The sequence below is a fragment of the Ochlerotatus camptorhynchus genome, unplaced genomic scaffold (genome assembly GCF_037179485.1).
Source record: "Ochlerotatus camptorhynchus isolate MF236.1 unplaced genomic scaffold, CSIRO-AGI_Acam_v1.1 ptg000002l, whole genome shotgun sequence".
In the NCBI taxonomy this organism is placed as follows: domain Eukaryota; kingdom Metazoa; phylum Arthropoda; class Insecta; order Diptera; family Culicidae; genus Ochlerotatus; species Ochlerotatus camptorhynchus.
Genome location: NW_027040494.1, coordinates 2,477,417 through 2,549,505, shown reverse-complemented (window position 1 = coordinate 2,549,505; position 72,089 = coordinate 2,477,417). Strand labels below are relative to the sequence as shown.

General features: G+C 39.9%; 1 protein-coding gene across 1 annotated transcript; it reads right to left on the bottom strand.

The window, feature by feature from the left end:
* Nucleotides 1-39,915: 39,915 nt before the first annotated feature.
* Nucleotides 39,916-66,986, bottom strand: LOC135702052 (polycomb group protein Psc-like). Its single transcript, XM_065223062.1, has 5 exons — nucleotides 65,880-66,986; nucleotides 65,057-65,147; nucleotides 56,256-56,456; nucleotides 44,438-44,651; nucleotides 39,916-44,317 (listed from the first exon to the last, which is right to left on the bottom strand). Exons 1-5 carry the CDS (start codon nucleotides 66,094-66,096, stop codon nucleotides 41,051-41,053), a joined length of 3,990 nt encoding a protein of 1,329 aa, XP_065079134.1. The 5' UTR covers nucleotides 66,097-66,986; the 3' UTR covers nucleotides 39,916-41,050.
* Nucleotides 66,987-72,089: the final 5,103 nt, after the last annotated feature.

Genomic DNA, 72,089 nt, shown 5'->3' with positions numbered 1-72,089 from the left:
TACTTTTTTATTGAGTATAGCCATTTGGAACCAAGGGGTAATCAACTCTGCACACTGTGCCGAATCACAGCATGGCACACTGTTCGGCACGTAGGGTATACCTTGACAAGTATGACACAAACAATATAATATAAAACGGCAGCACTGTTCAGTTTTGTCAATCGTACTCATTATTATGTTTACTGTTTCCTTTACTTCATAGAGAAACTAGTGACAGAAATGAAAAAAAAATAAAGATCGAATGGTTTTGGCGTCTTCTGCAGGGCGCTGCCGGTTCTGTTGCAGGGAAAATACAGCATAATATATGTTATATTCCTATATTTTATTAATGTTGGTTTATAAACAGGCAAGTGATAAACCACAACATTCAAACCAACGAAAAGGATACCCGCAAGTGGTGTCACGGTCAGCATCACAAATGCTTTGAAATAGGACGCAGTATGCAGAAAGAGATAGCAAAACCCATCGCGTTTCCCTTTGTTTCTCCATATTGTGCGAGATAATCGGGGATTGGAGGCTTAGGGGCGATTCAAATATAACATACCCCCCCCCCATGCTTTGCATGCACAGTTGTACACACCAATTGCTCATTTGTTAATAACTTTTCACTCAGTTGTTGAAATTTATTTTTCTTTAAATAATTGATAGATTAGGCTCATAGTTTAGTATAGATATGCGAAGATTAGGTAAAGCTTAACATTTGAATCAACACTAATCAATTTAACACTTAAATTCCGAGATGTGTAGTGAGCATTTCTCACCTCATTTTTACAACGCAAAAACAAATACATCATTAAAATCTATTTTTTTTACATATCTATAACAAGCTCACACTCTAGTCTATCTACTGCTTCAAAAAGAACTATGTTCCGTCAACTGTGTGCAAAGTTATTAGCAAATGTGCAGTTCGCGACCAAAACTGTGTATGCCAAGCATGTCCCCCCCCCCCCCTTCCAACCACCGAAGTCACGCTTTTTTGCGTACCTAATATTACACATACTGTCACAAACTCTTAAGGTGGCTTGAGAATACAGGAGTTGCTCAGCGAGGCATCGAAGTTGTCCCTGCCATCATCAAATTTGTGGAAGGAGTAAAACGAGACAAAATGACTCCCACATGCAAATCTTTCTAGGACGTAACAAAAAGCCTCGCTGATCCACTACTGCTACCAAAACTGGCATTCTTTAGGTCAGTAGCTGGTGAAATTGAACCGTTTCTGCGAGACTATCAATGCGGTGAACCCGTGGTTCAATTTCTTTACGTAGATATGTATCGCACTTTATTGAACCTGGCAGAAAGATTCATGAAGCCAGAAATTCTCCAAAAGCTTTCAGCTTTGACAGCAGAAGCAGTTAACGATAGCAAAAATCATCTGCTAGCGAAAAAAATCGCCGTCCCCTTGCAGCATTATTTGAATTAAGGATACTAATGGGGTCTGATTAACTGTCTCTTTCTCTTGAGCCAACTCTAGACCTTTCATTACTTTTTTATATTTATTAGTGAACTGCATGTTTCCGTTAGTTCCTCTTTTATATTCAACTAGAGGATGTTATAAAATATACAGTCAACCAACACGTAATGTTGTGAACAACTTCAATGACAGTTGTCCAGCAGTGCTCCCATTTTATTTACAACAATCAACAATACCTACGAGCAGGCATGGAAAATCATTTGCATTCATTTCGTGCATTCATTTACATTCATTTGCCTCTAACTTTTTTCTTCAACAGCAATCCGCAAAATGATGTATGGAGTTTTTATAGGTTTTGTTATTAGCTACAACTTTTGTTAACAAGTCAAATCCGTATATCTTATGCATGACGAACCAGAGCGAACAGAAGCCACTACTGTTTTTCAGTGAATGTATTTTACATTCACTGAAAAACAGTAAAAAGTTCTGCCCGCTTTAGTTCGTGATGCATAAAAGATACAGATTTAAGTTATGACCAAAAGTTTTAGCTAATAACAACACCTACAAAAGCTCAATACATCATTTTGCGGAATGCTGTTGAAAAAAAAGTTAGAGGCAAATGAATGTAAATGAATGTATGAAATGAATGCAAATGATTTTTCATGTCTGCCTAGGAGATTGTGCCGAATGTGTGCCGAAGGTATGCTGAAAGTGTGCCGATGGATGTGTCCAAGCTGTGCCGAATCTAATTTCGGCACAAGGTGCTGAGTGACTTACCCCCTGGATAAACCGACAGTTTCGTACAGTCATCTATCAAAGTAGTATCTTTAAAAACTAAAACAGAAAACTAACTCGAGTGGATGTATTTTGGCGTGATTTGCTGAAAGATGACAATATGGAGCTGCTCAGGATTGTTCAAATTGTTTGCTGCTTATCACACGGAAATTCCAATTTTTTTTTTTGCTTTATTATAGAGACTAAATAAATAATAATTCTAATGTTGAACGAGGATTTTCCATCAATTCAGAATGCCTTTTCGAGAATATGAAGGAAGAGTCTGTTGTCGTACGCAGACAGGTGTACGATGCGGTTTGTGAGAAAGGAGGCATTGAGAAAGTGGAGATATCAAATTCTCTGATTTTAAGAGCAAGAAATGCACATTCGTTGTTTGTGGAGGATAAGGAGCGTTGAAAGAAGGAGGCATTGGCTGGACAACAAGCATCTATGCAGAAGAGGAAGCGGGAAGCCGAAGCCAAGGCACTACAAGCTAAACGTGCAAAGATCTTGGAAGACGCTCAGCGAGAAGCACAAAAACTCGAAGAAGAAATTCATCTACTGAAGAAATAATGAATGTAATGTGGTTGTCGTGTAATTAAATTGGTTTGTTACTGACGTTCCTCAATTATTTGCATTATTATGGAACATTTGCATTATTATGGATTTGGCGAGAAATTTGGGGGAATCTTGGGTCTATTTTTCACCATAAACATCTCAAATTGTCTACCATATTTAAATGTGTCTTCAAAAAATCTCGTTAATAAAAATTGAAAAAGTCTTCTATATGGCTTAATCATTCTTGCAGGAACTGTTATTAATTAATTGCGATATAATGGAGATGAAAGTCTTAAGCGTATGTTTGTAACCTGGAATTTGTTATACAAAACCTGGAAAATACCTGAAAAAATCAGGGAATTTCAAAATTGTGAATGAGTCGATACCCTGTAAATGAACCCTCTGTATTGTAGAAGACAACGTATACTATAAATGGATGAAAACTCCACTGTTTTTGCGAACCTTACAAACGATTAGAATAAAGCTCTTTGAAATTCAAACCTATTGTCGTAGTTGTCGCTGAAAGTAGATCTCGATGAAGTGAAACTGTCTTAATAGGTATTCATGTTGCTGGGTTTTCGTTAGCTGATATTTTACTTGCTAATTTATTCACAGGGGTGGTTGGCTCCGAATCTAATCGAGCAACTCTCTAATTTCATACGCTTTGGTCCGAGGGAAAACGAGACAGTTTACCTGGGATGAAAATCACCGTGCTAGTCAAACTTGTTACTGGCCGACAGTTGATCACACGCTCCTAGTAGTTACATTTTGGGGGTTCGTTGCATGTTCTTGCACTCGAACCATTTCAGTCAGCCAACTTTCTTCCTGCCAAAAATTTGGGAAAATCAGAGCCTTCCTCTGAAAGGTCTCATACGGTAGGGCAACCCTATCCCTGGTAGGTGGTCTCCTTCGGGAGTGACGCTTAAATCACCTTTACTTAATAAAAAAAAGCGGGATGCATGACCCGTTACAACCTACACATAATTCCACCAATCCCTTGTATTTGTATTATGAATAGCAACGCTACTAAGAGTGACATCGAAACAACTTGCATGTTCAACCGAAAAGAAAAACAAAAATCAACGATTTCGGTTAGCTCACTTGCACCGATTCCAACTTCCAACCAAACACATTCCGTTTCAATTAGTGCCCAATACTGAAATTAATTAATTTAATTAGAGATAGCCATGTCGGTCGTCTGTCACGACTGGAGAGCTCCAAGCAATCGGCATCGTCTCGCATCGCCACTTTCAACTCGCTCCGGCACGCGGCTCATGCATTTATAAACTCTCATAGCATATGTATATGCTCACCACTGAAGCCATCCATCTCTACACATATAAGTATGGACCTGTTAGGGATCCAACACGGCACCAAGTAGTGAACAAGCAAAAAGGCCCCATATTTGGGCGAGTCAACATCACACCACTACCACGCTTCTTTCTCTCCCTCGGTGGTTGACTGACTTGAGTGGAACTACTGCTGCTGCTGAGGCTGCCAGTGCAACCGCCACCACCCAGCCGCTGTCTACGCTGTTGGTGGTGCTAGCTGCCAGAGAGTGTGTTTATTTCATTAAACTTCATCATTTATTAATTTATCATCCCATTCAATTCGGTGAGTCGTCAGTTTGTTTTTACTTCTACGTTTTTGACTGTGTGTTGTTCCTTCGGTGCCTTGGCCGGGGTGCGATGCGCATGTTTCGTGATGTTTGTTTTTCTCCGGAGTCGGTCCGATGTGGTGGGTGTTCGACGGGTTTAAAAGGTATACATTTTTTTTTGGGAATGTGAGTTTTGTTCTTTGAACCTTATCGTTTCACTTTGGACTTTGGCACTTATGTGGTAATTGGAATGCGATTTCATGAAAAAAGAATCGAACATGTTTGTAACATGATTTCACTACTAACAGTTCCAGGTGAAATAATGTAAAATGTATGCATCGTGCAAGTTGAGGTTGTATGTATCCGCTACATCAAACCATCGTGAGCAACCATTTGGTTGCCATCGTTGTCGGTAGCCGAAACTGTCCCAATCCAATGTCTGGAGCAACAGAAATCGACCTTTGGATCAGAATGGTAGTAGATCCATCTACTGAAAATAAAAGGTATGTGGCTATGCAAACGAGCTCATGGTGAAAATCACCAACCTCAAAAAATCATCAGCACCAAATATTCATGAAGGGAGAAGTGGCACCTGTTTAATATGTTTGAATCTATAGTGTAAAGACATCGACCCATATTTCTATGCGATTAAAGCTCGAGTCTTAAAACTACGAATGTCAAATCTACTACCTTCGATGCTATCAGGAATTTAGCAATGTTCAAACGGCGAAAATCAAGAATCACGGACAATTTCAGAAACAGAGATGAAGATCTTTACATTCTGGTGTCGTTTAATATTGATCATGCGCTTTATCGATTAGAGCACTCCTTTCTATCAAAAACTATGACAAGAACAGGAAGCTGAAATTGAATTGCATTGCTTTGATAACAAGGAGCCTCAGATAGCCTAGTCAGTTAAGGTGCGGTATTACCAAGTCGGAGGTGGCGGGTTCGATTCCTGGTCCAGTCGAGGAAATCTTGTATATTGTGATTGTAGCACAATATATAAAGTCATGCATTGCAATGGTTGGTAATACCAACTTGGTATAGAAAACTCTTAGTTAATAATTGTGGAAATGCCTTAAAGAATACTAAGTTGACAGTAGGTGTAAGGTGTAGGGTAGCGTCAAATCCAGGAAAATTAAAGAAAGCTTTGGTAACTAATATCTAGAGCAATAGCTCCTCGAAAGAATTGAATTTAAATTCATGCTGATTAGCGGTAGAGAGGTCATCGAAGAACGGTAGACATAAAATGTTTACCAACTCCCAAAAATCGAATAGGTTTTCTAATAACGGCATTCCACGCGGACAAACATAAAGAAAAATAAGTCATCGTTAGTTTATGGGATAAAGACATGACATTTTCAAGTGCGGTTGGTCCTCTGAGAAATCAGATTTGTTCACCCAAGGTAATAATTCCAAAAACGAAGTTACCTTGTGATGGAATTCAACGCGCCTTGTTCGGCTTGACACATTTCTGTATGTAACAACTTTAATTTTAGGTGAGAGTAATTAATAATCCTTCAATTTCCATTTTAGATGCATCTGTGTTTTTACGAAACTGTGAAAAGTTCAATAAAATTTTAAAATTTTAAACGAATAACGAGATAAAATTACATGAATGTGTAAATTTCAGTTTTAATTCATTGAATTACTAATCTTTGAACGTGTAATTTTATACTCAAAAACCTGCTCCTAATTGGTGGTTGAAAATTACAAAATGGTTTAATCTGTGTACGATAATTGTCCTCCGAGGTAGGATAACCTTAGGATTAGGAATTAAACTTACTATCCCTCCCAGCCTGTTACCGGCCCTAGCACGTGAACGGTACGTTGGATCATCAAACTGCTTGAACTAGGGTTGCTCAGGATGATGAGTACACGTCGTTGTACACATAAAAAGTAGGGACCCAGTGGCAAATCCACGTCAACTGACGATTCGATCAAACTGTACCCTCTGCAAATTCCATAACAGGTTTTGAAAAATTTTCGCTGCTACACAGCAAAACATAAATTTTAATATTAAATACATCCAAGAGGAAGCACTTCAATCATGTCGAAAATCTCATGTAATTTTTATGACCACATAAATAAACAAATGCAGTAAAAACAACGTATAACTTCATGCACTGTATTAATGATAATTTTGTCCTTTTTGGCAAGTAATATTACACAACATTTTCGACAAAATCCACTTTCATTTGTGACTATGGCATGACCAGACACTCCCGGGTAACTAGCTCAGTAGCATGAGACCCCTGAACTGTGTCGCAGGGCCGGCATGTTACTGGGTATTCGGAGGGGCTACGCGGACAAAGTATGAAACACAGGAATATTCACATTTTCTAAAACATTTATTTGCCCTTTTCTGTGGCGTGTGAGTGTGGGTTTTCACATAAATGTGGCGTGTATGCGAGAGTTTATGAACGGTACGGTACTCACTGTTGCAGCAGATTCTCCTTCGGCGTCGCGACGCTGGCGTTGGCCCACACGGCTGCTCCTGCACTACCGTGTGGCCGGAAACTTGCGGCGCGGGCTGCAGACAGTGTAGTTGCCGCTTTGGGAGAATGGCGGATCTGGTGGCGTTCATCAGCCACATACGGCTCAGCAGGCGTTGCTGGCTCGTTTGGCTGGCAGGCGTCTTCCGTCGTTGACAAAATCGGCTGACCGTGGCATGGCCACCTTGGTCGAACCGAGACGGGACCCTCCTTGGCAATTAAGGCCACCGGCCTGAGGGAATCGTCCCTGACGGACAATCGAGGATCATTTGCTATTAGGCTCGGAAGCCATCTTGACTTCCGAGCCGAGCCGTGTAAAACCGTTTTGCTTACGGTACGAGGTGTTGTACAAAAGCACAAGAGCACAAGAGCACAAGAGCACAAGAGGTCCTGAGAATTATCAAATTCAGTCAGGGAAATTTCCGTCAGGATAATAAAAATCAATTACCTGAACGGAGGTAGGCTTTCCAGCCCAAACCCCACAAGGGGGGGGGGGGGGGGTTTATTGTATATGCACTACACTTAACACTCAACTGGTCTACACGGACGCCTGGTTACTTCTCCAATTAGAAGGTTTTTTCTTTTACAACATGGCCACTCGCATGCCTTTTGCCGATCATTCTCCATTTTTAGCTTAATTGTCCTCCCTTTAGTATCGTTCGAGTATTTTTGCAGCGGTACTAAGGGTACCCAAGGGTAACCAACTCGCTGCTGTGTGTTGCCTTCTGTCTTTTAAATTAAAATACGTGAATTTTCCAAACAACAACAACTCATACAAACGAAAATCCACAGATTGTAACCAACTGGTTACACATTTGATATTACAATAATTTTTTTTGCTGTGTACGTACGAGCATGAAAAAATAGTGCATTATACATCAACGAATACGCGTTTGTTGATATTCACCTGTTCTTGATTATCCACCGAAAATTGTCAAAATCAGAATCGATCCTCAATAGCAAAATATTCAAATTCATTTTGGGCAGTATGATTATTTCGAATATTATCGATCTCCCGAGCCTAAAACCTCGATATTATCATCAATTCAGCATGAGGCAATACTTTTCCATCGATTTGTGTGAAAAAACCAACACGACACGTTCTTCAGTGCTATATCTGTGTAAAATAAAAATAATCATTTTGTATTTGATCCTCAAAATCATCCCACCAAGATTAAGACGAATATTAGTATTGACAAGAACAGGGGCGATATCTAGGGGCAAGACGGCTGTACTAAGGGTTAATATTTTCACAGTGATCAAAGTAGTCTCACATTCGTCAAGAAATTAAAAATTAAATCAGTATAAACATACATTATCTGTCAGAGTGTCAGGGTAATTCTATCCGTATTTTATTTTTGTATTCTTGCATCATATACTCATTAATCCGTGTGTACTTCTTTTCAGTATGAATTACTCTTATATGCGTGGTCTCTACTATCGTGGGCAATAAAGTTGACAAATCAGGAAAAGATATTTCCGATATGATCCGGAGAAACGAATCCATTATTTGGCGTGCTTTATTACGGGTTGCAAGGGGTGTGTTCTTTTCGAGGGGTTCGACACATCTAAATCTCAATTCTAGATGCTCAACAAATCTCACACTAGCGAATCAATCTTCGAAAAATCTTGTTTCATTTCTCGCATCTACTTGGATCTTGCATTATCTTTTTGCAAGAAATCTTCAGTATTGTCATCAATCCTCTTTCTATCTACTCAGCGTACGCGCAGCTAACCATAGCAAAACACATTTTTTCTGCATCGTAGATAGAGTCGCCCCCTCGATTCTTTTGATGGTTAATTTAGCATTTTATTAGCAGTTTTGGCATTGGCTCTTATAATGATCATACATACATTGGAAAAGTGCTGATTAGACCTATTACTAGTTTTAAACCTGTTCAATATTTGACCAATCAAGCAAAATCGATAAAGATTAAGAGTTTAAACCCTTTCAAATGTATGATTTAATTTCAGCATCTTATCTAAATAAGTGAACATGAGTTGCGAATTCTAGTTTGAATTGTTCTGATAGAGCAATAAATTTTTATCTGTGACTAGACAATGATCTTTCCATTAATCTCGGTTTAAACTTTGTGAAAACTGTAAAGGCCCACGCACATTAGATCCGGATCGGACGCGTTGCGGCAAAGTGACAGCTAAATCTATTGTCTAATTGTCAAATTTACGTGAACGCAACGCAAACGGATCTAATGTGGGTGGCCCTTAACTCCTCAATGATTATTTTTTTTTCAAATTCGCAAGTGAAACGCGATGCAAAGGAAGAGAAAAACGACCATCAAAACTTCAGTTTTAATTCGTGAGCACAGTCAAGTGAAACTTGTAAGGGGCACTGACACATTTTGCATCTTGTTGGTGGGTATGCAATCTGCCAAAATGTGCATCATCCCCGAGCAAAGTCCAGCATCAAAATGACAGCAAATTGAAATCAAGTTTTGATATCAACATCAAACTGAAATCATAATTTGATTTCAGTTTACGCATTGACGAATTTGATACTAAATTTTGTTTTCATTTTGCTGTACATTTTCTCTTCAAAAATACTTTGTTACGGGTTTGTTTTCATTGCCTTAGCATAACATCAAATTGAATACTTGTTTTGATATCAACTGGAAAAATGGATATCAATTTGAGTTTTCAGTTTGATCTCACTGATAGCAGAAATAGTTTTCAATGCGATGTCACAGGAAGATTGTTTTGCTCTCAATTTTGATATTTTAACCGTTAAAACGACCAAAACAACAGCAACCTGTGTAATCATTATCAGCGAAATCACAACATCAAATTTAGATTTCAATTTGATCTCAGACTTTGCTAGAGTCAATACATTATCAATAAATTATGTCAACGGCGCCGGTGGTGTAGTGGTAAGCGTGATTACCTCTCACCTCAGCAGGCCTGGGTTCAATCCCAGTCGGTGCCGCCGGGATGTTCTGAGGCATAACATCTTTGATCACGCCTTCCTTCGGATGGGAAGTAAAGCCGTTGGTCCCCGGCTCATGAGTTGATGGGTCGATAGGTAGGGTCCAGGTGTGGGAGCTGCCTTCCTGGCACGTCGGTAGCATTGGTGCTCAGCACGGAAAACAAGATCGACGGAAAAAAACAAACCAAAGGAAAAAAAAAAATAAATAAATTATGTCAACTCCATATTCACTTGAAAATCCCATTATTATCATCGTAAACCAATGATGAGCATACACAGATTTTGCAGGCTGCGACACGGTTTTTGTGGATGGCAATCCGGTATGTAATGTTGTTAAATGATGAACGTAGATTTTCCTCGTCAAACGTCTTTGCTTGACAATCGTGGAATGCAGTCAAATCTAACAGGTTGCTATGTCACCGTGCATTGAATATTGAGCAACTCGAGTTACTCAGAGTTACTCAAAATTTACTCCAATATTACTCATTATCAAAAGCTGCCTCACCCCTAGGGCGATAATGAACATCCAGCCACAAATCAGTGCCAACATTTCAAAGGGGCGTAATTGCTTTTGTAAACAATGACTTTAGCCATCAATTTCTCGCGAATGCAATCTTACCTCTTCAAAATAACAATGCTAGCTGGTAGAGGAAACATTCCTTTACCTACTGGTGTCAACATTTTTCATGAGTGAGATTTTATTCGCGAGAAATCGATGGCTAAAGCCATTGTTTACAAATGCAATTACGCCCCTTTGAAATGTTGGCACTGAAATGAAGAAAATCAAATGTTGACTTCGAAACTCAGAGGTTGCCTTGATCAAGAGAATGTTGTTATGTCAAAAGTCAAATTCATGCAGGTACCCGAGCAAAGTCTGAGATCAAATTGAAATCTAAATTTGATGTTATGATTTCGCTGATAATGATTACTCAGGTTGCTGTCGTTTTGGTCGTTTTAACGGTTAAAATATCAAAACTGAGAGCAAACAAATCTTCCTGTGACATCACATTGAAAACTAATTCAGCTATCAGTGAGAGCAAACTGAAAACTCAATTTGATATCAATTTATCTTGTTGATAACAAAACAAGTATTCAATTTGATGTCATGTTAAAGCAATGAAAACAAACCCGCAACAACATATTTTTAGTAGCAAATGTACAGCAAAATGAAAAAAAAAATTGGTATCAAATTTGTCCATTGCGTAAACTGAAATCAAATTATGATTTCAGTTTGATGTTGATATCAAAACTTGATTTCAATTTGCTGTTATTTTGATGTTGGACTTTGCTCGGGTAACTATAGTTACCAATATAGATCACAGATTACCAATATAGTTATAGCAAAGTCTATCTGCTAAGGTTGTCTTCATTTTCAGCTAAGTTGAGTGTAGAAGAAATGATTTTTATCAGCACTGCCAGGGGCAATAAGCCAAGTTTGTGCTGGAATTCTGCCATTCTAATGTTGAAAACTGGCAAATTCATTTTTTTAAATCTTATTAACACTCCTAACACGATGCCTCCGGTAAAATGTGTAATGGCAAAATGTTTGAAAAATCATAGCTTTGTCATTTATTGACAAATTTCAAATTTATTGAAACCATTTGAAATTCCATATTTTTAAAATTCATTCGATATAATTCGATTTAAAATATATTTATTTATAAATTTCAGTGCAATGGGTTTTCAAACATTGCCAATTTTCCGTAACACATTTTACCAGAGGCATCGTGTTCGGAGTGTTAAAGAGACTTCTTGTCGTCTCAGAGAGAAAACAGTAGGGTGGTGTTGCGTACTGTACCATCATCAGCATTGTTGAAAGCCCAAGTAACAATTTAGCAGCCTTTTGGCTTTCACACTGATTTATTGTTGTTTTATAATGACAATAACCAATCCTTTTAGCTTAAATACAGCATTTAAAAGTGCAACACATTCTTGGTCAGTAGTTCAGCGTTTTGCTGTTTTAAAAACCTTTTAAATTCTGGTGATAAACTCTATCCCTGTATAAAACTGTTCAGTTAGTCAATCATAAACCTGCTCCAAAACTCCATAAAGGTGTTTTATCATTATAAAAGCAATTATAAAACCGTTTGGTTTCAAACGGGAAAAATAAGCATATATTGCTGCTTTTTGGTGTCAATAAAGTGTTTCACAAAACTCCCTACTGTTTACAAATTAAACTAAAATTATGGATTCGCCTAGAGACAGAGAAAAAAAAATCGTTTGGAGCTTTAAACGAAGAATCACAAGGAAATGCCAAAAGATAGTCGAATAATAGAACTAGCGATAGTAGGAGGAATAATTGTAGCGATGTTGCCGACGGAAAGGAAAAGGACTCCAATTCCTGAACTTCCTGGGAGGCCCAGCAGCTCCGACTGAACCGATCAACAATGACAGAACAGCCGACTGAGAAGAAAGAGTAAGTGAATGTGGTTCACGAAGCACAGGATTGACGGCTCATTAGACGCTTTAAATTGATGGGAATACCCATAATATTTTCAATGGCGTTTGCGTCACGATCTGAATAAACACAGATCAACCTTTGTAACCGTTCGCGAAGAATGCTCGAGATTCAAATGAAACTCGGTGGCTTAAGCGCCACTCCCTTTACGAGAGACCACCGGTCGTGTTTTCTTTGCCCGACTTAGAGACTGATCCACAGAGGACCACCCGAACGGTATGAATAAAAACCCTTCCTCAATGAAATTTAAAACTTTAACGGAAAAATAATCTTTATCGAAAATACACCTTTGTCCGATCCATTTAACATCAGGGAAACCCGCAATCTCAAAGAAGTCCACAAAATATAGTTCCAATTTTCATTAGACCTAACGAACCAAGCTAAACCGAATGTGTCTGATGCGAATCCAAGACGAGCCCAAGAACTCAATGGCGAGCGAGTCAGCTAAAAAACCGTGACAGAAAAATAAGTAACTCAACGAAAAAGCTTCAAATTTCAATCTATATTCACATTCATTCAGGTTGGACTAAACTCGGTTGAAAAAGCAAACTATTCATGGCCATGAAACGAAAGTACGGACATACCTGTGCAGGTTTTTTCGATGCGATGCGATGATAGCGACGGATGAATCGGTAATGGCGACGGATGGAGCGGTAATGGCGACCGGTGACCTTACCAAGGTCCTGGCGATGGCGACTGTCGACCTTCCGGCGACCTGTGATGATGGCGGTGGTCTAGGAATGGCGCCGATCAAGCTGCGGAAATGGCGTGCAGCGACGAAAAGTGACCCGTGTGCGGTATGGCCGAAATTGGTGCGGAGGTAGTGGCGGCTGGACGGAAGGCTTCCGATTTCCTTTCTAGAGAGCTGAGCATCGACGGAGTCGAGCATTTCCCGGGAGATTCGCTCCGCGGAAGAGAGAGACCAAAGTACCGTCGCACGGCTTCGCGTACTATGTTTCCGCTATGACCGCCCGAGATGAAATGTAATCTTCTCCTCTTTGGTTAAAATCCGAACCGAGGTACGCAATTGGCTTGGCGACCCTTTGGGGAACATTTTGCTTAGCAAAACTAGCGACTTCACGACACTCCGTTTATCTACCTGCAAGAGACTTGCCTTTGCAATGCACCCGAGTCTTGTCCGAATCTAACGGACGGAAATGGCAGCCAAGTTGACGCCACGACAAACCAGATGGTCCGGCGACGATGGAAGCCGAACACGCCGAAAATTCTAGCCCGAACAAAAAAGCCCGTTGAACGAACTTTTTGTATTTAGACACACTATCTACACAGCGGTTTGAAACGCGAACTACTTGCTACAGGCAAGAGAAATCTTTATCTTTTTGATCGAATTTTACTGAGTTCACACTTGACTGACGAACTTGAAAACCGCGTCAATCACCACTGCTTTCCAGCCGATTCGTTAGCGAAATGCCAGAGACTAGAAATTCTTTTCCCCAAGAAACCACGGAATTTCTTAAAGATAAAAGGATCGGATATGGCACGAAAAATCAATGTTCGGCTTAGCCATTTTACTCAGGTGTTCATTTGAATCCTATCTCTTTCACGTATTTCCCAATCTATAAACAAAAGCTACATCTGCATTGGAAACGAATCACTCCTTATTTATTGCATTGAAATTCTTAATTAATTACAAGATTCAAATACTAACCATAGTTATTCTAAACTAAACTAAAAATTGAATCGAAATAAACGCACGACGTTACACCTTCTCCAGAAATCGTGTTTCGATGATGATTCGAATAACATGCATCAGTGCCAAACTGGGACTGCGGAAAACTGCTGACAGGTAACTTCAGAAGCCGTCAGTCAGCTGGAAACTGACTGCCTTCCGAACCATAGCAGCGGTTTCATTCGGCAAAAGGGTCAACTGTTCCAAAAAATCCAAGCAAGCGCACATTAACTTCCTCGCATCATCCGGGAGAAGGAAAACTTTTTGGGAACGATTGAGCTTCCACCTGCTACAGGTTATGCAGATACACTTCCTGGTTAATTGCTTCCAATGGATGATAATCGCCCTTATCGAGGATGCCACGCAACTTGTTGATCCAACGCAGGAGTAGATCAACGGTGCAATGATCGCGCAACAAAACTATGGAAATATAAACAAATTTTGACGTTTAACTTTTTCCAGGCATCATTAATGCCGTCATAAAACTAAATGGAATAGAATAAGGTAAATTGCTTCAGATATATACAATTCAGTCTGTAAATTATCTTCATTAAAGCCAAATTAAAACGTTTTGTATTTGTTAGGGATTTTATGAAAGCAAAATAGCTTTTTCACAATTTTTATGCCACCGCCATATTGCTACTATAGCATTTGTTTTTTTACTTTCTTCGTTTTTCAAGATGTTTTTCCATGAAAATAACTTAAATCTCATCAATTTATTAATGAGAAGTTATAGAGATTACGATAATGATCACATAATCTCGGCTGGACGCAATGATTAATATAAAAATAAAACTATACATTGTTTCTTAAATTAAAATTAATAAGTAAAATCAATGATTTCCGAAGGCGGACTTATTTTTTCGATCTACCGAAGAACATTTAACGTAAGATTTAATCTGTCACCTAAAAATAGACCACAAAATGAGAACTGTTTTGATAATTTTGATAACTCTTTCACTTTAATGATGTGGAAATTTATGAGGATTTTTGACAAATTCATTTTTGAACAATGAATTGGGCAAGGTCGGATGATATTTATGTATCCCTTTTCATCTTGACTGATGGATTATTTTTAGTGCGCTTAGTAAGCGTCAAAGGCATATGGCAGAAGTGTTGATGCCAAATGGCTTTTATTGTAGTTTTAATAAGGATTTCAACCTGCAAATCAATCTTGAAGTGCCTCGAAAATATGCCCTTCAAAACCTTCTTCGGAGTGGGTCAACTAGACAGATTCTAGTCTTAATGAGGTTTTGGTGGAAGTAATAAAGGCAAAGCTGTCTTGACCAGGGTTTATGAATATTGTTTTACAGTAGCCTTGTAGTATTTCATAAAACGTAAAATGTTACTTGGGCTACGATCTTCTGGCCGGACCTAGCTTCGTGCCACTATACCCCCCCCCCCTCCCCAACGCATCGGAACTAAGGCCCATCGAAAATACTGGGCTATTATGAAGTGGGCACTACAAAAGCATCCCAGGAGGTCAAATCTGAGGAAGACATGAAGAAAAAGTGGGTTCCCGTACAGAATAAGCTGCAACCAGATGTTTTACAGAACCTGATGAGTGGAGTTAAGCATAAGGTGCGTGCGTACGGTTATGGTATTGAAGTTGAATGAAATTAATATGCCAAAAGCTTACTAATGGGTTATATTTTATTATCTGAAAGTGTGAAAAGGATTGGTCAACTACGTAATCTTCTACAGCGTTTTTTCCGTGATGCAATTTGATGTGGTACACCCCTTAAATCCACTGCGACCTGTTATTTGATCTATGGTGGTATACCCCGTGTCCTTAGTGTAGAGCATGTCGTATTACTTCATCACTATTGAGAAATTGTGAAATATTCGGTTTTGATAAAGTTGCCATTCTTGCCTTTATCGCAAGAATCCGACTCTAATTGTAAGTTCCCGCTCTTTACACCCTTCGGAGTGTTGGAACACCCTTCAAAGGTGCACCCTTCAAAGGTGCACCCTTTTGTCATTCAAAAACGGATTCCTTCGCAACAAAATCAAGCAATAACACCGATAATGACCATTAGACTGATGTAAAATTTGAAATTTTCGCTCCACAGTGCTCAAACGATTTCAAATCAGGTCCTGATTAGCCTCCCAAAATTTAAACTCATTTGGTAAGAAACTGACTTGGCACAAGCTATTCGAAGCTTATATGGAAATTACTATGGGAAAACCAAACTTTTTGTTCATTGTCTTCTATCCATTTTCTATATTGCTTTTTCGAAAATTTCTATAACTATTCTTACGGGAATGCTACAACTTCACGGTATATCATTTTTCAGCCAAATTTTGAATTAAATAGTTATTAATTGTTTAAGAGATTAATAATCTTATGGCATGATCAAGCAGCTGTACAATAACTACGCCGGTGGTGTAGTGGTAAGCGTGATTACCTCTCACCCCAGAAGGCCTGGGTTCAATCCCAGTCGGCGCCGCCGGGATGTTCTGAGGCATAAAATCTCTGATCACGCCTTCCTTCGGTTGGGAAGTAAAGCCGTTGGTCCCCGGTTCATGATTTGATGGGTCGATAGGTAGGGTCCAGGTGTGGGAGCTGCCTTCCTGGTACGTCGGTAGCATTGGTGCTCAGCACGGAAAACAAGATCGACGGAAAAAAAAACAAACCAAAGGAAAAAAAAAAGCAGCTGTACTGTGGGGGCAACACTGTATTCTGCAGTGTGACATAGTAGCCATAATATTTGTGCTCTATTCTCCGCACCAGAAACACCACCCGGAAAAAAATAACCATACAATAACCATAAAATAATATAAAATCACAACACAATCTATTGCCAACAATCGATCCTATTGTATGTATATCATACAAGTCAATTTAAAATATTGTTATTACAATAGATCTACAATACGTTTCATAGAGCATGAATTTTCAACAATAGAAAAACAATAAAATTAATGGTAAATGACTCAAGTTTATTCGGGAAAAAGTGATTTTCTGTACGGTTAAGATACATAACAACCCCCTTGTTCTATTGTAGATATCCACATTTACCATAAATTTTATTGTGGAAACTATAAATTCTATGGTTTCTTTATCGTTACTGACAATACAATGTATTTTAAGTACAATAAATTCTATTGTATGGTTACAATACATTTCATTGTACCTGTATCGTTCTTTTTTTTTACGGGCAATGTTGCCTGCTGAACAGTTGAATGAGCATAATCATAAGACTTCAGTGACTTGAATCATTAATAACTTTTGTTCCTTACATTTGATTGAAAAGTAGTTTTCAACAATGTTGTAGCTGGGAAAAATTTATACAATCCCTGCTATCGTTTTTTAAAACATAGTGATGTGGTGAATTGTTAGATACATATGAACAAAAACATAAGTTTTCCCATAGTAATTCCCATATAAACTTGAAATGGTTTGTGCCAAGTCAGTTTCTTGCTAAAGTAGTTCAAATTTTGGGAGGCTAAGCAGGACCCAATTTGGAAACGTGGAGCGAAAATTTCAAATGTTGCATCAGTCTAATGACCATGCATTAGAATCCTAGTCTTAGCCATTTTAAACTAGGCCTGAACTACGCCTCGGTGGTAGATCTTAATGCCAGTAACGCACCTCGCAAAGGTAATCTACCAGACGCTACTGGGCTTGTATCCACACACTGCTCGTCCCTCTGATAAGTTCTACGACTCACAAGACTCAGAGACGTTCTGAGAACTTAAAAAAAGTTCTAAGAACATAAAAAAAAATTGAAGAATTTCATCGAAGTTCAACGAAATCAATCAAAAACCAAATGGACAGGGATATGAATTTGAATGTATTTAACTTCTATAAGCTGTCTCATCGGGTCGTTGGTGGAACAACTCCCACTTCATGTCTCAGAAAACAGGTATGATAGAGAGAATTTGTTGCGATATCTCTTTCTCTTTTACACTTCCTTTATGAAATCTGATCAACGGCATGAGCAGGGTGGCAGCAGGGGCGGGATGTGCTGTCAAATCGGCCTACTGAAAGTCCATCAAAGAGATGTAAGTATGGTAAAAAATCTCTCACGAAGAGTTACTCAGCTTTAAGAAAGATCTTAATCCGAGTGTTAATAAGGTCAGTATGTACATAACTTTACACTATATTTTTGTTATGTTACATTCGTCAAACTATCCAGCCCTGTCTCAAATCAGCTATGACGAAAGAAAACGCGGCCAATAATGATCTCAAAATAGCGCTTCAAATTCTGTGGCTGCTGCAAATGCGACTCATCATGCGCAATTTGGATTCGTTGGTCGCCATTGTAGGTGCTTGATAAACGTGTAGTTTTGGAAGGATGCAATTTTGATCATCAGCTAATGGTTTTGGATAATATGGATGCTCTGATGAGATATTGTTTTGGTGATGAACTCATGGCTGAGTGCATAGGTCTTTTTTGTGAAATTTGGTCTACCGAAACCTTCCGGTAGCCCCAAAATTCAATATTGTAAAATATCACATTATAGATTTTTGCAAGAGTACCGGAAAAGTCTTAGCCTGGTTTACGGAAAAAAACAAACGAAGCTGTTCATAATGATTTTTCCCAAACATGGAGTATCTATAAAGCAGTGGAAAATAATTTCAGATACGACAAAAACTTGATGAAAGCGGTGGTATCGTATAGTAGTGCTCATTTGAAGTAATCTCCTTATCTTGGCAGCTCCAAGTTTTTTTTTATCATTCTCTTTAGATATTTATGTAAGCATTGATAAGAACGGATGAAACAGAAGGAATTGATAATTATAGTGAATTTAGTTTATTCTCTCCATTGTAAATTATTTTATCATTTTAAACACGGTACCGAAGAGGAAATCTTACTGTACCATTGAAACGAAGTATTTTGACTACCTTAATCTCCAACAATCATATTCAGTTATATTTGTTTCGATCCGTAACAGTTTTGTATCGTCAATGGTCCATATACGCCTTCATAAACGACTAAGTATACTTCAAAATACTTTTTCTCAAAAAACCCAAGGTGAAATATTTTAAAACCATCACTGATTTGATTGTTAAGATCCATTCTAACTTCCTGTGATGAAAAAACTGAGGTACATGAATGTTGCAAAAAAAAGTGCCTTCAGACAGAGCGTGAGGCTCTTGTACGACCGTATTTTGACGAAACACAAGGGTTGCACTTTAATACGTCAAACTCGATTTTAAGCAGCTTCCCAGTCAAAAGTTTTACATCGCGACTGGACGTGGGGATGTGTCGGGAAGATTCAAGTTCGTGTTTGCCGACAAGTTCGCGAAGAAGGCCATGATTTGGCAATCGATTTTCAGTTATGGCCTGAAAACAGAGCCATTCGTCACATCCTCAACGATGACGCCCCAAGTTTACATCGAAGAATGCCTGAAAAAGCGTGTATTGCCGTTCATCCGCAAGCAGAGGGGCAAAGTCGATTTGGCCCGATTTGGCCAGCTGCCACTACTCCAAGGTGGTTTTGGAGTGGTATGCTGCCAACAAGATCGATTTTGTCCCCAAGCTAATGAATCCTCCGAATTGTTGTAACCGTTTGTTACAAAACATGTTAGATTTTTAATTTGTGCATAGTTGTTAAATGTACCGTCACGTCTCTTAAAGTTATTTTGTGTTGGATTAGTAGGGTTAGTAGTCGTTGTAAAAAAATGTTAATTTGTTAGTAGGATTAATTGTTTTTAAATTTGAAAATTATATAAAACCGTACAACAGTACAGTGGGTATGAGTATTCTACCAGTGGGTACAACAACATTCGGGCGAAACTATGAATTCAAAATGGGTGGAAAATAACGTCTCACGAGAAGAGCAATGGGATGGGAAAAGCGCGAAGGAAAACCGCCATTCTTCAATCAGTATCTGGCGTTCGTGTGCTTCGGACCGTTAAAACCAAGTGTCCTCAAAGTAATAAAAGTGAGTGGTGAATCGCGGGAATACCTATCTGTTCAATCAGGACCTTTTTGTGGTACCATTCGGTACAGCGCCATTTTGTGAACCAACCGACTAAGTCGGTCAGGAAGCACATGAGTCGGATTATTGGTCCTTAGTGGCTATTATCCTAACAGTAAAGGACATCATTTCGATTTGGCATTGCAAGGTCAAAATCGCCGCATTCCTCGGGCCAAGGCGGCTCTAAACGCAAAAGAGGACCCCTCTCAGCAGAGTCACTCCGGCCTTGCCTGGACTCTGGTGATTCTCGTCAACGAGGGTAGACGCCAGGAGACCGCAGATCGCCATCGAGTTAAGTCGATCTGTTGTTCCAACATCACCCCCCTGTCAGGCTTGATTCGCCCGACTTCAAGCTCGTCGTACGTAGGATCATCGGCGAGCGCTCGCACATCGGCAGAGTAGTCTTCGGCAGAGCAGAATCAACGGCAGCAGTTCAGTACCGGTACGTCAAACCCCCAAAAACCCACTGTACATCCATAAAATTCAATAGAACTATTAGAAATCCAATCCACACCTGCTATAGTTTTTATTAATAAATAATAGTATACACCCTTTGATTACTGTGTCATTTAAACTTTCCATAACTTTTAGTCAAGTGACAGTACTGCACGTTAAGATCGCGAAGCCCCTCCAGATTACCCAGTAGTAAGCCGACCTTGAGACACAGCTCGAGAGGTTTCTTGCTACTGAGCTTTTTTTACCGGGATACAGACAGTAGAGTTACATTGTTCGTAATTTTAACCAATCGAAAAATACTGGGCAATTTCAAAGCAGCGACTTCGACGAAGCGGCGGGGCAGTCAAGGACATCCAGCTTATGCGGGAAAAATGGAAGAAATGCGCTTATCCCGTGTGTGTTTCCACTGTGTGGCCTCTGATAAACTCCATGAAGAGGAAGGTTCGAGATTTCGTTCGAACTGGAGAGATGTAACCATCTAATGCTGTAACTTTGAATTTTTAATAAAATTATTGTAAAGCAACCATTAATGGACCTTTTAAACTTATTGAGTCACGAATTACATGCTTTTAATGCGTACCAATTTACTTTTAGTCAGCCTTTATGCCCAAGGTAGTCGAGAAATTTTACAACCCAAAAAATTCCTAGACTGGACCGGAAATCGAACCCTAAATTTTCAATCCAACAACTAAATTTTCAATCCATCTTTTTTTTTCCGTGTTGGGTATATTCGTCACTGCGACCATTACTTTGATCTATTGTGATATTCCCCGTTTTTTATATTGCTTTATCAGTTATGTCGTAGCACTATTTTGTGAAGCGACTGACATAGACTGACCAAAAGCATTTTCCCAGCCAGGTATTACATTTCGAATTAAATGTACTACTTGACTAAGACCTACATTCCAAATATCAAAGGGTTCTGCCAGCCCCTTATCCAGAAAAATACGCCTTTTATTGAAGATTGCTGTACAAGAGCATAGCAGGTGTTCAGAGTCTTCCTTTTCTATGCCACAGAATCGACACATACCCTCTTGAAGTTTTCCTATTAACTTCAAATGTTATTTACAAGGACAATATCCTGTTATCATACCCGTATAGACACTGAGATCTTTCTTTGATAATTCAAGAATTTTGCTAGTCATTGAAATGTTCGGAATTATGAACCATTTCGACTGCCTAGCAGTGAAAGTGTTGCTCCAATTGGTATCCACTTTAATTTTTTTCCATTTCTTGATCTCCATTTTAAGAGAACAAGCAGAAACTCCAAAGAATGGTTCTGGTCCTATGAATTACTGAGATGATCCTTGCCTGGCTAACGTGTCGGCTTTTTCATTCCCTTCAATTCCACAGTGGCCAGGAATCCAATATGGGTTTGCTTGGTTTTGACAGGCCAATTTCTGAAGTGACATTGAATATTCCCATACGAGTTTTGAATTGCATGTTGCTGATTTTAAACCATTTAATGCTACTTGACATAATGCAGATATTCGAATGTTTATAGTTTCTGCGCTAGCAAATTATAGAGCATTCAAGAATTGCTTGAATTTCTGCTTGGAACAAGGTTGGCCAGTACCCCATAGATATTGAGATATCTATCCCTGGACCAGTTACCCCTGCTTCCACACGATTGTTCAATCTTGAACCTGGACTGATGTTTGGTCCCCCACTTTCCCAAACATTACGATCAAATTCTGCTGCATTGTATAAACGATCGAAATTATATTTTTTCTCCATTCAGTCTTCATTTTTTAATACAAGAGAAACAATATCAAAAAAAAATTTAAATACTAAGGTGTCCTGTAAGATCACCTTCAAGGAAGTACTTTGTTCGTTGAATCATTAAAGCGCTCCTTTCAGCTTCTAATTGGATAAATTGATGCAACCAGGGCTGGTAGTGGGTATGTGATGTAATAGTAGTGACTTTAGTGACTAAAATTACAAAAATAGTGACCAAATAGTGACTTTTAAACAAAAATAAAGTGACCAATAGTGACATTTATTGAGCGGAAGATATGGTTCCAATCATCCGTTATTCCAGTATTTTTTTTAAAATAAAACAAATGATTTAAGGATCACATAAATTTGTTATCGAAACATAAGTCTGAATTGAATAAGCAAGAGCACGTTCCAATTCTAACCTCCATTTCCTCACTCTGCTGATCACGAATTTATTATTAGATCGCGAAATAGAGACACAGAGAAAAATGTTCAAAGTACCGATTTTAGACAGCAATTTTTGAAGATATAGGATATATATGAAGCAATGCATTGAAGAACTGCAGTCTAGAATTAAATGCACTTAGATCTAAGTTAGCAATGATTATATTAATAAAAGATCCTTCTCTTCTTTGTAGTCGCTATAACGAACTGGTCGTCTTTTCACTTTGCTCCATTCCTCCCAAGAATATAATCCTCAAACATAGAAAAGAATCATAACTCTGCGACAGCTTTTCTAGATCGCAGTTTAAGAAAAAATCTCATTATTATGGCATGAGAAAAATTTTCCCAGATGGAATGATCACGGGCATAAAACACAATTGAACGCGTCTAGGACTTAAAATATCGATCGCTAAATATTAGAGATTTAGGAATACATTTTAGAGTTTAAAAAAATTCTAAGACCTGGACTTGGAATTTTTAGTTTTGTATTACCGGAACATTAGTATGGAAAAAAATACAATACAATTTAATGGACTTAAAAGGGAACTCAAAGATCTGTGACATGATTTTTTTCTCGAAGTTTGGACGGATACTAAAGCTACCGAGGGTCAAAGATTATTCAAATTTCTGGCCTTTGAACAAATGTTGCGAGCTTGAAAATTTTCCTAAAATTTTGAAAAATTTTTGACATTATACATGGAACCAACGAGAAAGGTAATTTTTACCTGAAAATTCAGGTAACCTCTTCAAAAATAGGACTTCAATGGCATGGCAATGAATTCCAATGGATTCACTGGTCCAGTCCACATGTCATGCTGGTGAAGGTTAAGTGAAATTCACTTAAGTTTTTCGTGATTTCATGCTATGAAAAATTTCTCGTCGTATTCATATTTAAAAAATGGCGATGGAAGAAAGTGCGCATTCCTCGTTGTTGGACGAGTTGGAATTCCCAGGCTTCTTCATGTTTTGTTTTTATAAATTAACACTCAATTATAAATTAAAAATAAAATTGCAGAATATGAGTAAATTTCAATTTTTCTAGAATGCAATTATTTAATAACTCAAATAAATCGAAATATATATCTATAGTCTATCACCATATTCACTTTATCATTACTACAAAATCCAGTAACATCTACTTGCTAATTCCCGTAACTTTTAAGTGATGCCAATTTGAACCACTCAGATGTAATCTCTCCCCCAAAACACGAAATATTGATGAAGTATGGTGGAAAATATGTACGTTCCTATTTAGGTGAATTTTACGTAACTTTTTGTTGCAGTGTAGGCTTGGATAACTTTCAAGATCTCAATGTAAAACAACCAGAATATTGGGTCTGAAGCTTTTTTTTTTTAATCTCTGAAAATTTATGATAGGTCTGTGACAATTTCAAGTTAAAAATAAATAAAATATTAGATTTCGTGAACATTAAACGTTTCCATATGTTCGCAACTCTTCTTGTCAGACTTTACTCTGAGTTTTAAAATCAAATTATTTAAAGGGCGAACACGAAATTATTGCGACACATTCAACAGGGCATAACTTTTTTACCATTGGGTAAAAATCAACCAAATTTTGCACACTTTCTCATTGATGTGTATTGTGTACATGCTGTCAAACTCGAAGTCGTGTTTTTCGATTCAACGAAAATGGAGGTGAACCAACGCGAGTTGAGAGAACAAATTCTTTCCAAACACCTGGAATTTCCTGACCTGTCGCACCGGCAGTTGGGAAAATGTTGAACATTCACCATTCAACCGTCTCCAGAGTGTTGAAGCGGTTCCAGGAGCGGTTGACGTTGGACCACGGGAAAGGAGCTGGAAGAAAACCCGGACCGGAGAACAAAAAGACGGAGGGAAAGGTGAAGCGGATGATTAAAGCAAATCCCAACGTCTCAAGCCGTGGTTTGGCTAAAAAGATCGGCATGTCGCAGAGCTACGTCCAGAATGCAAAGAAGAGAGCTGGACTACATACATACAAGGTACAGAACTTCCCAAACCGCGATGAGCGGCAACAATCGACGGCTAAAACTCGGGCACGGAAGCTCTACGAGAAGATGCTGACAAAATATGGCTGCTGTGTGATGGACGACGAAACGTATATAAAAGCCGATTTTAAGCAAATTCCGGGGTTGGAGTTTTTCACCGACAAGAGCAAGTTCGATGTGGACGACAAATTTAAGAAGAAGAAAATGTCAAAGTTTGCCTCCAAATATCTCATTTGGCAGGCCATCTGCTCTTGCGGACTGAGGAGTGAGCCTTTCGTGACAAAGGGCACAGTAAATGGCGAGATCTACAAATCTGAGTGCCTCGAGAAGCGCCTTTTGCCGTTCTTGCAGCAGCACGACGAAGCTCCGCTATTTTGGCCAGATTTGGCATCATGCCACTATTCTAAAAGTGTCCTGGAGTGGTATGAGGCCAATTCTGTCCATTTTGTTCCAAAAGACATGAATCCGCCAAACTGTCCGGAGCTGCGCCCGGTGGAGCAGTACTGGGCAATAATGAAGCGGGAACTTCGGAAGAGCAAGAAGACAGTCGAAGACGAGAAGGACATGTTAAGAAAATGGAAAAAAAAAACTGAGAAACTGGTACCGGATGACACTGTAAAGACTTTGATGTAGGGCATCAAGCGAAAATGCGTTCAATTTTACACTCAAGGCTCCATCGATTAACTTTTCTTTTGATTTTTGAAGTAAATATATGTATAAAACTACCCTAAAATTTTGGTTTGATTCTAAACATTATAAGAAAATTGGCATGACATTTTCGGTGTCGCAATAATTTCGTGTTCGCCCTTTACTCTCAACATTGGTCGTAAAAAAGTGACTTTAGTGACTAAATTTTAAGGAATAGTGACTTTAGTGACTTTTTGATGAAAAAGAGACTTTTTAGTGACCGACATGAAAATAGTGACCAAGTCACTAAAAAGTGACCTTCTACCAGCCCTGGATGCAACGGAAGCAGAAAAAGTAGAGCTTCTAGTGACATACTCGGTGTGCTGCTCAGTGCACCAGTTATTGAGAGAGTAGCAAGTCTTTGCAGTCTCCCCAGCTTCTTCTGAGCCGATTTTTCATTAGTTTTCGGCCACCAAACCAATGATGCGTAGGGGTCTTACAATCGTCAAATAAATCCAGTGGATCATTTTTGGTTTTAGGCCCCATTTCCTACCAAAAGTTTTCTTACTTATCCAAACAGCATTTATCGAGGCATTTATTGCCATATTAACAATCTGCTCTATATGTGAATTCCAGTTATGTTTACTGTCAAGAATGACTCCCAGATACTTGACTGTTCGTGAAAGTTCTAAAGAAGTTAAACCCATCTTTAGTCCTATCACCAACTGTTGCTTGCATGTTTTTGATCATCAAATGAAGCAAAGAAACACCTACATGATCAGTAAATATCCGGGGGTTAAAGTAGCACCTTGAGCCAATTCCTTCATATCTTCCACAAAAATAGCGTTTCATCATTAACGTAGCGTATGAATCTATTGATAGGCTTCCCAATAGCAACTCCATTATCTAGACTACTGTAACGCAGCCAGGGTGCTATTTTTGCCATGGTAGATTCATGATAGATTAAATTTCTTACACATGAACCCAACACCTCCCGGCATGATTTAGCGTTGTACCTCGCCTTCATTTGCTACGCTTAACATGACCCCTTTTTTCGAAAACGCATAATCCTGTTAATTGCTCATGTGCTAGCACTTCCACCTCACCGATCATCTCATAAATGCCAAAACAGTAACTCTATACGAGTTGCCTTCAAAATCGTTTTCGGTTGGCGAATAAAATCCGAAACCTTCGCATAACTATAACCATTTGTTAAACAAAAATATCCGTACCGCTTGGAAGAATTTAAATTTCAAAAGATTATACCCTCTTCTCTTCCCCTTCCGACCGCCGTCGTTCCGTTGTTCCCACTTCATGCCAACAAACATCCCTCACTCGGCTCGGCTCGGCTCTGTTTCAACATTTCAATTCTGCTCAGTCGCTTTGCATTCAATCTCCCAACGTAGGTATAGCTACAGAGATACCCATTGCTCGGCTTTGTCGGGAAATGTCCTGAACTTCCCATACCAAGCCGTCATCGTCATCGTCGTCATCACGTTGATGCTCTCTGCTTCTCATCCTTCCGATTCATAACAGAGCAGAGCACCGACGGCAAGAGCATCGCTATGCTTTCGGTTTATGCTCCTTCATTGTCATTCCAATCAAGCAATGGGCGTGCAAGGGACTTTGGAAGGGAGGTGCAATTGGCGGTGATTAAGGAGGTGCGGAATAAGGATGTTTCCTTGCTTTCTTAGTATCTTTGTATGATAGTATTATTTTGCTTTCGCGATTTTCAATTCTACTCACTACTCACTACATTACTGCACACCTCCCATCTCTGGCTCTTCCTCCTCTGACACACCCGGTGAGGTCGTTTTTATTTTTACAGATTTTTTTATTATGCTGCTTTTCTACTTGTTTTCGCACGGACTCTCGATGCGCTCTCTCTTTTTCTCTCATTCGCTCACTTGATGATATCTTTTATTTTTCACTTTGCCGCGAGTTTTATATCCATGCTTCATGCCCACCACCTCTGTCTGGGCCTCTAGGTTGGCACAAACCGGTTGAATATGCAAATTGAGCCCGCGAGAGTGTCGGCCAAATCCAGCGCGGGTACCTCTATATAGGAGTAAGTATGGTAAAAATAAGGCAAAATCGACGACGACGACGACGAGCAGTGATGAGAAGCATTAAAACTGTAGTCATTCGTTTTGTCGTGACGTGTGCGGTGATTTCTGTCAGCTTTCAAAGAGTGACGGTTCGTGATTGTAATCCGATGAACATTTTCGTTTGAAGCTAATTTAGCGGAAGGAGTTTACGAGCTGGAATGCGAACTGGCTGTTCGAAATGGGATCGTTGTCTATTTGACGCCAATCGACAAATGAGTTGCAATATTTGCTTTGCGGATTGTTTTTTTTTGTGATTATTAATGTGTTACTACAGCTATACCTCGATTTTATGCACAGGACAATTTACACATCCATCTTCCATCGTTGATCACGCAAACGTTAAACAATGTCCTCTGGCCGTTGGCGTTTTTGGTATGCGTGCTTCCATGTATGATTTGTCACTTGCGAGAATACTACAATGACAGTTTAAGTAGCCGAGTGCGTAAAAACGAGCTATATCTGTACTTTTTTATGTTTCACAAAACTTTTAAGATGCTCTTGTAATCTTTTAATTAAGTCCTTGTTGAAAGGATTTGAGCGTATTCTTCAAAATCTGGATCAGCTTGTCCAACCGCAGGACTACAAGGATTTGCTGCTAATGAACATTCTTGGTTCTCGACTAGATCCTGTTAAGCGGCAAGGATGGGAAGAATATTCAGACTCCAAGGATCAAGATTCCATTAAGGATGTAACGGGATTTCTCCAAAAACGGATTCGAGTTTTGAGTTCGCTTCCATCCAAATCTGTTGAACTCAAGGGAGATTCAGCAACATTTTTCAAGAAGCAGCTCTCCGTTCCACGAACAAGTCATAACGTAGTGCAAGCATCAGGTGTTCGATGCGTGGCTTGTTCAGAAGTTCATCTCTTATACCGATGTCCGTCTTTTCAACGTTTCACGGTGTCCGCTCGATATAAGCTGCTTCGATATCACTCGCTTTGTCGCAATTGCTTCGGACGTGGACATCAGGCTTCCGAATGTTCATCTCGCTTTGTTTGCCGAAGTTGTAAGGCGAAGCATTATACAATGGTATGTTTCCGACCAGATGGGACAAAGAGGAATGCAGCGCAGAAACCTAGTCAAGCATAGAACAGCAATTCAGGTACGGCGGAACATCCAATATGGCACACCGTCATTCTTTGTCAGTACTGCTTGCTACAGCTGTCGTCTTGGGATCAGTTTTCCTGCGCGGGCCTTGTTGGACTCAGGGTCGGAGTGTAATTTCATGACCGAAGGATTGTGCCAGCGTTTAAATATCCAACGAAGGCGTTCGGATATATCAGTCCTGAGGATAGGACAATCCAATACGAGGGTAAAACACAAGGTCACGGCGAAGGTTAAGTCACGAGTTTCCGGATTCTCTCGTGATATGGAATTTTTCATCCAACCGCAGGTAACAGCAAATCTCCCAACAACATACAGTCAGGAATCCTTATTGCCGGGGTAACGGGGGCGTGAATAAGGAACCGCGAATAAGGATACCCACAGCTTATGGGATTTTCACTAATGGGGCTGTAGTGGATTATCTCATTTGTTTCAATACATAAAGCTATACTGTCTTCGACAAAGTTGCTGTACTGGGTTAGACCAACAAGCCTGGATTCGGGTTAAATTGAGAACTACGCCGCTAGAGGCGCTTCACTTTTATGTTACTTATGACGGGCGCTATAATATAAAGATCATATTTCCAACATAGAATATTTCGTGATCCTGACCATATAGAAAGTTACTGTCTTCAGCAAAGTTGTTCAGGTGATCAAGTCCTTTTGGATGGTGGCCATATTAGTTCAGAACTCTCTCGCTACGCAGCGCTAGTGTGCAAGTGAATTTCCTGTATAAGCTGTATCTCGAGAACCTGGCCATATAGAAAGTTGCTGTTGTTGCAGGGTGCGTGACGAATTTTTGCAGTAAATGGCATATTTGAGAAAAAATACACCAGTTAGTTATTCTAGCAATGAATTTTGTGCGATTTATTTTCTTTCGCAACATATGGAAGTGGTAAGTAAATTTATTAAAAAAAAAATGCCTTCCCTTTCGACGACTGTAGTTAGACGCTTCCGGAAACTGCAGTATGCACGTTTTAAAATGTTTCGATCCATAGATGTCATCACTGCCTTGATTTTAGCTTTTAGCGACTTAAGTGTGGTGTGAGGGGTTCTATTGGTATCCCGTTGGACGACGCCCTATACAAAATAATCCAACGGATTGATATCGGGACTGCTTGGGGGCCAAATTTACGAAATATTTTCCGTAAGCCATTTCTGTGCTTTATTAGCAGTATGAGCAGGTGCTCCGTCTTATCACTTTCCCAAGCCTTTTTTAATATTATACACTGTTCTTTCAGACACATTTACCGACCGAATTATTTCTTTCATGCATACTCCGGCGCGCAACAAAGCGACAACGGCTGACAGATTGCTCTCTTGTTTCGACATCTTTACGTTTACTCAACATTGTTTGTTTAAATCTTACACCTAACAGTATAAGCTATCCAGTGCTGCCAAATATATCTAAATCATGATGCACAAGCATGAGAAATTACTATTTGAAATTTACTGCAAAAATTCGTCACGCACCCTGTAGAAGGTTACTGTCTTGAGAAAAGTTGTTCAGGTCACTAAGTCCTTTCGGATGATGGTCATATTATTTCAGAACCCTCACACTACGCGGCGCTAGTGTGCACATGAACTTTCTTAATATGTTATGACTCCAAAGCCTGTCCATATAAGATGTTGCTGTGCAATGTTAGAACAGGAACCGGAAAAAGGATGACGTGTAGAGGCCGGAAATCGATGTCAGATGCCATTTTGGAATCCAAGATGGCGGCCATCGGTTTAAGAAAAACTGTCAAATACCGTACAATATGGATATTTTTGGAAAGGGGATGACGTGTAGAGGCCGGAAACCGATGCCAGACACCATTTTAAAAACCAAGATGGCGACCATCGGTTTTAAGAAAAACTGTCAAATATCCTACAATGTAAGAATTTCCGAAAAGGGACGACGTTTAAAGGTCAAAATTCAAAATTCCTCAAAACAATAAAATGCTTTGATTTGTTTTGTTTTTTTTTTTCTATCGTAAGCTACAGATTTATTCCACATTTTATTTTCTCTTTCGATAACAAAGAACCAACCAGCGCTGTCATGTTTTATGCATTCTAGTCACTCTCGTTCTTCCAACCGTGAGATGGGTTTCGAATTCCCTTAGCAAATCTTGCATTTTTGCACTCCGTTCAACATTGCTGTCCAATGTGCAGAAACTTTCGACCTCGGAGAGTTGATTTAGTTTTAACTCGATTTCTGCCGCACCAGGTGGTGGATGAAAATATCAACCATATTCACTGTAGAGGGGTCCAGGAATAAATCTGTAGTTTACGATAGAAAAAAACAAAACATTTAAAAGCGTTTTATTGTTTTGAGGAATTTTCCACGTTATGTTGCGATCTTGCGATCGAAATTATACGCAATATTCTTGGTAAGCCTTATATATGGAAAATATGTTTTTTTTTAACTAGTTAGTTTTGGAAGGCTCAATCACATTAGCTCTACGGAGTCGATAGTTCATTGTTCTTTTTTTGTAACAACATTCACTTAATTCTATGTCTAGTAGGAGTTGGGCCGAATACTCGCGGCTTACTCGAGGTAAGAGAGGTACATTGTCGAAGGATAGGATCAGGGGAGGAGCTTGGGGGTAAGGTTTCGTTGTCTTATCAGAGCGTTGTCACCAGTATGAACGGTAGTGCGGTTCTAGTTTCGTCTGCCCAACTAACAATTTTCGCAATGTAAACGCTTTACTCATTTCATTTATACAGCCTCAAGCTGTATTCAAATGTTAAACAATATGAGGAAACTTTTACTCAACCTCTATACAAGCAAATCTGGCGAACTTAGTCAGCTACTTATGGCTGTTGGAACGGTCGGGAGAAGCTCTTATTGCATATCCATTAACGCTTCTATACAGCTGTTATCCTGCTGTTTAGTTGTATGTGAACTTGAAAGGCGCTTATTCAACCTTTTCCCGGTTATCCAATAATCACTACACAGCTTTCTCTTGAAGCCGGGTTAAATACTGTTTACGCTTCTTTATATGAAGGAATTTATTGAGTTTATTTTGCTGTGAATCAAATTAATCGAAATTAGTTACAAATCATCACCAAATTATTTACCCTGCACCGGAACCTGGAATTGAACTCGAGACGACCTCATTGGCAAACCTTGACACTACCAACTGTGCAACGCCAACACTTTGAACTTATGTAAACAAATCAACATTCGCTTCTACAACAAAATCGCTGAGTAGAGGCTTCATAATAGTACACATGAATCACTTTTCTCGACTAGTTATAAAAGAGCAGAGTAAAAGCTGTAAAACTGCACACATCTAAAAATAAACCTAGTTGACTGTGAAAATGCTTCCGAAGTTGCTCTTACACAGTTTATTAGCTGAGTACAGGTTGTTTAGTTGTTGAAAAAGCACTTTTGATGTTTATGTTATTCAACAAGAGTGGTTGGTTGTGTAGAAGCCATCAAATGAGTAATATATTCACATTGTTAGCTTCGTTTTGCAGCTACAAGTTGAAAGTTGATTAGTGTGTGTATAGAAGTGACATTAGCGTTTATTGGCTGATGTTATTCAGTGCGACTGACAAATTGAATAATGGTTGTGAGAAAGTTGAGTAAACGCTCTCGAAAAATATTTTGCTAGCTTTTGCTTGTAGCTGTATCTGCAGCTTCTTTTCAGCTACTTTACAGCACAACGCTGGAAAAGTTGGCTTACAAAGCTGAAAATGTTAGTTGGGTGGTGTTCGATCGGCTATGGTGACCATGGAAAACATGTTGCCGCCATATTGGATTCCAAAATAGCGTCTGGAATCTATATCTGGCCTCTACACGTCGTCCATTTTCGGAAATTCCCACATTGTAGTGTATTTGACAGTTTTTCTTAAACTGATGGCCGCCATCTTGGATTCCAAAATGGCATCTTGCATCGATTTCCAGCCTCTACACGTCGTTTCCTTTCCGGAAATACTCATATTGTAGAGTATTCGACAGTTTTTCTTGACCCGATGGCCACCATCTTGGATCCCAAAATGTCGTCTGGCATCTATTTCCGGCCTCTACACGTCGTCTCCTTCCAAAAATATCCATATTGTAGGGTATTTGACAGTTTTTCTTGAACCGATGGCCGCCATCTTGGATTCCAAAATGGCATCTGACATCGATTTCCGGTCTCTACACGTCATCTCCTATCCGAAAATACCCATGTTGTAGGGTATTTGACAGTTTTTCTTGAAACGATGGTAACCATCTTGGATTCCAAAATGGCGTCTGACATCGATTTTCGGTCTCTACACGTCGTTCCTTATCCGGAAATACCCATATGGTGGGGAATTTGACAGTTTTTCTTGACCCGATGGCCGCCACCTTGGATTCCAAAATGGCATCTGACATCGATTTCCAGCCTCTACACGTCATCCCTTTTCACATTGCACAGCAACATCTTATATGGACAAGCTTTGGAGACATAACATATTAAGGGTTCATGTGTACACTAGCGCCGCGTAGTGTGAGAGTTCTGAAATAATATGACGATCATCCGAAAGGACTTAGTCATCTGAACAACTTTGCTGAAGACAGTAACCTTCTATATGGCCAGGTTCTCGAGATACAGCTTATACAGGAAATTTACTTGCTCACTAGCGCCGCGTAGTGAGCGTGTTTTGAACTAATATGACCATCATCCAAAAGGATTTGATCACCTGCACAACTTTGCTGAAGACAGTAACCTTCTATATGGCCAGGTTCTTGAGATACAGCTTATACAGGAAATTCACTTGCACACTAGCGCCGCGTAGTGAGCGTGTTCTGAACTAATATGAACATCATCCGAAAGGACTTGCTCATCTGCACAACTTTGCTGAAAACAGCAACTTTCTATATGGCCAGGCTCTCGAGATACAGTTTATATAAGAATTGCACATGCATACTAGCGCTGCGTAGTGAGAGAGTTCTGAACTAATATGGCCACCATCCAAAAGGACTTGATCACCTGCACAACTTTGCTGAAAACAGCAACTTTCTATATGGCCAGGCTCTCGAGATACAGTTTATATAGGAATTGCACATGCACACTAGCGCTGCGTAGTGAGAGAGTTCTGAACTAATATGGCCATCATCCGAAAGGACTTGGTCACCTGAACAACTTTGCCCAAGACAGTAACTTTCTATATGGTCAGGATCACGAAATATTCTATGTTGGAAATATGATCCATATATTATAGCGCCCGTCATAAGTAACATAAAAGTGAAGCGCCTCTAGCGGCGTAGTTCCCAATTTAACCTGAATCCAATGGCACAGGCTTGTTGGTCTAACCCAGTACAGCAACTTTGTCCAAGACTGTATAGCTTTATGTATTGAAACAAATGAGATAATCCACTACAGCCCCCATTAGTGAAAAACCCATTAGCTGTGGGTATTCTTATTCGCGGATAGCCCGGCAATAAGGATCCGGCAATAAGAGATACCGGCAAAAAGGAATCCGGCAATAAGGATTCCTGACTGTATGTTCAAACGACAAGCTAGGAATTTCCTGAAGGTGTAAAATTAGCAGATCCAGCATTGTTCAACTCCAAGGCAGTGGTATTTCTTTGCCTTCTTCAATACAGGCAACGAAATCGAGTGGTGTTCGATGCGTCTTGTAAGACCACTACAGGAGTTTCGCTCAACGATGCGCTGTTGGCAGGGCTAGTAATCCATGATGACCTACGTGCTATGATTTTGCGATCTCGGATCAAGCAAATTCTGATGGTAGCTGATGCGGAAAAGATGTTCCGTCAAATTTGGATATACTGGTTGGATGTGGTACTTCAATGCATACTTTGGCGCAAGAATTTCAATGGCAGAGCCGAAACCTACGAGCTCTATACGGTTACTTACGGTACGAGGCCAGCACCGTATTTAGCAACGCGAACCCTTAAACAGCTGGCGATGGATGAAAAAATGCGCTTTCCCATGGCAGCAAGGACAGCCATGCAGGACGTGTACATTAGACTGATGCAAAATTTGAAATTTCCGCTCCACAGTGCTCAAACGGTTCCATATTGGGCCCTGATTAGTCTCCCAAAATTTGAACTAATTTAGTGAGAAACTGACTTGGCACAAACCATTTGAAGTTTATATGGGAATTACTATGGAGAAACCATTATTTCGGTTCTTATCGATCTTAAAATTCAATGATAGCTTAGCTTGTTCAAAATTTTCTCAGCTACAACTTTGTTGAATACCACTTTTCGATCAAATGTAAGTAACAAAAAATATTAATGATTCAAGTCACTGATGTCTTATGATTATGCTCAACCTTGTTCAGCAGGCAACATTGGTGTTTATGGCGCGTAGAATAGAGGACAAACATCATGGCTACTATGTCACACTGCAGAATACAGCGTTGCCCACAATACAGTTGCTTAATCTTGCCATAAGATTATCAATCTCTTAAACAATTAATCACTATTTAATTCGACGTTTGCCTGAAAAACAATTTTCTGCAAAGTTGTAGGTGATAAAAATTCCCATAAGGATAGTAATAGAATTTGTTAATAATACAATATATAAAAAGGCTAGAAGACAATGATCAAAAAGTGTTGTTTTCCCATAGTAATTCCCATATTAACTTCAAATGGTTTGTGCCAAGTCAGTTTCTAATCAAATGAGTTTAAACTTTAGGAGGCTAATCAGAACCCGATTTGAAACCGTTTGAACACTGTTTTCAAAGTTTTGCATCAGTCTAGTGTACATGGATAGCGTTTTGACGGGTGGGAATGATGAAGAAACCGCAAGGCAACTTCGAATTCAACTCGATCAGATGATGGAGAGCGGAGGATTCCGTTTGACGAAATGGGCCTCTATTTCAGCTGTTGTACTGGAAGGCATACCGGAAGACAATTTAGCGCTATCGAAAGAGAGAATTTTGGAACTCTTGTGGCTGCCAACAAGCGACGTCTTCAAATTCCAGTTCAAAACTCTAAAGATCAGCGATTCAGCAGTTGTCAAAACGGAAATTATTATCCATGATCGCAACTCTCTTCGATCCTCTTGGATTGATAGGTGCAGTTATAGTAACGGCGAAAATATTCATGCAGCGTCTATGGTGCTTGATGGATGAAGAAGGAAGGAAGCTAGAATGGGATCAACATCTAGCGCCCAAGGAATGTGAAGAATGGCTGAAGTTTCACAGACAAATCCCGCTATTGAACGAAATACCGATCGAGCGTTGTGTCGTACTACCGAAGGCAACATCAGGTGCACTTCTTCTCCGATGCTTCCAAGTTGGCATACGGAGCGTGTGAATACGTTAAAAGCACTGACGTTTCAGGGAATTGCTGCGTTGCGTTACTTACATCAAAATCCAAGGTCGCCCGACTACAATCACAACCCATTCCAAGGTTGGAGCCATGTGGAGCCCTATTAGCGGCACAGTTGAAGGAGAAGGTTCTGATTGCATTGAAAATCGAAGTTGAAGCGTTCTTCTGGGTGGATTCTACCTGTGTTATACAGTGGCTGAAGGCAATTCCTTCAACATGGACTTTCGTGGCCAATCGTGTGGCTAAAATTCAAAACGCAACGGAAAACTACATGTGGAATCATGTTCAAGGAGTGGATGAATGAAGTATGGTGGGAAGAACCTTCATGGCTTAAGGAAGAGCAATGTAATTGGCCAAATCAATCTGTGGAAACGATCACAGAGGAAACTGAGGAAGAGATTCGCAGATCCTCAGCACACTGCGCTCAACCAAAGCCTGAAGAATTTGGAAAATCATTCGTCAGGAAGTTTTCGAGCTTCACCAAGCTAGTTAAGCATACGGCTTATTTGTTAAGATTTATTGAAATTGTGCAAAAATCAAATGGAAACGTAGTGTTTGAAATATTTCTAACAACGGAAGAGATTAGCAAAGCGGAGCATGCTGTCATACGCACCGTATAACGCGAGGAGTTTGAGCAAGAATGGATGGCATTAACCAAGAACGAACCGGTAGCAAGAAGTTCACCAAGGGACAACTTGATCCGAGTAGGTGAACGGCTTGGACATTCCGTAGAAGCTGAAGACACCAAACACCCTGTTGTACTTCCAGCAAGGCATCCGTTGACCAGATTACTTTTCCATCATTACCATCATAAACTTCTACACGCAGGACCACAGCTTCTCTTAGCAACCGTTCGGCAATGCTACTGGCCATTGGGAGGTCGCAACGTAGCACGTGAAGTAGTACATGATTGCTTACGGTGCTTCAGAACCAAGCCCCAAAACGGTTGATCAGGTCATGGGATTACTACCAGCATCCCGTGTCACTGTAGCTCAACCATTTTCCAAGACAGGAATCGATTACTTTGGACCCGTCTACTTTCGACCTGGTCCTCGTATGATAGCAGTGAAGGCGTACGTTGCACTGTTCGTCTGCATATGTACAAAATCAGTTCATCTCTAACTTGTAACTGACCCTTCGACGGATCGATTTCTGCAGGCATTTCGAAGGTTCATTGCCAGAAGAGGACGTTCTACTGACGTCTATTCCGATAAAGGGACCAACTTCGTAGGAGCCCGTAACCAACTTCAACATTTGTTCGAACTTCTCAAGAGCACGGATCATAGGGACGAAATAGTGAAGGAATGTAACTTGGAAGGGATAACCTGGCATTTCAATCCACCTAGTGCGCCACATTTCGGTGGCCTCTGGGATCTGCAAAGATTCATTTGCTGAAGGTTTTCGGCGAAACCGTTGCGTCATTCGAGGATCTTAGCACGTTACTAGTGCAGGTCGAATCATGCCCTAACTCGAGACCTCTAACACCCATGTCAGATGATCCGAATGATTTAGAACCCTTGACTCCCGGACATTTCCTTACCAGTGCACCGTTGCAACAATCTGGACTTCTCCGATACTCCCATGAACAGGTTACTTTACTGGCAGCTAATTTTACAGAAACTGCAAATGTTTTGGAAACGTTGGAGAATGGAGTATTTAGCTCAATTTCAAGGCCGTTGAAAACCTCCTGTACCGATATCCATAGGAAAACTGGTGATCATCAAAGAGGAAAATACGCCACCACTATGTTGGAAAATGGCCCGTATTCATGATATCCATCCAGGAACAGACGGCGTAGTACGAGTCGTAACGTTGAAGACCACCACTGGATTCCTGAAGAGGCCTGTTGAAAAGATTTGCCCTTTGCCAGCATCGCGTCAGCTAGCTGAAACTGGCATACAGAGTTGATCATCACGCCATCATGTGTTCCGAATGCTGCATGGGACTGTGGAACGTGTTGTACTGTCACCGTCTGGAGGATTGAAGTGTTAACACGATTCCACCACTACAACAGACCAAGAGAAGATTATGTTAAATTAATTGCATATGCACATTTGTGATAGGTCAAGAACCGAGAAGGCATAGATTTAGGTTTCATTTTTGATTATTAGAAAAGACCAGCTCGATGAGCAGACGGTCACCAGACCAGTTTTTAATTTTGTAATAGATGTAGTTAGTTGTAATAAATGTCCGATGTTTAGTGTAGTGATTTTAAATAAAGTGTGCTGAATTGGTTCCCAATACTCACCGCGTTGGAAGAAACCCAAAGAAATAGGTAGGAAATTATCACACCAGTTCGGATTCTGTCGTGAAGCTGTTTCTTTGATCAATTCGTATTTAAGTGCTCGCACTCAAGTGGTGGATATTGAAGGTAATCTTTCGGCTCCCATTAATATATTATCAGGTGTACCCCAAGGGTCAGTATTGGGTCCTCTTTTATTTTCATTATTCATCAATGACCTTCCGTCAGTATTGCAAGTCTGTTTGATCCACATGTTTGCGGATGATGTTCAATTATACCTCTGTTCAATTGATGCATCTGTAGAAGAAATGGCTCGTCTAATCAATAATGATTTGAAGTGTGTATCGCTATGGTCTTCAAGAAATCTGCTACCGATAAATTCATCTAAAACAAAAGCGATGTTTGGATTGTCACCACTACTGTTTGACTCAGTAACGTAGGTTACTCATGAGCAGGCTTCTCACTTACTATGAAAAAATGATTTTTGGAATTTTGAAATCATTAGATGTTATAATGATATTGTGCACATGTTAGATCCATGAAGAGGTTGAAAGACAAGTGTTTGACACATAAAACCTGTCAAATTCGCTTGCAGATCCCGGTCGTACAACTTCCGGTACTACGGCTGGCACTGTATTTTTTGGCTACATCCTGATCCGAAAGCCCTGGGATTCTCTTGATCGACCTCAACACCTTCCAGATCAGCTGCCAATCCAAAGTTCCAGCACGACGTTTGAATTTGAACATTCCGGACCACACGATGACGGAACCGCTTGAGAACATCTGCCACGGTAGAAACGGTACATTTTAACGCAATATTTCGAATTGACCACGTCGGGTTTTCGACGTGGGTGTGCAGGATCAATTTGATTTTCTCGTCTTCCATATAGTACAAGTTTTGACGTAGAACTAATTCTTTGTGGACTATACTGGCGCGCAATATAAAAAAAAAATGTGTAACGAAATAATGTTAGGTTTTGAACGCTTGTAATTTCGTCATTTATAGATAAAATTTAAATTTAAACACGCCAATCGATAGGAATAACTCTACAAAGTAAATACTTATCTAATTAAAAATCTAATTATGTGCCGTGAAAAGTAGTTCGGTATTGTTCAAGTAAGTTTTGTTTGGAAGATTACCAATTGACCGAATTCTCCCGGAGTTCCAACTCGATGGCAAAACCGTACGTCTTAGCTTGGATCCTTCTTCTTGGCATAATCCATTCCGACGTCGAAACCCTCCGAGAGCTTTCTACCCGAATCATCTCCTTCAGCAGTTCCTCTTCCAGATTGAGCAGAAAGGTGTAGTGCTTCTGAATCGTTTCCGTCAGATTGACCAGCAACTTGTAACTCACACCCAGAGCACAGATCATCGATCCGAAGTGCAGATAGTTCTTGTCGCTGAACGCAATGAACTTCAAGCTGTAATTGCCACCCGATTGGATAATCCCCGGGTAGCACAAATTCGCTATCGTTAACTTTTTGATTGACGGTGCTCACCACTGCAAATGGACATAGGACCTATTCAAACATTAATCAAGATATTATGTAATTCTATTTCATATTACTATCAGTACACAAAATCGGAAAATAGTATACATTTCGAAGTAGTTAAATAAAGTACACATATAACAAATACGCGGATCAATATGTATGCACTAGAGCATTCGTTTTCCTGTAAATCGATTGCCCATTGCTCATGCAATAAGTTCAAAATTGAAACAAACCGCCAATTCCGTCGAACTAGGACCACCACCAGTATACAAACGCTGCATCGTGAACAAACCCATCGTTGTGGATGTGTACTGCCAACAGCCGGGAGGAAGAAGGTACAAAGCAGAGCATTCGTTAAATAACATAGAACGAAGCAAACAAAAAATACACACATTCGCAAATTGGTGATAGAGAGCACTATCCGGCAGCGGTCCATACTTACGTGTTTCGTTTACAGCAATAATGTAAAGAGCATGATAAACCTTGCTGGCAGATAAGAGTGGCATTCGATTTTCGAACGTATGAATTTCGGATCTTTTCCAGTAACGAGAGGAACTTCAGTTTTTGTTTAATGATTTGTATTATTTCTGGATTAAGATTTAATATATACATAACTTATTGCCTACTAGGAATTTTACACGAATGACTTCTATATACACATAGATAAGTTACATTGTCGGAACTGACCTAGGATTTCTATTTTCATTTGTCGTTTGAAATTAGATAGTAACAAAATAAAAACAAAAATAAATACAACATAATGCCAGCGTTAACAGACTTCAATGATCTATTTACAGTTTCCTTCATATGGCTGATACATTGCTATAGTTACAACAGATTTCCTTGAAAACCAGCGGAGAAAAGCAGCTTTGCTTTAGCGTTTCCGTTACATAAAGGTTTTATTTTTTGCTCTCTTTAGTCACTACTATTTTTTTTTTTTCTCATTTTTCATAGAACAGCTCCCAGCAGCAGCGAATGCTGGCTGTGGTGTGGTTTCGCTTCTCGCGGAGGCCTCAATGCCAAACAACAACAATTCACTCAAAGAAAACGTGAGCAAGAAGAAAGCACAGCTCTGCCGTGCTCAAGCCCAAACCTGACTGGCTCCTAGCGACGGACTTTGACGTTTCGTAAACAAAGATAAAAAAAAAGACCTACCAACGTAACATCGTCGTCTTCGTCACCGTCGTTGTCGTTTGACATGTGAATGGATGTGTCGAGATGAAGAAACGAGAAATTGTGAGAATTAACTCGACATTAGCGTTTCGCTCTCTCGCGTGGACAATTTTCCCTCGTAAAAACAGCCTTAAACGAACTCACATGTTTTCCGTTTGCTTTACAATCTAGATGCAGCCAGAGGCTTTTAGCCCGGTTCGATTGAAGCGGTTTCTCGTTTCACACAAACAGCTGTATCCTATTCTGACTATGAGTTGAGCTTACACACAAATACATATCTACACGATAACGAAAAATTAAACATTCAATGCTGTGGTATTTACAGGGGAAAACGTTCCTCGTTAAATCGTATACATGATGTGTGTTTGTGTCTTTTCGGTGTGTTTGTTTTTGGCTTTTGCTCTCTTCCGAACGGCGTGAGATTTCAATTTGAGCACAACACGTCCCGTCTTAATAATCCAATAAATAATCGGCTGAAGATTGACTGCCACTGTCCCATTAACGACGCGCTGTTCAACCGCTTTTTCGCGGCTAGGGAATGTCTATCACAATCGCTTCCCGAGTCGTTGGTGGGAGTAAGTTTCATTTCTCCAGACTGTCTGTTTTGGCTTGAGTCATTCGGTTCCACTGCTGCAAGTAGAAGGACGCAGCCATCATTTGGTTGAGGATAGGATTGCCACCCATTGGCGGTACCATCATGCCGTTGAGGTAGTTGGCCATTTGGTACTTTTGCGCGTTGCTAATGTTGTTGTTCATCATGAGCATGTTCATGGTCTCTTTGGTTTTGTCAACCATCGGGGCAGGGGTGGCCGTGAGATCCAGAGCGCTGGATTTGGGCGATTTCTGCGAGGATTTCTTCGGCCTTGGCTCAGATTTTTTCGGATGATGAAAGCCGGATCCTTCCGGCTTCATTTGGAGACCGAACATGGGACCCATGGAAGCGAGGGTTGCATGCGATGGGGACGACGAGGATACGATTGGAGGAGTTTTGGACTTGGGTTGCATTGGTGAGATGGAAGGTTTTGGGACCGGGGGTGACATGCTCTTGCGATGGGCTGGAGAAGGCACTGGCGGTGTTCCGGTTGGCGGGAAGAATGTGCCAGTTGGTTTCGGAGCAATCGGAATATGTTTGGAGGTGGTTGTTTTGGGTGGAGAAGGCAACGGCCGAGGACTTTGGCTGGCACTGTTCTTGTTGATGAGATCCAATTCGGGGTAGGAGTTGAGCTTCACAATACCATTGCTGAGAACGGTTGCATTCGGCAGTTTGAATGCGTTGTTGTTCGGCACGGGAGTCGGTGGGGTGAACACCGGAGCGGGTTGCTTCTCTGGCTTGTTGCCAGATTTGTTGGGTCGCTGTTTTTCCACTTTCCCTTTAATCGATTGAATGAATGAATCCTGGAATGAGGATTTATCGAGCTCGCTGGCCTTTTGCGCTAACAGTGAGTCTGATTTGGATGGACTCGGACATTTGGCGGATTTCTTTTGAGCGGTTTCCTGCGCTTTCGGTGGCGTGGTCCGGTCGGCTTCCGTTATTGAAATTTCCGGTAGCTTTAGGATTTCGATGTAGTTTTTGTCCTCTTCGGGAAGACTCTTTCGTGCCTTTTCTCGGGCCGCTTCGTCTTCCTCCGTAGCCAAGGTGATGGACAGCGAGGAGGGGATATTGATTTGATTCAGCAGTGACTGAACTTTCGGCTGTTTTTCCGGTGGTTCTTGCTTGATTTCCGGACTAGGGCAAGGCCGCTTCCTCTCGTTCGATTGCTCAGGTTTCTTTTCCGGCACAGACGGAGGGGAGACATTGCTACTCTTGCGATCGTTGAGCATATTTTGAACGAAATTAGCATATGCAAGTGGGTTTGTATATTTATACTGCTTGGTGGAGATGTTGAAGTTGGGATTGTACTGGGGCGAGTCTGGCGAGTAGCTGGGTGAGCTGGAGTATGACGGGATTGGGGTTCGAGAACCGGCCGGAGCCTTGTTTGTGTTGTGTAGGGCATAGTTTAGGAAGTTTACCGGTCGATTCTTGTTTGTTTTCGTCTTGGACAGGGATGGAACTGCGGCAGGAACGGCAAAGTTGTCATTGTCCGAGGGTGGACCGTACACTTTGATGTTTTTCTTAGCGTCTTCTGGCTTGATTTGGCTAATCTCCGTGTCCTTGTTGGGGGATATGTTCAAATTTACGGCGGATGACTGCTGAGGGCGTTTCATTTCCATCAGCTTCTGTTTGTTGTTCTTTATGTAGTCGGGATCTTTCGGTAGAAGTGGAGGTAGCTTCTTCATTGGCTGTATGGGTTTTGGGAACGAAGGCACTGAGGGTCGTTTTGGAGCTTCTGCCACAGGTTTCGGGGCAATCATCACAGGCTGAGTAGGTTTGGGTGCGGGAATATTATTGGCAGATACCACCGGAGGAGGAAGTACTGATGGAGCCTTAAAGCCGGTTGTTTTCGATTTTTGTTCAGATTTTGGAACCTCCTTGGCTGAAGTTTCGCTTTTTACAGGCAGTGGTTGCGAGGGAACTGAAACCGGAACTGCTACAGGCGGATTTTCCAAATGTTTCTTAGCTGTCTTTGCCGGAGTAGTTAAAGATGCCATGTGCTCAGAAGTGAACTTGGTCTGTTGAACTGTCCTCTCCACAAGTGCCTTCATTTCGTCGTCGGAGAGCTTCGGCTTCTTAAGAACACTTCGTCCAGCAGGAGCATCCTTATTCTTGCGCTTTCCCAGTTTCATATCCCCACTCGAAGAACTCGGTGGTGAAGACGAATTCGATTCCGGAGAACTCATAGGTGATCCGGACTTATTGTGAATAGATTTGATCGGAGTTAGTTCAAAAGAGTTCAAAAACTGGGACTTTTCATCTTCCAAGGTAGCTTCCGCTTTGTGCTTCGGCGAAGACGACGCCAGAGGGTGCGATACCATCTTCAACGTGGAAGTCGACAGTTCCGGACTCTTCTGGTCGATCTTCAACACAATCGACGGTTGCACTTTTTCCAAATCCAGGTTGCGTTTGGGTGATTTCATTTTTTTCGCACATTTGTCCAACATTTTCGCCTCTTTCTTTGCTTTTTTACTTTCGTACTCATTATCGGCACTTTTATGATTATTGTTCTTCACATCACTGAGTCCACTGAGTTCCACCTTGTACGGTGCCTTCTTGCTGCTTTTGCCGTCCTTCTTCACACTGACTAGTCCATCTTTCACTTTTTCTATCTTAATCTTGAGATCACTGGACGATTTAATCTTATTGACACTTTTGTCCTTGTCCTCTGATTTCTTCTTCTTCACCTTTTCCCCTTTGTCCGATTTGTGATGCTTGCTGCCAGCATCCGGCTGAGGGCTTTGCAGGATACTGACATAAGTATTTTTGTTCATTTCTATTTTCAGCTTTATCGATTCATTCTTCTTCACTTTGGGCTGTTCGACACTTTCCACTTGCTGCTGTTGATGTCGTCCACCAAGCGCTGAAACATTGGACTTCACATCCAACGTTGGCTCACTCACACCAGAGCGAGCATTGGAGGCAGAAGTTGTCACCATTGCCACCGTCGTCGTCGAAGGCGACGTCGTTTTGTTTGGCACCGATGGAGCAGTCGCAACAGTTGTGGTTGGGGTTGTGGAATCACTATTCACTTTGTTATCACATTCCACCACGCTTGGTTCTTCCCGTTTAATGTCACTCGGTTTTATGAGGTCCGAATTTTCCTTGCTGTCGGGTTCCTCCTCTTTGATGGTCGTCAGCGATGTGCTGGTGCGGCCGGTCGAGATGCTCGGCGAACGCCGCAGAGGGACCTCCGGCAGCTCCACCGATTTCATCTCGTGCGTTCTGATGCGGTAGAAGAACCTCATGTGGGCATCCTGTTACCAGGGGGAGAAATGGGAAGGAAGAAAAGAATGCAAGTTTTAAACGGAATGAACTTATTAAATTCCCGGGAAATTGATTCAGGGGGGAAAAGGAACCGAAAAGCTGACACTCACCTTCTTCCACGTGTAGATGTAGGCCACGTCCATCAGGGTGTAGTGGTCCGGCAGGGTGATTGTTTGCACTTTGTACATGATTTCCACGTAGAAGAGATGCGTCGGAATGTTGTACTTGTAGATGATGAATTTCTTCAGGTAGGCGATCGTGAAGACGGCCGGACATTTGAGAACCTTCGGCTTGAGGAGCTCTTCGTTTTCGTCGGCCAGTTCCCTGGAAGGAGAGGAGGAAAAGTGGAGAAGGAAACGGAAATGGTTAGCGATTTGGAACGAGGTGAGCGTATTGATTTGGTTGGCAAAGTGAAACGGAGAGTAAGTTGATGAACATTTTTGCTACTCATATCCCAATTTTAGTGGAGTCAAATCTCGGAACATTGGTCTGTGATTACATCATGAAGTAATTCTTGTTGGTTTTCGAAGGTAACTGCAAATTATCCATACACTCAGAGTCGGGCTCAATTCCGCTAACAGGTGAGCTTTTATTCGCGAGAAATCGAGGGCTGAAGCCATTACCAAGTATCCAACAAGGGCCCTTTGTACAATTTAAAGCTGATATACGGTCGATATAAAATATGGAAGCCCTGTATTAAACTTATCATGCAAAAAGGGCCCTTATCGGACTGTTATCGGTCTTCGTGATTACTTGGGTTTTTAGAAGTGGGAAATTGGAGTGATCCAAGAGCTTCGCCAGGTTTCAAAATAAGGCGGGACTCAACAAATTATGAAGGCCAGATCTGATTAGGCCGAAGCGGTCAACAGATGAAATGAATAAATTAACCTGCCTAATTCCATAAGTTTTTACCCAGAAGTCTGGGAATATTCCCGGTTGCGCGATGAATATTAAGCATACCACCAAAAGCAATTAAGTCGCAAGAATCGCTAAGGTAAATTAGCCATTATGATGACAGCTAAATTTTTCTATATTATAACAACCTTGAAAATTCGCACAGAATTTATGATTTAAACGAAAATGTTTGCCATCTTAGACCACGTCTGTAATTTCTATATGGGACTACACTTTGTGAAAACTGAAAATGGAATATGTAACAAAATTATGTCCCTGGATCAATTTCAATAATTTTATCACCAATCGATCAGAAATATTCCTACGCACCTGTTAAGACTTTCACCTCAATTCCCGTTTTCGTGCGAATCGTTCGTTCGTTCGAACGACTCGATTCGAACGAGTTCGAAAACGGCATTCTGGTTTTCGTACGAACCCGTTCGAACGCAAGCTTTTTCGAAAATAAACAGTGTTAGTGGTACCAGATGCACTTTGACATTTCTTAACAATTCGAAGCATAGACCGCGCACGAATTTGACATTTTTCGGTCAAGTGGACTATCAAACGATGTCAACAAAACAATAACATTGTTAAAATTTTGTTTTGTGATCAGTTTGTTTTCAATTCTACAAACGACCAATTCCTTACGAATTCGCAAATCGGTTTATTTTTGTATATTTGATTTGGCTGAAAATTTGCAGAAACGTTTCTTATGACCGACTATGCCATTTTGCATCTTCATATTGAGTCCAGCCTTATTTTTGAAAAGGGCATATAGAAAAATATCAACAATATCTTCAGAAAATTTTTACTCGATCGGTTTAGTGTCTTGGGCAATATTGCTAATGAAGAATAATGGATGAGACTATTTGCAAAAAATATGCACTCTAAAAAATTCACAAATATTTTTTTCAAATTTAAAAAAAAAATTAAAAACAATTTTTCTCAAAAAATTATTTTCATTTTGTTTTTTGTTTTTTTTTATATGTTTAAGGGGACAAAAAATGCCATCTATTGCACTATAGTTCAAGAAGGAAAAATGATGGACAAAACATTTATGATCTAAAAAAAACGCAAGTTTTTGGAAAAATATCAAAAACTTGGTCCAATTACTGTTTCGACTTTATATAATGAAAGTACACCAAATATATAATAAAAAAGCAATCAAGTAAATTTTTTCTCAGGTTGTAACAGCCCTGTGACTACTTGAAAGTTCCCAAAATATTCCTGAATTTAATTAAACTGCCATGAAGTTCTTTTGTAGTTTGAAAAACTAACCTAATGCTCGCAATACTTCTCATCATTTTTTTTAACATCTCTAAAGTTTTTCTTGATATCATATCGATGATTTCATATCTTTTCTTAAGTGTTAACAATTCATAATTTCTCGAAACTTTTTAAAAATGTATGTTATTTTCCTGCTCTGGAATATCTCTGCTCTGAGGATATCCGTTCTTTCTTGAAGTTTTTTTTATTAGCGAGATCAATATTTATTTATTTATTTATTTATTTATTATAATCTTAATTCATCTGACTTTTGGTTGTCTTAATGAATAATCTAAGTTTAAAAGGATGCTTAGTCAATCTATACATTCAGGACATTCTTCTGATAAAAACAGTTAACGGTACATTAAAATCGAAGCAAGCATAAGCATCATTAAACGCATTAGCCACGGCGCGGATAGGCTCATTCATCCCATACTGTCGGTTACGAGTCGCAAGATGAACGAAGTTACGTTGTCTCATTACTCTCTCAGGTGCGTAGAAGTAGAGCTGCCGAAGTAGTTGTGGGGAGTCAATTTCACCGATAATAATCTTAGCGGCAAAGACAGCTTGAGCATTACGTCGTCTTGTTTCCAGGGTATTAGATGCATCACGCCAGGGTAGATGACGTAGCGCGTAACGAACAAACTTCCTTTGTACACTCTCAAACCTTGCAATCCAGCAGGCCTGATAAGGGCACCAAACGACAGCACTGAACTCCAAAATAGAGCGGACCAATGAACAATACAATGCCCGCAGGCACAGCGGGTCACGAAAGTCTTCGGAGATTTTGAATATAAAACCAAGCTGTCTGTTGGCTTTGTTCAGGACGTCATTGTAATGGGGCTTGAACGTCAATGCACAGTCAAGAGTAACTCCTAAGTCTCTGACTTGACTAACTCTCTCCAAAATCTGGCCGGAGATGGAATAATCAAATCTGATCGGTTTCTTCTTACGGTAGAAGGATATCACATTGCACTTATCTCGAAACTTCTCTAAAGTGTTTGCAGTTCTCATGAAGCTTGTTGTACTACCACGAATTTAATTGAACTGTTCTAAAAATCATTGCGTGAACTTTTGGACTTACATATGTGAAAACCTCAATACATTTCTTAACATCTCTTAAGTTCTATGAAAATCTGGGAACTTTTTGAAATTTCCCGCTTATTTAGTGAGACTGATTGAACTGAACTCCCCTGAAATTCCCTTTGTTTTTGGAGCGTTACTTAACTTATTTGAGATGCTCCCGAAATGTCCATAAAAGTTCCTGGAGTTCTCGGATCTTCCCTTTTATGATTAGACTTTTATGAAGTTCTCGAAATGTTACTGAAAATCTCTGTACTTCTGTGAAATTTTCGAAGTTATTCTGAAATTTCAGGAACTTCTTTAGGCTTTCGCTCCGCAGCGAAATAATTAATATAGCAGCAAAAAAGGGGTTATCTTCCATTTAATTCCACTTAATTAATTTTGGTATCCATGACACAAACGTATTTCGACTACAATGTGCAGTCTTCATCAGTGTCATTCCCACTAAAGAACTTATCAAAATCTAACCCCCTTAAGGGGAATGACACTGATGAAGACTGCACATTGTAGTCGAAATACGTATCTGTCATGGATACCAAAATTAATTAAGTGGAATTAACCCCTTTTTTTGCTGTTTTATTTAAGCATTCCGCTAACAACCCAATTTCATTACTTCATAATTAATATAGTTCTATGATTTTCACTGAAGTGCTCAAGATTTGTCTGAAGTTTAAATAATCGAAACTAATTTATAACTTCTTCAATAGTCTAGAGTTTCCTGATGTTTTAAAACTGCCCAACATATTTCTCAAATTCCTTAAATTCTCTAGACTGCCCTGCCTTAGTATTTTTTTTTAAGAACCCACATTCTACATTTTTTTTCAATGAAGTTTATAAACGCTCACGGAACTATACCTTAAAATCACTGATTTTCCCTGCAAGAAGTTTTAAAAGTCTTGATTTCTCTAAATTGATCAAATGTCCGGTAAATTTTCTGATATATATTTATAACTCTCTGAAGCTTTTCGGATCAATCATAGAATTCTCGAAAGATCCCATAATTCCAAGGAACTCCTGGTAAGTCGCTGCAAATTTCCTTAAGTTAATGGGATTTTTCTGATGTTATCTAATCGTCCTCGAGGTACTCGGAACTTCACTCCCTAGCGGCGCACTTGTCACTGAACAATGGTGGTTACTTATGTGCAACGTATTTCAGTGACAATCAAGTTGCAGCAACTTTTTTTTTTAATCAATGGTAGTTAGTTGATGTTGTCTAATCAACTTAGCTAAATTTTCGAGTTTTCTATAGTTCTTGAAATTTCCATGATATAACACCTTTGAAATACTCTCACAGTTTCCGGATGTTCATATAATTTTTATAGCGTTCCAGAAATTTTCTCTGAGCAAACCGAAGTTTCCGGAAATTCCGGTTTCTTCAATATCCTTAAAAAATTTTGAACTGCCCTTTAATTCTCTGATCTGTCTTCATGTTCTCGGAACTTCCCTAAAACTTTCAACTCTAATGAAGATCTCAGTTCTGCTTTTAAAATAAATGGAATTCTGGTTAACACCTTTAAACCTGGAATTCTCTGGATTTCTGTGAAGTTCCTGAAATATTTCTGATGTTTTCATCAATTTTCTGAAGTTTTCATCAATTTTCTGAAGGTCTATATACTGAATCTCTCGGAACATCTTAAGGGTTCTCGATTGTATTTCAGCACCTCATGGAACTGAATTTGTCTAAACTCACGCTTATAGATTTTTAAACCAATTCAATCGTCTGGGGGTAAAGTTTCGGGGACTTCCCCTTAAAATCTCTGGAATTCCCCAAAGATCTATAGATCTAGCTTTTCTGAGATTAATAGAACTTCATTAAAGTTTCCACATTTTTGATTTTGATAGTACGAAACGTCAAGACATTAAAAATGTTGTGATCTTAGACTTACTCAAATGAAGTAAGTGTTAAACTTCAACATTTAATGGATTTGAGCTGAAGCTGTTTCTTTAAAACTGATTGTCAAGTCTTAGAAACGTTTGCGTTAAAAACATATTTTAACGCATTTCATAAATAGCATTCTTAACCTGGAAATTATCCGCCAAAGTTATGGAAAAACCTGGAATTCTCAGGTTACTTTATTTAGCCAAATGAGTGGACACCCTGTAGATAGAGATGAACGATTAAACGTTAAAAAAATCTCTATACCAGAAAACAAAATATAGACCTATCCAGAAAAAATTACCAAACTTGAAATAAATTCACGTTTGAAATAGTGACTTATTACAAGAAGAAGTGACTTTAGTGACTTGGCCTTAAAAAAGAGACTTGGATGACTGGCTTGAAAATAGTGATGAGTCACTAAAAAGAGACTCGCTACCAGCCCTGGTAATATTACGCTGTACGATGTATAGAATTTGTGAACAAATGAGTGTAATATTGTATCCACTTTTAGTAACTGGTGTTCAATACATCATGAATAACATTGATTGATACATATTGTTTATTGGGGGAGTACACTTTGATTTTTCAAAAAAATGCATTTTTTTTTTTGGCATAAAATGTTCCTTGGGATGTATACTTTAATTTAGAAAAGACTCCAAGCCCGCCAGAATATTCCTTACCGCTTTACGAAGCGATTTCCTAAAACATGTACCGGCGCGCTGAGAGAGCATTTTATCTTTAAACGCGTTTATCTTGAAACGGGGTTTTTCAAACTGGCGTGGGAAATAACTCTAACCAGTTATCATCAAATTTGGATATCGCCTAGGTTTTCTTGTTCAGAATTAAATTCTGCATAGAAATACGTATCCACGATTTTGTCAAAAATGGATTTTTAATCCACGATTTTGTAAGCATTTTTAGGGTGAAAAAATGGACTTTTTTTTTCCTAAGGCCACAACTTTTGAAAAAATTAATTTAAAAAATCGGAATACGTATTTCCAACCCAAATTTCATTACTAATCAGGATTTTTGTTCGATTTATGTTCCAGGATCACATGGAAAGGAGTATTTTCCCACACCGTTTTCCGACTTCCGCGCGAGGACGCCCGCGCGACCTGGTGCACCGGCCACGGGGAGACGCCAATCGAGTTCAAAAAAATACAAATTGTAGTTCGAAGGATGATTAATAAATGGGTTATAACATATTTGCCCTCCCTGAGTGTTTTATTGCTTAAAAAATTAACGAAAATGCCTTACTTTTTGGACGTTCAAAGTGTACTACCCCCTTAAAGTGATGAGCGGTGGTAGAAAGAGCACTCATTAGTGATACATTACCACGTTTAAAAACTTGTTTCCAACGAAAAAAAATCACACTTAACAATCAAAACAAATCCCTAAAAAAGACTGAGCTTCTGTGAATTTCTCCTACGGATCCGTACTTCTGCAAAATTCAATCAATTCTATAGATCTACGGAAAATTTCGTAGAACCGACACCACTGACTTTCATCTGTTTGTTTTATTCAACACAACTGACGCGTTGACACAACGACGGAAAAGCAACTAGTGAAAAAATTTCATGAACGAGGGATGCTCCGGTCAGAGTTGCAAAATCTCACTATTGTCACTATTGTCATAGCATAATTAAACGAATCTCACCGATGACATTCACCACACCGAACCCCGACTGACTTGTTGAGCTATCTGACAATCGAAAGAGTGACGTTCATATCTGACATTCGGAACCTGAGTGTCGACTGAGTGCCTAGAAGCATGAGACGTCAAGACTGAGTGTGACACAGACAACTAGTAATGATTGTTGTTGTTTTGATGATCGTGAGCTTCGTTTTTGTGTAAACAAATCTGGAGAACTTAGAGATGTGGACGTATTTACTTTTGTAACAAAACATGCCAATCACCGATTTCTCCCAAATAAAATCTCAACCTCGAAAGCATACACCACAATCAGGTAGAGGAATGAATCCTATATCATTTGGTATTGTCTTCTTGCGAGATCGAGCTTTTATTTGCGAGAAATCGGTGATTCGCGTGTTTGGTTACAAAATCAAATACGTCAAATAATCACCAAATTCTCCAGATTATTTGACACAAAAACGAACCAGGCTTCAAAATTATCCGAATAGGGATGATATACAATGATATATTGGATAATGGATAATGGATAGGAATAATTTTGATGCCTGAGCAGCAGCGCAGCACGACCTGATCAAAGTCTCCCCTGCGATCAAAGACACCCCGAGTAACGGTAACTTTTTCTAGCAACCGATGAAAAAGCAGAATCCTTCAGGTGATATTAAGCAGTGAAATATTTATTTTTTTCTTTAGTTTCTTCGTGGGAAGGGCACAAAAACTGTGCGCTAGAACCGGAGGCTACTAAAGGAAAAATGATTATCATCAAGTAAACGAACGTCAACAATACTGATTGATAGAAAAATTGCAGTTGCTCAAGACACTCACTATGAAGAAGAGTGTAAACAGAACGACTGCACTATGGGGCATTTTCATACAACCAGGCGGTCAAAAATATTTCTATCATTTTTTCACAATTTCTGCTATTATTCTTGCTTTGTTTCATCAATATAAGGTGTGCGTTATCACTTTTCAACATTTTCACGACCAACTTTTGAAAAGGGCCTAACTTTTGATTAATTAAAATTTATTTTTTACGATTTTATAATGGTTACAGTTTCAAGCTTGTTTTCAGATGATAAAATCTATTGAACAAAGACAACCTACTTTTTTTTGGAAATATGTTTATTTTTTTTCAACAAATCTTCTGAAAAAAATACAAAACGCCATGATACAATAATCAAAATCAAATATGTTTCAACGAATTTCTTTTTATTCCTCTGTTGCAATATCATCATGAACAAATTCTTCTTCAATTTCATCGACTGCTTTCATAAGTTCCTCCAAGGCATTGAAGTTATTAGTATCGACTACTGAATCACTTACAGAATTTTCAAATATCATGAAACTTTTCACGATGTCGGGATAATCCAGGGATACTTTTTGCCTGTCTGCCTGCCATCTGTCGTCTTTTTGCCATCCAAATGGAACTGATCAGTGGGTCCGATTCATTAATGGCACGAATAAAGACATCATGTAAATTTTCTTGCATGATGGGTTCGATATTTTTTCAATTGTTTATGTTGACTTTCTGCTGCCTCTTCCGCTAATGAACCAAGTGGTGCTGGTGAATGTATGATTATTTCTCCGGTATGAGCGAGAACTTTATGCACCGTTGCAGGAATTTTGTACTAATCATACAATTTAAGATAGAGCCTATATGTTTCCTAGCAATATGCATCAAATTTTTCCGGGTTTATTGGCTCTTGGCAGTTAATAGCAATTAATATATTCCGGAGTCTGAAAATTAACTCTTCATCAATGTTCAGCACGGAGCTTAAAAGCTTGGGATTTCCAAATGCTCTTCGACAAACGTTTCCTGTAGTACTGGTACCTGCTCCACCCGATCGTGGTTGATCTACTCTAACTCCAAATTTTTCGTAAAGCTGTGTCGTCACATGTTTTTTTCTTTGTTCATATAGTTCTTTGAACGGATTCGTTATCTTCCATTTTTTGATATCCATTCTGTATGCAATATGCAAAAGGTATTCGAAAAATCTTATCCAAGCATGAAGTGAAGATATGCCGTAATGCAAGACTTCTTCGTTTGATATAAATCCTTCCTCGAATTTCTCTGCATCATTCATTACATTTGGTGTTGCCCCACATATTGGACAATTCTGCATCGACGAATTTCCAGTGATATAAGTTAAGACTTTTTCGTCTATCATACTGAGGACAAAATCAAAATCAACAAGTATAAACTTGTCGTTTGAGAGTTCAATTTTCACTGGCGTTAGTTCACTCATTTCTTTTTCTACATCCTGTTTTGTAGCCAGAATAACTTCTTTACTCTCTTTAATGAATTCAAGGATGAATGGCCTACAAACTCGAATACTTTGAGGCATGGGATTAAACCACATAATTTCCTTTCGATCATTGTACATGAACAACTGAATTGGTGTTAAAGTGGACGAAAATACATCTGAATCGTCCTGACATCCTTCTGGTAGCACTTGATGATATTGCGAATATCCAGTTGATCCGTCCATACCCCACCTACATAGAAGAACCAGTTCCGTAGAAACTAGATCGTTGCTATCCATATACTCGTTGAGCTCTGCATCAATTATTTGGACGATTCGTTTCACTGTATTTTCCATCAGCGCCTGGAGTTTCACTCTTATTTTCAATGCACTTTCTTCGATGAATTCACTAGGAGGGGCGCATATTTTTTTCACTCCGATCACATAGTAAGGTGGAAATCTTGAAGGTGATTCACTATGTATTACTTCGTATTGAAATCTACTCAATCCAGCCTCGATAAGTACACTAAAAGCCTCTTCTGGTGACATCATTCCTCGTTGATTGGTTAGTTGAGCCAGCATGGTTTTAGAGCTTTTTTGGTTTTTTTTAAATATGCCCAATAACTTTAACTAAATTAAAATCCTTTCGATTATAAGCGGTCCGTCTTGCAAATAACAAAGCTTTCTCGATGGTATCGAATTTTGGATCAACTGCTTCTTTATCGATGACGCGACGTTTTCCTCTTTCACTCAAATCCAAGAAAGGATTTGAAGGTCGTCCACGTTTTGTTCCCGAGGCCGAGGTTGAGGCAACACATTGCACCTGTTCGATGAATTCCTCGATGCCAAATTCTCCATCAAGCCAATTCCGAAAATACGACTCAAATCGCTCTTTCGTGCGATTAGCTTCATGCCATTTGTTGATGTATTTAGTAACGATTTTATGGATCTTTTCATCGAGACGTTTACGTTTTTCCACCGAGATGTTATAATTTTCACAAATGAATTCAGTGGCTCTGTGAACATTGTCACTATGGCTTAATTTTGCGTCTAATAGATTAATAATGGCTCTATTGTCCATGCTCACACTTGAGCTCAACCGTAAATTTGAATTACACTGTAGTAGTTTAAATAAAAGCTACACAAAATACACTATGGCTTCAAATTGACACTACAGTAGGTTAAGTACAGACTTAGGTATAAATTAAACTCATCCGCGCATATGCGTAGGTACATACTTACGCATATGCTTCTACAATCGTCATAACCCAGGTACTTACTTTAGAATAAAGCATAAACGAATGTAGTTTTACGTTCATCCAACAGTGAACTTTATGATAATGATGACTTCTTTTTGTACAAAATCTTAAGCCCTTTTTAAAAGTTGGTCATGAAATATTAGAAAATGTTCTTTAACAATATATTTCGACTATACCAACCGAATATAACTCCAAAAGTTGCAAATAATTTTCATTGTCAACTGTCGAAAGCAACTGGTATGTTGCTTGAGTGAGCGTCCGATTCGAGTGATAAAATAAAAAAAAAAGGGTGATTATGATCAGTCATTTTGTGACTTCTACAGTGACAGTTTTAAAGACTGGTCCGGTTGGTAAACAATGCTTCGGAATGTGCATGATAGAGGGTGCTAGTGTGCATGCAAAATACGCGTGACGATAATTTTTGAAGAATTTTCTTCTAAGAGTTATGTCTGTTTGTCTGTGGTATAGCCTTACACTTCGGTGTACGAGTGTGTACATGCTGTTGAGTTAGGGGAGGCCTTCAAGTAGCTGATTATCTGTCATCGAAGCTAAGTTTTCGGATAGCTGTACCCAGGGATGGAAAATCACTTACATTCATTTCGATGCCTCTAACTTTTTTCATCAACAAAATATCGTAAAATGATGTATGAAGCTTTTGTAGCTTTTGATATGAACTACAACTTTTGCTAAAAACTAAAATCTGTATCTCCTATGCATGACGAAATAGAGCTGGCAGAGCATGTTATTGTTTTTCAGTGAATGCAATTTACATTCACTGAATAACAATGGTGGGTTTTTATCGCTCTGACTTATCATGCATTAGAGATACAGATTTGAGTTTTTACAAAAGATGTAGCTTATATTAAAACCTACAAAACCTATAAACACTATTTTATGGAATTCTGTTGATAAAAAAAGTTAGAGGCAAATGAATGTAAATGAATGCACGAAATGAATGTAAATGATTTTCCATCCCTTGCTGTGCCCACCTCTGTATAGACTAAAGGCCTCAATTTGAACTTATCCTGATAAGCTTCCGGTATGTTTAGTTCGTTTATAATATCCTCCATACTCATCGGCTCTGAAGGTGACCCAACATCTTTAAAATTTATTGAAAAGGTCAAAGCCCCTGATTCAAATAAACCGATCAGCTTGTTTGTAAGATTGTCTTTTCAAACCAAGTGAGTTTCGATTGGACGATTGTATTCGATGGGAGTGTCATGAGAGAGAAGATCTTGCTTACACATTATCCTCCTAACTTGCTACCTTTAATGTCAGAAGACAACTGTTGATACCCTTCAATTCCTTTTTTCGTAAAAATCAAGTAGCGAAAAGTTTCTCATTGATTCGAATGCAGCCGAAAACCCCTAAATGAGCGGAAACCTTTAACGAACACAAATTTACCCAAGTGGAAATAAATTATCGACGTAATTTATTAGAACCAAGCGAACGGGTCCCCCCAACCCTGTTCGTCGACAAAACTTCTCCTTATTGACGGACGGTGGCGGAGAGCACCGCAGCGATTGAAACCCGATATTCCACCCCAGGGAGACATTTTCTCGCCCGGGCGATGATTTCCTCCCCCTGGGGGGCCCGAAAGTTTACTTAATTGATGGGGCACAAATTGATTCTTGAAAGATGAGATTAACTTACTTGTCGGCGTATTCCAGCGTCAGAGAGAACTTGTCGCTGGGGCTGAAGATGAGATGCTCGGTGTCTTCGCCTCGTTGCTCCGGTGTCGTCAGGGCGGCCTTCTCCGGGTGCTGCCGGTAGAAGGCTCGCTTCCGGAGCAGTTCCTTCTCGTACAGCCCCGGGACCAGTTTGTACACGATGGATTGCAGTGTGGCGTCGGGTCTGAAAAAAAAACGATGCAAAAGTAATCAACTTTTAGATTGGGCCGGCACAATTACAGGTTGGTGGTTCTAAATTAAAGCGTGTGTTCCTTGTTGCAGGAAGATATCTGATACCGAGTGTCGGTTGACCTGTAAGCGAAACAAGTGTTGTTGTTTTCCGAAATTAATTCGAGCCGGCATCATACTCGCAAGGCATATGTCGCGCCCTTGGTTCTCAAATGCGTAATATGTGGCTTGCTCGTAGAGTGGAGGGAAAAAAATGATAATTATCTCCCATTCCTTCAATTCCAACATCAGCAATAGCGCAGGCAACGTGCCTAGTCAGCTATGCAGGCTAAGCTGCCGGGCAATGCGTTAAGCGGAAAAGTTTGAACCGCTGTTGCTGCTCAAATGTTAATTACATTTTATAGGGAGGGAAACTAGACCAGAGCGGCCGTTATATACCGTAATGCATTGTTTACGACCTCTCTCGCCCGGCTTTGGCAACGGGAGAATGGTGGAAGGTGCATAAATATCAAATTAGCATTTCTACATAATTCCTCAATCGCCCAAATTCTTCTGCGGATGTTTTGATGTGTGTTCATAGAAATTAATTTCGAGACAATTTTTCGTATTTACACGAAAAATTCCCCAACCCGCTTTGCATCCACCGCCGTCTTGATTCCTCCTCATTCCGCGTGGCCATGTTATGCATTTTTGTTTCACACGCATTTCAATGTCTAATGGCGTTTGGTATAGAGAGGAACCAGGGTTGAGGAATTCACCACCGTCGTCGTCGTCGTCGTCAGGTCAGGTCAGGTCGGCCGGGATCAGCTGCTACCAAATTGCATCGCGTCACGCCGTTGTCGGTCCAGAATGGGAGATATTCTCCGGCTGATAGCCCAAAGTGACACACACATCCCATATATTATTCTGCTCGGATGGTATCCTTTTGCCGGGTGACAGCTTTTCGATTACCTCTACCGTCTGACGGGGCCGGGAAACGGGCACGGAAAATCGGCACATTTTCCCCTTTTTATTGATTTTTCGACACATTTTTGTACGGTGTGGCGTGGAACGAACCGGAGCGGGAAGATTTTTGCTGTTGTGCCTTCTTTTTTCTCTTCGCCGTGGGTTGCTTTCCACTGGAGTACAGTTTTGCCCATTTCTCTCTCACGGTGCGATGCTGAACGGAAGACGATGGCTGGGGGGGAGGCAGACGGGTGGAACGAAAGGGAAACGTCTCACCGTGTTGGTCTCAGGGTAGGCTGCGCTATTTCCCGAAAGTCAACGCGACGACGACAACCGGTAGCGGTTCTTTTTTTATTTGGGAGTTGTGACAGTGGCGAGTCGAATGAATGTGGCAACGGATTTAGGTTAGATTAGTGCTGGCACCAAATATGCACCCAAATCAAGAGTACGTTACATTAAATATCGATTTTTTTTTTTATTTTGGTATCGAAGGATTACCAACACAGTTGAGTTTTTCAACAGATGTCGCTAGTAAAAAAAAAAGAGGTAGAATTACTTCTCGGTATCAATATTCGGAGACTTTTTCCCATCACGGAAACGCCTCGTTTTTCATCACCATTGCAACAGTTGGACATTTGTGTAATTTTCAATAGTGACCTATTGAAAATTGGTAAAGTGGTGATAGCAGATTCATAGAAAAATTTCCAGTCGATTGGCTTGTTTAGAATTAAAATGCATCCGCTATTGACCGAGTTATAAGTGGTCAAAGCCTGACCACCTTTCGTGACGCGGTTGATTTTGGTTTTTTTTTTATTGCACCCCCAATATGTTGCCGAAAGACGTAATCCTACGTCAAAAGTAAAAGAGTCTGTGCATAGGGGTACGAACGGAAAGTTGACGTGAGACCGCGATTGGTCGGTACAATTGTTTGTGCTTAGTTTTTTAGTTGATTAAAATCTATAAACTTAAAACTCTTTAAATATTGCAAATGGTGGCCGGTTGTGTGAAAAGGTCCGAATCAAAATACGGAATGAAATGGAAAGTTAGAACAAAACCGTTAAGGAAGACTATCGTGTACCTGACGGCAATTAATGATTTTTGGAACCTGTAATTTAAACAGGGTGGCAAGTGAATTTCCATTTTGAAATTCCTGGTTTTTTCTTGGTTTTCCTGGTCAATGATTTAAAAATTTCCTGGTTTTAAAAACCATGTATCATTCTTCGCGCAATGCGGAATTTCACAAACCAAAATATGTATTAAGGTTCTTGTGAATGCCCGTGAAATCTTTACCTGATTGTTTGCTGTAAAGAAGCTAGTAGGGAGCCGCGCTACTTCGTCGTATCTTGGTGCCTATTTCCGTTCTATGTGCTAAGACTATAATAGCAAAGCGTTTTCACTCATGTTTTTGCAAAAACATCTTTGCTTACAAGATTAATTACGATAGACACTGAAACATTTGCGATAACCCGTAAAATGAGCGATTTTAGGGGTGTATGACGAAGAAAAACTTGAGATACGACGGACTAGACTCAGATTGTTTTAACTCTATTATTGAGATTTTTAGCCAACGGGCTAGTTTATCTCAAGGTGAAATTGCGAAGTGTGATATGAATAAGGACTCTCTAAACAAACCTTTGCTTCTAACAATTTTACGGATTTCCAGTTTGTTTAAATTTTCCGCAAGTTGTCAACGATTAAGGATCTTATTTAGCGGAATTTTGATTTCAAAATCATATTATTAAAAAAATTCATAAACAACGCTGGTTTAATAACTCTTATTATTAAAAAGACTGACTGCTGAAGTTCATAGAAACTCCCTAAAGTTCGTAGAACTTCCCTGAAGCGTTAAGGTCTTTCCTAAATTTCTTAAATATCGTAGAAGTACCACGAAGTTCGTAGAAATTCTCAGAAGTTCGTAAGACTTCCTTCAAGTTCGAAGAACTTTCTCGAAGATCTGAGGACTTCCCTGAAGTTTGAAGGACTTAACTGAATATATGAGGACCCTAAATTTAGAAGAGCTTCCCTGAAGTGCATAAGGCTTTAAATATCGAAGGGTTTTCCAAAAGTTTGTGGGTCTTTCCTTAATTTCTTGGAAATTCTCTGAAGTTTGGAGAGCTCCCATTAATTTCGTAGGACTACCTGCAGTTCAATCGACTTCTCGGAAGTTCTAGGAACTTTTTCGAGCTTGGAGCACTATGTTAAGTTCAGAGGACTTCTCTGAAGCTCGGAAAAAATCCATAAGTGTCATAGGATTATCCTTAACTTTTAAGCAATGCCTAAATGTCGTAGAAGTTACATTAAATCTGTAGAAAATTCTGTAAAATTCGTAGTTATTCCCAAAAGATCAAAGGAATTCCCTGTAGTTCGTAAGACTTCTCTGAAATTTGTAGAACTTCTCTGAAGGTTCGGAGAGATTTCCTGACCGTCGTAGGTCATCACAGTAGTTCACATGATTTTCCTGAAACTTGTAAGACTTTCCCGAATTTTGTAGAACTTGCATGAAGTTCGAAGGTGTTATCTGAAGTTTTTAGAAATAGAACTTTTTTATTGAACATGTTGAACAGGTACTTCAAAGTAGTTGCGCGTCGGCACTGCTTAAGTCTGATCTCAATTAAGCACAAATCATACATGCAATTTATTCGAGAAAAAAAATAAAAATAAATACAAAATATATTTGCTAAATTGTCAGGGTAAATTTTTTTCATCAATGTTTAGTTGTGTGAAAGATTTAGCTTTAACAAAATGGTTAGTTTTGACCTGATTATAAAAAGAAACTTTGACATAAGGGAAATGACGGCTTCGGCATGCCAGACTATTTTCGGCAACCCAAATTGAAACACTATTTTCACTGGATTTTCTTACGAAAACACTTCGCTGAATGCATGCAAACGATTCTTTATGCTTTCAGCTTCAATTTGACTATATTTTTATCACTGAGAAAAAGCAATCTAGCAAGGTTTTCTTGAAATGAAACACACGCACTAGAAATTGTAGCTGATTTCGAGTTGCCGATAATAGAACAGCAGATTTACATGCAGTTCAAATGGAACGGTTGCCGAAGAAAAACTGGTTGCCGACAATACTCGCTCTCACTAGAGAAGATTGGAGCTTTGTAAAAGCGTTTCAAAACAGTTTTTGATAATTCTTTCGACTGAAATTGTTAGAGCAGCTGGCAGCAAAAGATTGTAAACAAACCAATACTGCATATGTGTGTGTTCCTTAGAGAAAAGGGCTATAGAAAGAAGGTCGCTGCTTAGGTTGCCGAGAATACGTAAATTCCCCTACATAAATTTTAAATAATACAAACAAGATTATTTTCCTGGTGGACTTATGAAATTCTTGGCTTTTCTCCGGTTTTTCCTGGTGAAAATAAATTCCCGACATTTTCCCGGTTTTCCTGGTTCACTTGCCACCCTGAATATTACAAATGGTGGCCGGTAGTGTGAAAAGGTCCGAACCAATTTACGAAATTGAATGGACAGTAAGCAAAACCGTTAAAGTCTTTAAGATTTTTAGAACCAGTAATTTTAAGGTTTTTAAGTGTCATCATATTCTTTATAATAATATTATTATTGTTCTATAAAACTAGAATGATTTTGAATTGCTAATTTAACATAATCTTTCGCCTATATTGATGGTAAACTTAAAGTTACATTTCTATCAGTTTTTTGACAGCAGTTTCTATATTTTCACTACCTTGAAGATTATATTAGTCAGCAGGAAAATGTTGAACAACTTTTTGAATGTAGAACCAAATCATCAGCGGCGCCGGTGGTGTAGTGGTAATCGTGATTACCTCTCACCCCAGCAGGCCTGGGTTCAATCCCAGTCGGCGCCGCCGTGATGTCCTGAGGCATAACATCTCTGATCATGCCTTCCTTCGGAAGGGAAGTAAAGCCGTTGGTCCCCGGTTCATGAATTGATAGGTAGGGTCCAGGTGTGGGAGCTGCCTCCCTGGCGTCGGTAGCATTGGTGCTCAGCACGGAAAACAAGATCGACGGAAAACAAATCAAAGAAAAAAAAGAACCAAATCATAGCCAAAATTGCAACAACGCAAACGGGACGACACTATATCTTGAGATCATGACTAGAGACTGGAACGCGCAAAAATTGGTCGACAAAAAATCGTTTCTTTAAGTCAAAATTCATATCACAAAAATCTTCTTATTTTTCTTTTGGTAGTTCAATTCATATATTTAAAGGAAAAAATGTTCGTTTTTTCTTTTGGTTTGCCAAATCCGAACTGCCATCCCTTTCGCTTAACCTCTTCCATTATATTTTGCACAGTGGTCTCATCGACCTTATTCGCTGCCGAACGCCAGTTAGATTTAAACTGCCGCTCGTTTTCCATGGATTTCTTAGTTTTTTTGAGATTCCATTTGACCAATACCGTTCTATAGGGCGGAGTTCTGGGCTGTTTTTTAGGGTTGAGGTCTTTAGGTACCACAACCACGTTTTTCGCATCGTACCACTCGTTTACCTTTTTCCCATAGTGGCAGCTCGCCAAGTCCGGCCAGAACAGCACAGGTCTATTATGTTGCTTTAGGAATGGTAGCAGCCGCTTTTTTAGGCACTTCTGGACGTAGATCTCTTGATTGATGGTTCCCGTAGTAATGAAAATGCCACTTTTAGACCACACGTGCATATGGCCTGCCAGACGAGATATTTTGATGGTTTTGAAAATTTCAGCCACATTCCCTTTTCCTGATGCGGTATAAAACTCCTGTCCCGGAAGCTGCTTCAAATCCGCCTTCACATAAGTTTCGTCGTCCATGACGACACAGTCGAACTTTGTGAGCAGATTCGTATACAGCTTTCGGGACCGCTGCTTTGCCGACGTGTTTGGTTTGTAATCTCGGTTCGCCACCTTCACCTTCTTAAACGTCGCCAACCCAGCTCGTTTCTTGGCCCGCTGAGGTTAAGATTCCGCTTATATTTCACCGCCACCTTCTTCGTCGTCGCTGCCACGTCCGGATTACGATTGCCGCCGCTTCCAGGCTTCCTGGCGGTCGACAGACGCTCCCCGAACACCTTTAAACCGTTTGTCACGGTCGATTTGTCCACATCCAGCAATTTTGCCAACTTGGCGTGTGAGAACGTCGGATTCTCTTGCTGCGCGAGCAAAATTTTGGCACGCTGCTCCTCTTGCTTGGACGTCATTTTGAAAACTGGAAAGCAAACGGTGAAAACTCATCATAGTCAACTTCCAAATGCAGCATTTCAGGTTTTTTTTTTAATTTATTTTTAACAGAAATACCAATTTGAAGTTGACCAATTTTTGCGCGTTCCAGACTTTATTTATGATTTTGCCGTCTTCGGCTAAGTTATTCAAATGAGTAAGGCTTTCCTGATGATAGACACATATTATCAACGTGTAGTGAGAAAATCATGAACTTTTCTGACTTCCATTCGGAAGGCCTCAACCAACTAAACACCTTTTCCGAGCATAGCAAACTTTCTAGATGATCAGGATATCAACAGAAACGAAGTCCACATTCTCACTAGCACTGTGTAGTGAGAGAATTCTGAACTTATCTGATCAACTTTTCCGAAGACGAATTCTTCCTAGATGATCAAGATCGCAAGATAGATCTTATACAGCGCGTATTGTCTAGCACAATAGCGCCATGTCGAGAGAAAACTCAGAACCGCTGGCCTCTAATCAAATTGTCTTAACCCATTGTACAACTTTGCCGTAGACAGTGACCATCTGTATGGGCAGGATTACGAGATTTTCAATGTGGCCATCTTTTCCCTTAGTGTGGTGAAAGCCCTTACCCTTACCATGAAATTATTGTTGCTTTAGTTAGGCCTTTTTTTGATCATTATGAATCATCATAAAATGAAAAGTTACTATAGGAAACACTTAAAGATCAGAGGGGAAACAGTCGTATTGTTGCGATACGTTAGAAGAGTTAGGAGCTTATTGTTGTGTATGGAGACCTCCATACACAATAGTAGGCTTCTAACGCTCCTAACGTACCACAACAATAGGACTGTTTCCCCTAGTTAATCTTCCTGAGTGAAAAGCAGCCGAGAAGAGAAGCAAGACACATACCGAGAGATAACGATGCCGCAGAGCAAAGCTATGAAGGCACCGGTGGTGTGACTGGTTTCTTACTCCCAGAGTGTCTGGGTTCAATCCCAGCAGAGGGCGTTGAGATTTTTGAGGTGCAAAAATCAAGCGCTGTTGTAAAACCGTTGGCCCCAGCCCCTATTTTTGATCGGTTTGATATAACCCATGTGTGAAAGTCGCCTGCCTGTCATTTGATTGCCTTCAATTAATGACAATCGATATCCGTCGGTGATTGACACTCGATTCTCGCTTTCTGAAAAAAAAAATAAGAATGGAAGAAAAGGACGTTGAAGCAGGGAAAAGGAAGAAGGAACCCTAGTTGTATCCTTCCTTGTATGAAAACTTCAAAAACCAAGCCTTGACTGTTTATAATCTGAAAAAAACTGACATACAAATAATCCTAACTACTATTTAAAGAATTAAGTTGAACAATTGGAGACTAGGTAATCCCCGCATGCTCCCTTTCCGAATCCCACATACCCCATTCATCTTTCCCTTAATTACCATTCAATACCGAGCTATAAATGCAATATCACCCACTTATCAAATTCCTCCATCTCCGCCACTAATCTCTTCAGCCTCGCTCGCTCTCTTGGGAACCCTTCCGCACCGTTTGCGCGCATCCATTCGGCAGCCGTCGTAAATCTTCCTCCGTCCGTCTGTCCGTCCATCTTCCGCTGCCTGCCACACAATTCTCAATTTCGGCTTCATTTCCGTTCCCTTTGGGCTTCGGGTTGTTCCGTATGCCAGGCCAGCAGTGCTTAGTAGGCAGATGAATGTAACACACCGCTCGTGGCACCACCACCGCCACCATCACCGACCGAGCAGAGCTGTGCTGAGAGCCCGCTACATTTTCACAGCTCTCTTTGCCGGTGTGTGCCGAAATGTGTTGCTCGTCGGCAGGGAAGATAGACACAAGAATCACGCTCCGATGACTGGCATGATTATGATCGCCACCGCTGCTGCTGCTGTTTTGTTCCTTATTTCTTCTCTCGGAAAGGTACAATCGGATAGTGGTACGCAATGTGTGCCCGGTACAATACATGTCTAATGTATGAACGGTCGATATGGTCGTCATCGTCGTTGATAGACTACGGAACTTTTGGGAAACGAAGCCTAGAGAGCAGAAGCCGGGTTGAGCACATTGTGTTGCTTTTCCCGGTCTTTTCCCACATGCTCTTCTCGCATCTCTAGCCATCGCCGTTGATCGTGTCCCCTTTTCTTCGGTTGCTTTGTGTCTGTTTTTTTGAATGGAATCGAAAACACGAGGAAAATTTAGAGCTGTCAACGGCAGATAGTGATGGATATTCGAAGACGATAGATAGCAGGCCAGAGTGCGCTCAGGAGAGCAATTAGACAGCGGTTTGGCTTGGAGTTGATCCAAATCAGTGCCTAAGTAGAAAGGTAAACAATGCATTCTGTCAATATCAACACCGGCGCACCAACCATACGGTGCCACATGGTGCCATAATGTTTTTATGACAAATTTATGTATACGGTGCGACAAATTGCGTATTATCGGCATGGGGCGCACGCTTTGTTTGTGTTCGTGTGAATGATGCGAAGGGACTTACTTGATGTTTGGTTTCGCCTTGTTTATCATCATCTCACACTGTGGACAATACTGCTCCGTACGCAAGTGTTTCATAATGCAGCTATGGCAAACTGAAAGTAGAAAAAGGAGAAGACCAGATGAGAAAGACAAACATTAATAACGATGACGATGCGGTGTAGCAGTGGAGGCTCCGTTGTTCGCTCTAGGATTGTTTACCAAGTCCTTGAGAGCGCCGTTGATTGTGTTGGTCTCGAAGGTCTGAGAGAGTACGAGAGACTGGGCAATCTCGTGGGTGTTTGCAGGGGATCGAGTTCCCCGCGCTAATGAGCAAATCAAATTATTCATCCATAATAAATTCGTTTGTAGATGGCAGAAGTGCCCTAGGGAAGCAAGATAAATGATGCGAGATAAGGCCGTTGTATACGTTGATGACATCGAAGGAAACACGTTGCATCCCTGTTTCTCCCTGTTGCGAAATGGTATTGCAATTTGGCATATTATTGTTTACGTCGTTAGCAGCGAGACGAAAAAAGGTCTAGGGAGCAGCCCGGCTTGAAGAAGAGTTATTATAATTCCGTCCCTTCTTTCGAAGGGCCTGTAAGCGATGCCTTGCCGAGAAGACGGTTATTATTATTCCGCTTGTATCCCTAGGCAGCCGAGCTGCGGAGAATGAAAAGCTTCAGAAGAGCATGGAAGCATGCGATAAAGGAATTCATCCTTGAAAGAGAAGCACACAAAAACAGGATTGCACAGGAAGTGGACCCATGCGGACGGCATCGGTGACGGCGGGTACCGGTGCGTCATTTGTCAAATATTTAGATGTTGGGTAATTCGATACTCACATGAATGTAGACACTCAACGATGGTGGTTGCATCGATCAGGTAACCTTTGCACAGATTACACGTGATGTAGGGATTAACCGAGCTAAGCAGAACCTTGCTCGGTTTGTACGGCGATTCGGGACCATTGACGACCGTAGTCATGGTCTTGGCTGCCTTGGTCACTTCACCAGCCATTTCGGTATTGTGCTTCCTAGCAGCAGCCGGCTGAAGAACCATTTAGAATAATCCTCAATAATCCAAGTGCATGCGTAATCCAATCATGTGTAATCCAAAAATGGTCACTGACAGTATTCCACTTAAGACTTCTTCACATCCACTTAATTTTACCCATTATAAAACCAAATTTCCGTTTCTCTTAATTTCTTCACGTTCAACGCAAAACAAAACAATCTCTCAACGCGGCAACCCCAATTTAATAACACCATAAAAAACCTCTTCAATCACCAACAGGCACGCATACATCCGCACCCTCACGCCGCACAACACAGTTGAGCCTATTCCAAATACACGCCGCGAAAGGTTGATGAAACACGAAAAATCGAGTGCGCGCGTAACGAACCAGTTTTATGCTGAGGTCTTCAATCTCTTCTTCGGCTTTTTTGCTTTCCGAGAATCACTTTAATCTCTTCTCCACACTATCGCTCTCTCCCACTCTCACTACCACCGTTTTTTGTTCTCTTTCTTGAAAACACGAACGACACGCTCGCGAGGCACTCTGGTCCACGTTCGACGACCAAATGATGACGATGCAAGCGCTTCATACACTACGAACCACCGCTAGCCACCGATGGGGAACACATTCCTCCTCGGTCGTTGTGTTAGTGCGAACGTTGAGCACTCACACTTGCAGAGCGACTTTTTTATGTGCTCGCACTATTTGAAACGCAGTTGGTTGTTAAATTATTTCGCCTGGCTGAGACCAAAATTATCTGATCGTGCGGCGATTGCTTTGATGTTTCACTAATCTTTTGAATTTTCTCCTTCGATCACTTTGATATTATGATATTGGAATGGCAACTGCACTGCCCTGTTGTGGTTAATTAATTAAAACTCCCTTGGGATTTACACAGCACGGGGTCCTTGAATGTCAAATACGACCAACGTGAATGCTGTCTCGAACGAAACTGAGCCTGCTATGTACCACTCGCGCGGCAGGCCCTTGTGGCAACAGCTGTACGTACATAAGCCCCTGCTCGGTCGTACATACATTAGCGGGTTCTTCCTTCTTACACATACCACCGCACGAGCTCCGCACGGTTCGTCGGTCGTTTCTTCTCACTCGCTCAGCTCTTGCTCTCGTTATGCAGGGAGCCACACGAAGGAGCTTGAAATTTGATCCCCCTCTTTATGTTTGCGTCGCACTGTCTCGCTCTGGCCGACCGTGAGAGCTTTGTTTTGCATTCACTCACACCCTCTCTTTGCCACTTCATCGGTGGATGACAGCGTACTCTCGCACATAAGAGCAACTTTATATAATCGTTTTGGAAGTGCTCGCTACGAGATAGGTGTTCACTATATAAACCGTTCAACTTTCGGTTTGGTTTTGCTGGTTGCGACTTTAAGTTGAATGAAATGGGATTTCAGATGTTTTGAATGCTAGGTGATTTAAATTAATTTCAAGGATGTATTTTTGATAGAAACCCAATGCTGAATGGCGTTGCTTTGGATAATTGAACAGAAATGTATTTGAATGTTAGAACTTGTAGGTCCAATCACATCAACAAATGATTAACAGTTACTGTACAGAAGATTTATAATTCTCAGAGCTACCATCAGCTTGCAAGAAAAACGTATTCAATAAATCCAACATCCAGGAAAACAGTTTCTATTTAATCTCGCTCGTAGTCCCATTCTTCCTGTTTACATAAACGGTGCAAGCTGCGCAAATACATCACCAACACTTCAAGCGAACAGAAAAGCAAAGAAAATCATCACCACACATCAGTCGACACGATGCGCAAATACTTTTTCATGTGTTTGTGTGAGCCCGTCTAATATGCCAAGCGAGCGTCGTAACCGTACGTGCACATAAGAGTCGTTATGAATAACCATCGACAGCTGCTCCCTGGTGCAAGTATATAAAACTTGAAACGCGGCGACACAAACCGAAAAAGGCAAAAGCGTGAAACAATTTTCGATCGTATCGCTGCTCGTTGCCTCGAGGAAATTTAATTACAATATATTTGATTACCATCGAATTTTATGTGATTGGATTGGAATATTCAAAGGAAACGTGTAAAAGCGAAACATATTATGGATACTGGAGATGTTTAGTAGAGAATAGAAACAAAAAAACAATTCTGTCAGAATTGCTCGGTTATGAGTAACCTATCCAACTGAATCGCATGTACATAATTTATTCAAGAATTGTTTCGATTCTCCCCTTTCCTATCAACTCAACATTAATCCTCTCCCCACCCAGACAAATCCCACCTTCGCTTCTCAACAGGATGAAAGCATTGCTGTAAATTATCTGCCTCACAAACACATCTACTTCGTAAAAAGTGACGCATCAAATTCCCCCTTTCACTGTCAAAAGAAAAAAAAATCATTACTACTCCCCATGTCCAAAAACCAGACCCTCAAGGCAAGAGCTTCGTTAAAATTCAAACACATTCTATGCTCCTAATGCCCCTGGTTTCTCTCACACACTTCACGCTTCCAACGTTCAACTACTCCAAGCGCGAACCAAGTAAACACATCCTGCCTGCTTATGTATTAGTTATACCTTTCCATTCCTGCAATCCAAGCAACCGAAGAAAAAGTACATAACAAACTTTTTTCTTCGTTCATATCTCCTTCCACACGAATCTTCCCCGCAGCAGCAGCAACAGCAGAACAGCAATCTCCTACACAGTTTTTCCATTTGTTTGGGATCCCATCAAAACGAAAGGTTAGTTGTTATTTATTTTTCAGTACAAAAACGACAGAATAATACCTATCGAAAGATTCGAATGTGAGGAACGAGGAGCGAAAGAGAAGTCTTCGATCGATTTGTGTGAGTTGCCCTGGCTTCTCTGGACTCTGGCATCGGCTGCTACTAGACAAGGAAGCGCGTGTTGTACGTATTGAATAATAATCGCTCCCCTGAGATAGCAGCAATGATGATGATGAAAACGGCGGCGACAACGATCGATGACGTGATGAATCAATTTGAAATTTTAAATGGTTTCTTCCGATTTTATTTGGGTGGATGCGAGGTATTGGAAATAGATTGGGAATACAACTTCGTAGATTGTTTCATGTTACACTCAAAAATTGCTTGACACCATAGAATCATGTGCTTTTCACACGGATGTCATGAGATATACACTAAAAAATAATATGTTTTTGTTGCTTATGAAATCAATACTAACCACACATTGATTTTATGTGTTTACTTATCGAAATCAATGAGATCCTCATATAATTCTGCGCTACTGTTTTCTACTAGTGTATTTAACGTGTATGACACATGAATCGCACGGGATCTCACTGTAATGGTGAGAAGAGTGCCTAAAGTGTCAAGACCAACATGGAAGGCAACAGCAACTGTGCGAAGAGAGCAAGCTTTTTAGTGGAGTTAGGTTTTCCTAACGAAATTATCAATTGTGAGTACATTTTTTGTATGATAAGATATATTTATAACATAAATGTAATATTTTCATTACAGAGCACGGAATTGATCCAACGAACTTCGACGAAATTACTGAGTTCCTCCAAGAACTTGGACTGGCACAAGTAGTCAAAAACGAGGAAAAAACTACTCTCGCATTCACGGTATATGCATTTTGGAGTAGTCGATCAGTGCATATTATTATAATCTCTCTTTTGTTTTCTTTTTTCCATCACGAACAACAGGAAGCAGTGAATATAATTCCGCTAGTGCAATCATCACCCTTTGACCCGAATTCGGCAGCTGCTCCATGCAGTACTGATCAATTCTTTGGTGAACCATCGAAACACCATTTCATACTGAGGTAACTAATTTCGCTTTATTCAATAATAATTTATTATACAGACGACTACAAAAGTCGTCGCTGTACCCAAATTGAGTCCGTCGTCAACGTCATCATCATCATCAACACTTATTCTTCTACCGGTTGGTGGCCCAGAGGAAGTAGTTGAGTCCAACCAGTTGGTAGCTACGTCATCTCCGTGTAAGGCGAGTGAGCCTTTAAGTGAGTCGTCGGAAGTACCAATCCAGTTCTAAGGTAACATTTGTTTATAATCTCGATGATCCATTCACATAAATTTCCTGTAAGTGTTTTCAATTACAGTCTGTGAACCTTCCTAAGACTGTTTTGAAACAAATTGAAAACAAACCAGACAGCAACCTCGACAACCACAACGCTTCACAGGTTTGATATGCAATTTTTCAAAAGTAGTTATTTTATCTGAGATTGTTCTTTCGGAGTGTATAAATAACTATCTTCACGATAGAGTTTATCTGAGAACTACTTTGCATCAAAAGCAGCTGATAGCTTTATTCAGACTGTTTATATAGGTCGCTTTTCGTGCAGTTTACATTTCATATTTGTTGCACACTTTCGTTCGCCTCTACAGAGGGTTCGCAAAGAATAAATTGTATATTTGACTATGGTGTTCATTTTTAAAGTAGTTAAAGGTTTGCTGCCTCGATATTTGTGTAATCGAATTGAAAGAGGAAGTGACTTTCATAGATATAATACTAGAAACGCGGTTGAAATAAGAACACCACATTTCTTGACTTGTGCTGCACAAAATTCATTATATTTTAAAGGAATACATGTTTTCAATTCGATGCCAAGACATATCAAACGTTTAGCAATACTAACAAAATTAAAAAAAAAAAACACTGCATTTCACACGTTAAAACTGTCTTTTGAACAGTTATCCAATGTTTTTTCTGAATTGTGTTCTTTAAGGGTATTGAGGTAAATGCATATTCGTAATCTGCATTAAAAATGGAGCCCAAACCTAAAATTTCATCAATTTTGGCACACTGGAACTAATTTAAATAAGTACGATTACATTTGCAAAAATCACCTAATTAGCGCCCCTCGGTGTCACTTTGTATGGGAGCGAGCTGTCAGTTTGCCAGTTTGTCAGTTTAGTGTCAAACAGTGAAATTATTATTTTGCTTTAAATCATGATTTAAAAATCGAGATGAAAGTGCGTGGGGTTGAAAAAAATATCGTTGAGCTCAGAAAACGAAGCTCTTTCAGATGATATATAAAAAAACCAATATATTTTTCAAAATTAAAGAACCCAATTGACAAATTATGTATCTTGACGAAGTTATCTCTAATGGATTATTTTGTATGGATAGCTGTCATAACGACTTTTTAATAATTATTGTAGCACTGCAATAACTATTTTTGTTCGCACGATTTTTAATATTTGATTTAATAGTAATAGATTAATTAAGTAGTCTAAAAAGGTTTGAGCCTCGCGCGCGTATTACGGATATAGAGGGCTGAATTTAACGATTGATACAAAAAATGCAATTTTGAAGCTTATTTGGAAGATACCTTGAGTTAGTAGTAAGTTTTCTGGCAAATGTTGGGGGTTCGTGAGCATTCCTGACATTGCTGAAAATTATGATAGCATCAGATTGCGGGGTTACTAGTGTAATAGGATGCTTTTTTGATTGTTCATTAACTCTTGATTGCTTGTAATACTTATGAATATTTTAGGTGGACAAAAAGGCGAACTAAGAGGACGCCTGAGTTTTTCCACATTTATATCGCTGTGAATCAACTTTAAACTCTAGAGGGAATTTATATCTGTAACTGTAACCAGTTCGATTTTGTTTGCAAACCTGGTTAAATTGTCATATTTAATTATCTTAAAGATAAATCGTCTAGCTCAAACCTTTGTAGGGCTAAGAGGTGGGAGGTGGAAAGAGAGGGACCATCATCAAAAGTTGTTGGATAAATTCTCCGTCGAATGATATATTGCCTGACATATTTCCCAGTTCAGAGAAATATGCGCTTGAAAACTTACCACATTTTCGTTACATGCCTCATTTTAGGGTATTTCCGTTGATATCCTTTATACTGCCGTTCTACGCATAACTGTTAGTTTTAGCCAAATTTAACCTCAAATTATGCTTTTGGGTTGTTTATTAGACGCCATCTTATGATTTTTTTTGTCTTTCCCTGGTATTGAGACATTAACGTTTTAAGTCTCATAGTTACTCATAACTTTTCAACGTCAAGACTTCTTTCATCACACTTTTCTGAGCA

Bases quoted from the DNA above. Each gene is read 5' to 3' on its own strand.
- LOC135702052 (XM_065223062.1), bottom strand. From the start codon at position 66,096: ATGGTTCTTCAGCCGGCTGCTGCTAGGAAGCACAATACCGAAATGGCT. The intron at 65,148-65,879 runs GTGAGTATCGAA...TTCTACTTTCAG, and splicing joins CGTTGAGTGTCTACATTCAT to TTTGCCATAGCTGCATTATG. The intron at 44,652-56,255 runs GTAAGTTAATCT...CTCTCCTTCCAG, and splicing joins ACGCTGGAATACGCCGACAA to GGAACTGGCCGACGAAAACG.